The sequence below is a fragment of the Oncorhynchus nerka genome, unplaced genomic scaffold, assembly GCF_034236695.1.
Source record: "Oncorhynchus nerka isolate Pitt River unplaced genomic scaffold, Oner_Uvic_2.0 unplaced_scaffold_1750, whole genome shotgun sequence".
Classification (NCBI taxonomy): domain Eukaryota; kingdom Metazoa; phylum Chordata; class Actinopteri; order Salmoniformes; family Salmonidae; genus Oncorhynchus; species Oncorhynchus nerka.
The window spans coordinates 2,038-74,126 of NW_027039572.1; the positions used below are offsets into that span (position 1 = coordinate 2,038).

Sequence of the window (72,089 nt, forward strand, 5' to 3'; positions counted from 1 at the left end):
CTAAAGGCACTATATGTTGGGTTCATGGGTCACTAGTAACGTGTGTGTATATAGGTAGTACAGGAGACCAGGAAGGTAGTACAGGAGACCAGGAAGGGTTAGTACAGGTGTGAGGAAGGGTTAGTACAGGTGAGAGGAAGGGTTAGTACAGGTGAGAGGAAGGTTAGTACAGGAGACCAGGAAGGGTTTGTACAGGTGACCAGGAAGGGTTAGTACAGGAGACCAGGAAGGGTTAGTACAGGTGTGAGGAAGGGTTAGTACAGGTGACCAGGAAGGGTTAGTACAGGTGACCAGGAAGGGGTAGTACAGGTGACCAGAAGGGTTAGTACAGGTGACCAGGAAGGGGTAAAACAGGTGACCAGGAAGGGTTAGTACAGGTGACCAGGAAGGGACAGGTGACCAGGAAGGGTTAGTACAGGTGACCAGGAAGGGTTAGTACAGGTGACCAGGAAGGGTTAGTACAGGTGAGAGGAAGGGTTAGTACAGGTGAGAGGAAGGGTTAGTACAGGTGAGAGGAAGGGTTAGTACAGGTGACCAGGAAGGAGTTAGTACAGGAGACCAGAAGGGTTAGTACAGGTGACCAGGAAGGGTTAGTACAGGAGACCAGGAAGGGTTAGTACAGGTGAGAGGAAGGGTTAGTACAGGTGACCAGGAAGGGTTAGTACAGGTGAGAGGAAGGGTTAGTACAGGTGACCAGGAAGGGTTAGTACAGGTGTGAGGAAGGGTTAGTACAGGTGACCAGGAAGGGTTTAGTGACCAGGAAGGGTTAGTACAGTGTGAGGAAGGGTTAGTACAGGTGACCAGGAAGGGTTAGTACAGGTGAGGAAGGGTTAGTACAGGGTGAGAGGAAAGGGTTAGTACAGGTGACCAGGAAGGGTTAGTACAGGTGACCAGGAAGGGTTAGTACAGGTGACCAGGAAGGGTTAGTACAGGTGACCAGGAAGGGTTAGTACAGGTGAGAGGAAGGGTTAGTACAGGTGACCAGGAAGGGTTAGTACAGGTGTGAGGAAGGGTTAGTACAGGTGACCAGGAAGGGTTCGTACAGGTGACCAGGAAGGGTTAGTACAGGTGTGAGGAAGGGTTAGTACAGGTGACCAGGAAGGGTTAGTACAGGTGTGAGGAAGGGTTAGTACAGGGAGAGGGTTAGTACAGGTGACCAGGAAGGGTTAGTACAGGTGAGAGGAAGGGTTAGTACAGGAGACCAGGAAGGGTTAGTACAGGTGAGAGGAAGGGTTAGTACAGGAGACCAGGAAGGGTTAGTACAGGTGTGAGGAAGGGTTAGTACAGGTGACCAGGAAGGGTTACAGGAGACCAGGAAGGGTTAGTACAGGTGAGAGGAAGGGTTAGTACAGGTGAGAGGAAGGGTTAGTACAGGAGACCAGGAAGGGTTAGTACAGGAGACCAGGAAGGGTTAGTACAGGTGAGAGGGAAGGGTTAGTACAGGTGAGAGGAAGGGTTAGTACAGGTGTGAGGAAGGGTTAGTACAGGAGACCAGGAAGGGTTAGTACAGGTGTGAGGAAGGGTTAGTACAGGTGACCAGGAAGGGTTCGACAGGTGACCAGGAAGGGTTAGTACAGGTGTGAGGAAGGGTTAGTACAGGTGACCAGGAAGGGTTAGTACAGGTGAGAGGAAGGGTTAGTACAGGCGAGAGGAAGGGTTAGTACAGGTGACCAGGAAGGGTTAGTACAGGTGACCAGGAAGGGTTAGTACAGGTGACCAGGAAGGGTTAGTACAGGTGACCAGGAAGGGTTAGTACAGGTGAGAGGAAGGGTTAGTACAGGTGACCAGGAAGGGTTAGTACAGGTGAGAGGAAGGGTTAGTACAGGTGACCAGGAAGGGTTAGTACAGGTGACCAGGAAGGGTTAGTACAGGTGAGAGGAAGGGTTAGGGTACAGGTGACCAGGAAGGGTTAGTACAGGTGACCAGGAAGGGTTAGTACAGGTGAGAGGAAGGGTTAGTACAGGTGACCAGGAAGGGTTAGTACAGGTGAGAGGAAGGGTTAGTACAGGTGTGAGGAAGGGTTAGTACAGGTGACCAGGAAGGGTTAGTACAGGTGAGAGGAAGGGTTAGTACAGGAGACCAGGAAGGGTTAGTACAGGTGACCAGGAAGGGTTAGTACAGGTGTGAGGAAGGGTTAGTACAGGTGACCAGGAAGGGTTAGTACAGGTGAGAGGAAGGTTAGTACAGGTGAGAGGAAGGGTTAGTACAGGTGAGAGGAAGGGTTAGTACAGGAGACCAGGAAGGGTTAGTACAGGAGACCAGGAAGGGTTAGTACAGGTGAGAGGAAGGGTTAGTACAGGTGAGAGGAAGGGTTAGTACAGGTGTGAGGAAGGGTTAGTACAGGAGACCAGGAAGGGTTAGTACAGGTGTGAGGAAGGGTTAGTACAGGAGACCAGGAAGGGTTAGTACAGGTGAGAGGAAGGGTTAGTACAGGAGACCAGGAAGGGTTAGTACAGGTGAGAGGAAGGGTTAGTACAGGTGACCAGGAAGGGTTAGTACAGGTGAGAGGAAGGGTTAGTACAGGTGACCAGGAAGGGTTAGTACAGTGTGAGGAAGGGTTAGTACAGGTGACCAGGAAGGGTTCGTACAGGTGACCAGGAAGGGTTAGTACAGGTGTGAGGAAGGGTTAGTACAGGTGACCAGGAAGGGTTAGTACAGGTGTGAGGAAGGGTTAGTACAGGCGAGAGGAAGGGTTAGTACAGGTGACCAGGAAGGGTTAGTACAGGTGACCAGGAAGGGTTAGTACAGGTGACCAGGAAGGGGTTAGTACAGGTGAGAGGAAGGGTTAGTACAGGTGACCAGGAAGGGTTAGTACAGGTGACCAGGAAGGGTTAGTACAGGTGAGAGGAAGGGTTAGTACAGGTGACCAGGAAGGGTTAGTACAGGTGACCAGGAAGGGTTAGTACAGGTGAGAGGAAGGGTTAGTACAGGTGACCAGGAAGGGTTAGTACAGGTGACCAGGAAGGGTTAGTACAGGTGAGAGGAAGGGTTAGTACAGGTGACCAGGAAGGGTTAGTACAGGTGAGAGGAAGGGTTAGTACAGGTGTGAGGAAGGGTTAGTACAGGTGACCAGGAAGGGTTAGTACAGGTGAGAGGAAGGGTTAGTACAGGAGACCAGGAAGGGTTAGTACAGGTGAGAGGAAGGGTTAGTACAGGAGACCAGGAAGGGTTAGTACAGGTGTGAGGAAGGGTTAGTACAGGTGACCAGGAAGGGTTAGTACAGGTGAGAGAAAGGGTTAGTACAGGTGAGAGGAAGGGTTAGTACAGGTGAGAGGAAGGGTTAGTACAGGAGACCAGGAAGGGTTAGTACAGGAGACCAGGAAGGGTTAGTACAGGTGAGAGGAAGGGTTAGTACAGGTGAGAGGAAGGGTTAGTACAGGTGTGAGGAAGGGTTAGTACAGGAGACCAGGAAGGGTTAGTACAGGTGAGGAAGGGGTTAGTACAGGTGACCAGGAAGGGTTCGTACAGGTGACCAGGAAGGGTTAGTACAGGTGTGAGGAAGGGTTAGTACAGGTGACCAGGAAGGGTTAGTACAGGTGAGAGGAAGGGTTAGTACAGGCGAGAGGAAGGGTTAGTACAGGTGACCAGGAAGGGTTAGTACAGGTGACCAGGAAGGGTTAGTACAGGTGACCAGGAAGGGTTAGTACAGGTGACCAGGAAGGGTTAGTACAGGTGAGAGGAAGGGTTAGTACAGGTGACCAGGAAGGGTTAGTGACCAGGAAGGTGTGAGAGGAAGGGTTAGTACAGGTGACCAGGAAGGGTTAGTACAGGTGACCAGGAAGGGTTAGTACAGGTGAGAGGAAGGGTTAGTACAGGTGACCAGGAAGGGTTAGTACAGGTGAGAGGAAGGGTTAGTACAGGTGTGAGGAAGGGGTTAGTACAGGTGACCAGGAAGGGTTAGTACAGGTGAGAGGAAGGGTTAGTACAGGAGACCAGGAAGGGTTAGTACAGGTGAGAGGAAGGGTTAGTACAGGAGACCAGGAAGGGTTAGTACAGGTGTGAGGAAGGGTTAGTACAGGTGACCAGGAAGGGTTAGTACAGGTGAGAGGAAGGGTTAGTACAGGTGAGAGGAAGGGTTAGTACAGGTGAGAGGAAGGGTTAGTACAGGAGACCAGGAAGGGTTAGTACAGGAGACCAGAAGGGTTAGTACAGGTGAGAGGAAGGGTTAGTACAGGTGAGAGGAAGGGTTAGTACAGGTGTGAGGAAGGGTTAGTACAGGAGACCAGGAAGGGTTAGTACAGGTGTGAGGAAGGGTTAGTACAGGTGACCAGGAAGGGTTCGTACAGGTGACCAGGAAGGGTTAGTACAGGTGTGAGGAAGGGTTAGTACAGGTGACCAGGAAGGGTTAGTACAGGTGAGAGGAAGGGTTAGTACAGGCGAGAGGAAGGGTTAGTACAGGTGACCAGGAAGGGTTAGTACAGGTGACCAGGAAGGGTTAGTACAGGTGACCAGGAAGGGTTAGTACAGGTGAGAGGAAGGGTTAGTACAGGTGACCAGGAAGGGTTAGTACAGGTGAGAGGAAGGGTTAGTACAGGTGACCAGGAAGGGTTAGTACAGGTGACCAGGAAGGGTTAGTACAGGTGAGAGGAAGGGTTAGTACAGGTGACCAGGAAGGGTTAGTACAGGTGACCAGGAAGGGTTAGTACAGGTGAGAGGAAGGGTTAGTACAGGTGACCAGGAAGGGTTAGTACAGGTGAGAGGAAGGGTTAGTACAGGTGTGAGGAAGGGTTAGTACAGGTGACCAGGAAGGGTTAGTACAGGTGAGAGGAAGGGTTAGTACAGGAGACCAGGAAGGGTTAGTACAGGTGACCAGGAAGGGTTAGTACAGGTGTGAGGAAGGGTTAGTACAGGTGACCAGGAAGGGTTAGTACAGGTGAGAGGAAGGGTTAGTACAGGTGAGAGGAAGGGTTAGTACAGGTGAGAGGAAGGGTTAGTACAGGAGACCAGGAAGGGTTAGTACAGGAGACCAGGAAGGGTTAGTACAGGTGAGAGGAAGGGTTAGTACAGGTGAGAGGAAGGGTTAGTACAGGTGTGAGGAAGGGTTAGTACAGGAGACCAGGAAGGGTTAGTACAGGTGTGAGGAAGGGTTAGTACAGGAGACCAGGAAGGGTTAGTACAGGTGAGAGGAAGGGTTAGTACAGGAGACCAGGAAGGGTTAGTACAGGTGAGAGGAAGGGTTAGTACAGGTGACCAGGAAGGGTTAGTACAGGTGAGAGGAAGGGTTAGTACAGGTGACCAGGAAGGGTTAGTACAGGTGTGAGGAAGGGTTAGTACAGGTGACCAGGAAGGGTTCGTACAGGTGACCAGGAAGGGTTAGTACAGGTGTGAGGAAGGGTTAGTACAGGTGACCAGGAAGGGTTAGTACAGGTGTGAGGAAGGGTTAGTACAGGCGAGAGGAAGGGTTAGTACAGGTGACCAGGAAGGGTTAGTACAGGTGACCAGGAAGGGTTAGTACAGGTGACCAGGAAGGGTTAGTACAGGTGACCAGGAAGGGTTAGTACAGGTGAGAGGAAGGGTTAGTACAGGTGACCAGGAAGGGTTAGTACAGGTGACCAGGAAGGGTTAGTACAGGTGAGAGGAAGGGTTAGTACAGGTGACCAGGAAGGGTTAGTACAGGTGACCAGGAAGGGTTAGTACAGGTGAGAGGAAGGGTTAGTACAGGTGACCAGGAAGGGTTAGTACAGGTGACCAGGAAGGGTTAGTACAGGTGAGAGGAAGGGTTAGTACAGGTGACCAGGAAGGGTTAGTACAGGTGTGAGGAAGGGTTAGGTGACAGGTGTGAGGAAGGGTTAGTACAGGTGACCAGGAAGGGTTAGTACAGGTGAGAGGAAGGGTTAGTACAGGAGACCAGGAAGGGTTAGTACAGGTGAGAGGAAGGGTTAGTACAGGAGACCAGGAAGGGTTAGTACAGGTGTGAGGAAGGGTTAGTACAGGTGACCAGGAAGGGTTAGTACAGGTGAGAGAAAGGGTTAGTACAGGTGAGAGGAAGGGTTAGTACAGGTGAGAGGAAGGGTTAGTACAGGAGACCAGGAAGGGTTAGTACAGGAGACCAGGAAGGGTTAGTACAGGTGAGAGGAAGGGTTAGTACAGGTGAGAGGAAGGGTTAGTACAGGAGACCAGGAAGGGTTAGTACAGGTGTGAGGAAGGGTTAGTACAGGAGACCAGGAAGGGTTAGTACAGGTGAGAGGAAGGGTTAGTACAGGTGTGAGGAAGGGTTAGTACAGGTGACCAGGAAGGGTTAGTACAGGTGAGAGGAAGGGTTAGTACAGGCGAGAAGGGTTAGTACAGGTGACCAGGAAGGGTTAGTACAGGTGAGAGGAAGGGTTAGTACAGGTGACCAGGAAGGGTTAGTACAGGTGACCAGGAAGGGTTAGTACAGGTGAGAGGAAGGGTTAGTACAGGTGACCAGGAAGGGTTAGTACAGGTGAGAGGAAGGGTTAGTACAGGTGACCAGGAAGGGTTAGTACAGGTGACCAGGAAGGGTTAGTACAGGTGACCAGGAAGGGTTAGTACAGGTGACCAGGAAGGGTTAGTACAGGTGACCAGGAAGGGTTAGTACAGGTGAGAGGAAGGGTTAGTACAGGTGACCAGGAAGGGTTAGTACAGGTGAGAGGAAGGGTTAGTACAGGTGTGAGGAAGGGTTAGTACAGGTGACCAGGAAGGGTTAGTACAGGTGAGAGGAAGGGTTAGTACAGGTGAGAGGAAGGGTTAGTACAGGTGAGAGGAAGGGTTAGTACAGGAGACCAGGAAGGGTTAGTACAGGAGACCAGGAAGGGTTAGTACAGGTGAGAGGAAGGGTTAGTACAGGTGAGAGGAAGGGTTAGTACAGGTGTGAGGAAGGGTTAGTACAGGTGTGAGGAAGGGTTAGTACAGGTGAGAGGAAGGGTTAGTACAGGTGACCAGGAAGGGTTAGTACAGGTGAGAGGAAGGGTTAGTACAGGTGTGAGGAAGGGTTAGTACAGGTGACCAGGAAGGGTTGTACAGGTACAGGTGACCAGGAAGGGTTAGTACAGGTGAGAGGAAGGGTTAGTACAGGTGACCAGGAAGGGTTAGTACAGGTGACCAGGAAGGGTTAGTACAGGTGAGAGGAAGGGTTAGTACAGGTGACCAGGAAGGGTTAGTACAGGTGAGAGGAAGGGGTTAGTACAGGTGACCAGGAAGGGTTAGTACAGGTGACCAGGAAGGGTTAGTACAGAGGAAGGGTTAGTACAGGTGACCAGGAAGGGTTAGTACAGGTGACCAGGAAGGGTTAGTACAGGTGAGAGGAAGGGTTAGTGACCAGGAAGGTTAGACCAGGAAGGGTTAGTACAGGTGTGAGGAAGGGTTAGTACAGGTGACCAGGAAGGGTGAGGAGACCAGGAAGGGTTAGTACAGGTGAGAGGAAGGGTTAGTACAGGAGACCAGGAAGGGTTAGTACAGGTGTGAAGGGTTAGTACAGGTGACCAGGAAGGGTTAGTACAGGTGAGAGGAAGGGTTAGTACAGGTGAGAGGAAGGGTTAGTACAGGTGAGAGGAAGGGTTAGTACAGGAGACCAGGAAGGGTTAGTACAGGAGACCAGGAAGGGTTAGTACAGGTGAGAGGAAGGGTTAGTACAGGTGAGAGGAAGGGTTAGTACAGGTGTGAGGAAGGGTTAGTACAGGAGACCAGGAAGGGTTAGTACAGGTGTGAGGAAGGGTTAGTACAGGAGACCAGGAAGGGTTAGTACAGGTGAGAGGAAGGGTTAGTACAGGAGACCAGGAAGGGTTAGTACAGGTGAGAGGAAGGGTTAGTACAGGTGACCAGGAAGGGTTAGTACAGGTGAGAGGAAGGGTTAGTACAGGTGACCAGGAAGGGTTAGTACAGGTGTGAGGAAGGGTTAGTACAGGTGACCAGGAAGGGTTCGTACAGGTGACCAGGAAGGGTTAGTACAGGTGTGAGGAAGGGTTAGTACAGGTGACCAGGAAGGGTTAGTACAGGTGTGAGGAAGGGTTAGTACAGGCGAGAGGAAGGGTTAGTACAGGTGACCAGGAAGGGTTAGTACAGGTGACCAGGAAGGGTTAGTACAGGTGACCAGGAAGGGTTAGTACAGGTGACCAGGAAGGGTTAGTACAGGTGAGAGGAAGGGGTACAGGTGACCAGGAAGGGTTAGTACAGGTGACCAGGAAGGGTTAGTACAGGTGAGAGGAAGGGTTAGTACAGGTGACCAGGAAGGGTTAGTACAGGTGACCAGGAAGGGTTAGTACAGGTGAGAGGAAGGGTTAGTACAGGTGACCAGGAAGGGTTAGTACAGGTGACCAGGAAGGGTTAGTACAGGTGAGAGGAAGGGTTAGTACAGGTGACCAGGAAGGGTTAGTACAGGTGAGAGGAAGGGTTAGTACAGGTGTGAGGAAGGGTTAGTACAGGTGACCAGGAAGGGTTAGTACAGGTGAGAGGAAGGGTTAGTACAGGAGACCAGGAAGGGTTAGTACAGGTGAGAGGAAGGGTTAGTACAGGAGACCAGGAAGGGTTAGTACAGGTGTGAGGAAGGGTTAGTACAGGTGACCAGGAAGGGTTAGTACAGGTGAGAGAAAGGGTTAGTACAGGTGAGAGGAAGGGTTAGTACAGGTGAGAGGAAGGGTTAGTACAGGAGACCAGGAAGGGTTAGTACAGGAGACCAGGAAGGGTTAGTACAGGTGAGAGGAAGGGTTAGTACAGGTGAGAGGAAGGGTTAGTACAGGTGTGAGGAAGGGTTAGTACAGGAGACCAGGAAGGGTTAGTACAGGTGTGAGGAAGGGTTAGTACAGGTGACCAGGAAGGGTTAGTACAGGTGACCAGGAAGGGTTAGTACAGGTGTGAGGAAGGGTTAGTACAGGTGACCAGGAAGGGTTAGTACAGGTGAGAGGAAGGGTTAGTACAGGTGAGAGGAAGGGTTAGTACAGGTGACCAGGAAGGGTTAGTACAGGTGACCAGGAAGGGTTAGTACAGGTGACCAGGAAGGGTTAGTACAGGTGACCAGGAAGGGTTAGTACAGGTGAGAGGAAGGGTTAGTACAGGTGACCAGGAAGGGTTAGTACAGGTGAGAGGAAGGGTTAGTACAGGTGACCAGGAAGGGTTAGTACAGGTGACCAGGAAGGGTTAGTACAGGTGAGAGGAAGGGTTAGTACAGGTGACCAGGAAGGGTTAGTACAGGTGACCAGGAAGGGTTAGTACAGGTGAGAGGAAGGGTTAGTACAGGTGACCAGGAAGGGTTAGTACAGGTGAGAGGAAGGGTTAGTACAGGTGTGAGGAAGGGTTAGTACAGGTGACCAGGAAGGGTTAGTACAGGTGAGAGGAAGGGTTAGTACAGGAGACCAGGAAGGGTTAGTACAGGTGAGAGGAAGGGTTAGTACAGGAGACCAGGAAGGGTTAGTACAGGTGTGAGGAAGGGTTAGTACAGGTGACCAGGAAGGGTTAGTACAGGTGAGAGGAAGGGTTAGTACAGGTGAGAGGAAGGGTTAGTACAGGTGAGAGGAAGGGTTAGTACAGGAGACCAGGAAGGGTTAGTACAGGAGACCAGGAAGGGTTAGTACAGGTGAGAGGAAGGGTTAGTACAGGTGAGAGGAAGGGTTAGTACAGGTGTGAGGAAGGGTTAGTACAGGAGACCAGGAAGGGTTAGTACAGGTGTGATGAAGGGTTAGTACAGGAGACCAGGAAGGGTTAGTACAGGTGAGAGGAAGGGTTAGTACAGGTGACCAGGAAGGGTTAGTACAGGTGTGAGGAAGGGTTAGTACAGGAGACCAGGAAGGGTTAGTACAGGTGACCAGGAAGGGTTAGTACAGGTGAGAGGAAGGGTTAGTACAGGTGACCAGGAAGGGTTAGTACAGGTGACCAGGAAGGGTTAGTACAGGTGACCAGGAAGGGTTAGTACAGGTGAGAGGAAGGGTTAGTACCGGTGATCAGGAAGGGTTAGTACAGGTGATCAGGAAGGGTTAGTACAGGTGACCAGGAAGGGTTAGTACAGGTGAGAGGAAGGGTTCGTACAGGTGACCAGGAAGGGTTAGTACAGGTGATAAGGAAGGGTTAGTACAGGTGATCAGGAAGGGTTAGTACAGGTGATCAGGAAGGGTTAGTACAGGTGACCAGGAAGGGTCAGTACAGGTGATCAGGAAGGGTTAGTACAGGTGATCAGGAAGGGTTAGTACAGGTGAGCAGGAAGGGTTAGTACAGGTGACCAGGAAGGGTTAGTACAGGTGATCAGGAAGGGTTAGTACAGGTGACCAGGAAGGGTCAGTACAGGTGATCAGGAAGGGTTAGTACAGGTGATCAGGAAGGGTTAGTACAGGTGAGAGGAAGGGTTCGTACAGGTGACCAGGAAGGGTTAGTACAGGTGATCAGGAAGGGTTAGTACAGGTGATCAGGAAGGGTTAGTACAGGTGACCAGGAAGGGTTAGTACAGGTGACCAGGAAGGGTTAGTACAGGTGACCAGGAAGGGTTCGTACACTTTAGGCAATGAGCTCCCCCTTACCCCTCCACCTTAGGCAATGAGCTCCCCCTTACCCCTCCACCTTAGGCAATGAGCTCCCCCTTACCCCTCCACCTTAGGCAATGAGCTCCCCCTTACCCCTCCACCTTAGACAATGAGCTCCCCCTTATCCCTCCACCTTAGGCAATGAGCTCCCCCTTACCCCTCCACCTTAGACAATGAGCTCCCCCTTACCCCTCCACCTTAGACAATGAGCTCCCCCTTACCCCTCCACCTTAGGCAATGAGCTCCCCCTTACCCCTCCACTTTAGGCAATGAGCTCCCCCTTACCCCTCCACCTTAGGCAATGAGCTCCCCTTACCCCTCCACCTTAGGCAATGAGCTCCCCTTACCCCTCCACTTTAGGCAATGAGCTCCCTCTTACCCCTCCACCTTAGACAATGAGCTCCCCTTACCCCTCCACCTTAGGCAATGAGCCCTCCCTTACCCCTCCACCTTAGGCAATGAGCTCCCCTTACCCCTCCACCTTAGGCAATGAGCTCCCCTTACCCCTCCACCTTAGGCAATGAGCTCCCCTTACCCCTCCACTTTAGGCAATGAGCTCCCCCTTACCCCTCCACCTTAGACAATGAGCTCCCCCTTACCCCTCCACCTTAGGCAATGAGCTCCCCTTACCCCTCCACTTTAGACAATGAGCTCCCCCTTACCCCTCCACTTTAGACAATGAGCTCCCCTTACCCCTCCACCTTAGACAATGAGCTGTCCTAGGCATTGTTTTGCTCCCCCCTCCACTTTAGACAATGAGTCCCCCTTACCCTCCACCTCCACCTAGACAATGAGCTCCCCCTTAGGTGGTGGTTCTGGTGGTGGACCCCTCCACCTTAGGCAATGAGGTTCTCCGCCCTTTGGCTAAGATCCACCGACAATAGTGCCCTTGACAGGTGGTAGTGCTACACCTGACCAGAGACAATGAGCTGCAGGTTCTGGTGGGCCTTAGGAGGATCTCCCTGGTGGTGGTCTACCTCCAGTTGGTGGACTACTGTCTCCACTGACACATGGAACAACAGGCGTCCTCCACTTTGTGCAATTTATTTCATTATTAAAGTCATTATTGTTGTATTCTTGGTCACTAGTTTTTGTCCTGGGTTAGGTGGTGGTTCTGGTGGTGGACTACAGGTGTCCTGGGTTAGGTGGTGGTTCTGGTGGTGGACTACAGGTGTCCTGGGTTAGGTGGTGGTTCTGGTGGTGGTCTACAGGTGTCCTGGGTTAGGTGGTGGTTCTGGTGGTGGTCTGCAGGTGTCCTGGGTTAGGTGGTGGTTCTGGTGGTGGACTACAGGTGTCCTGGGTTAGGTGGTGGTTCTGGTGGTGGACTACAGGTGTCCTGGGTTAGGTGGTGGTTCTGGTGGTGGTCTACAGGTGTCCTGGGTTAGGTGGTGGTTCTGGTGGTGGACTACAGGTGTCCTGGGTTAGGTGGTGGTTCTGGTGGTGGTCTACAGGTGTCCTGGGTTAGGTGGTGGTTCTGGTGGTGGACTACAGGTGTCCTGGGTTAGGTGGTGGTTCTGGTGGTGGTCTACAGGTGTCCTGGGTTAGGTGGTGGTTCTGGTGGTGGTCTACAGGTGTCCTGGGTTAGGTGGTGGTTCTGGTGGTGGTCTACAGGTGTCCTGGGTTAGGTGGTGGTTCTGGTGGTGGTCTACAGGTGTCCTGGGTTAGGTGGTGGTTCTGGTGGTGGACTACAGGTGTCCTGGGTTAGGTGGTGGTTCTGGTGGTGGACTACAGGTGTCCTGGGTTAGGTGGTGGTTCTGGTGGTGGACTACAGGTGTCCTGGGTTAGGTGGTGGTTCTGGTGGTGGACTACAGGTGTCCAGGTGTCTGGTGGTGGTCTAGGTGGTGGTTCTGGTGGTGGTCTACAGGTGTCCTGGGTTAGGTGGTGGTTCTGGTGGTGGTCTACAGGTGTCCTGGGTTAGGTGGTGGTTCTGGTGGTGGTCTACAGGTGTCCTGGGTTAGGTGGTGGTTCTGGTGGTGGTCTACAGGTGTCCTACAGGGGTTAGGTGGTGGTTCTGGTGGTGGTCTACAGGTGTCCTGGGTTAGGTGGTGGTTCTGGTGGTGGACTACAGGTGTCCTGGGTTAGGTGGTGGTTCTGGTGGTGGACTACGGGTGTCCTGGGTTAGGTGGTGGTTCTGGTGGTGGAATACAGGTGTCCTGGGTTAGGTGGTGGTTCTGGTGGTGGTCTACAGGTGTCCTGGGTTAGGTGGTGGTTCTGGTGGTGGTCTACAGGTGTCCTGGGTTAGGTGGTGGTTCTGGTGGTGGACTACAGGTGTCCTGGGTTAGGTGGTGGTTCTGGTGGTGGACTACAGGTGTCCTGGGTTAGGTGGTGGTTCTGGTGGTGGACTACAGGTGTCCTGGGTTAGGTGGTGGTTCTGGTGGTGGACTACAGGTGTCCTGGGTTAGGTGGTGGTTCTGGTGGTGGTCTACAGGTGCACCAGCACCTGTAGGGTGAGTTTAAAGGCCATCTGGTCCTTTTTCTTTCTTAATTAATTTAAATTTCAGTTTTCCCCTTGTTTGTCCCGTTTTGTACCTCTTCTCCCCCTTGTATCCTACCCTCCCCCCTTCAATTATCCCTACTGTTTGAGTTTTGTGTTGCCTGCTGGCCGGAGGGGCTTTCTGACTTGTTGGAACGCTAGCCTCCTGGCCCTTTAGGCGTGGCAGGCATTGCATTGTTGCGTGTTTGTCTGACTGTATTTTCCTTGTTCCCATCCACCTTGTACTTGTTAGTTCACCCCCTAAAATTGCCTTTTGTCTCTGTTTCTTGTTTTGTGTTGTCAACTGGGGGACCTTTGCTGGCCGGCTTGCTAGCTGGTTAGCTCGGCCTAGTCTGCTGGCGAGGCTCGGCCTGGTCTCCTGGTGAGGCTCGCTAGCTGGTTAGCTCGGCCTGGTCTGCTGGCCGGCTTGCTAGCTGGTTAGCTCGGCCTGGTCTGCTGGCGAGGCTCGCTAGCTGGTTAGCTCGGCCTGGTCTGCTGGCGGCTTGTAGCTCGGCCTGGTCTGCTGGTGAGGCTCGCTAGCTGGTTAGCTCGGCCTGGTCTGCTGGTGAGGCTTGCCAGCTCTCGGCCCCAAGTTTGGCAGGTGTGTTGGTCAGTGTTCCTTTTTGTTTTCCCTTAATTCCACCTAAATTTGTTTGTTAGTTTGCTCCCCCCGTTTTTGTTTGGTTTGTGTTTTGTTTATTTTTGTGTCTTTCCCCTCGGGGAAAATGTATTTAAAAAAATTACACCAAAAAAAAAAATCCCTCCTTGTGTCCCTTCCCATTGTCGATAAGATTAGTTTGGTGCTGTGCTAGATAGTTTGTTGTGAGTTCCGTGGTTCAGCACAGCCTGGCTGAGCCTGCCAGTTCCACTTATCTCCCTCACTAGCTTTAAGCACCAACTGTCAGAGCATCTTACAGATTACTGCACCTGTACATAGCCCACCTATAATTTAGCCCAAACAACTACCTCTTTCTCAACTGTATTTAATTAATTAATTAATTTTGCTCCTTTGCACCCCATTATTTTTATTTCTACTTTGCACATTCTTCCATTGCAAAACTACCATTCCAGTGTTTTACTTGCTATATTGTATTTACTTTGCCACCATGGCCTTTTTTGCCTTTACCTCCCTTCTCACCGAATTTGCTCACATTGTATATAGACTTGTTTATACTGTATTATTGACTGTATGTTTGTTTTACTCCATGTGTAACTCTGTGTCGTTGTATCTGTCGAACTGCCAGGTCGCAATTGTAAATGAGAACTTGTTCTCAGCTAGCCTACCTGGTGAAATAAATAAATAAATAAAAAGGATATCCTGCATCGGCTCTGCGCAATGTGTCTCCCGGTGTGTCTGCACCAGGGTTGTGCAGGCCCTTGCAGGTTCGAGACCTCCAGTGCGCCTCCACGCCCGGTCTATCCTGTGCCTCCTCCAAGGACCAGGCTGTCTCTCCGTCTCCTCCCTCCAGGGTTAGGGTTAGGGTTAGTCTCTTTTGAAAATCCCAGTAGATCCATAAATGTTCTTTGCAGTCACTAAATCATGATGATCAACTACCGAAAGGTGCAGAATTATGGGCAATTACTCTCCTTTTATGCATATTGCACCAAAATATTTCATACTGCACAGAGTCTATCGGTAAATAGCCCACCCATTTTCACCTACCTCATCCCCATACTGTTTTTATTTATTTACTTTTCTGCTCTTTTGCATACCAATATCTCTACCTGTACATGACCATCTGATCATTTATCACTCCAGTGTTAATCTGCAAAATTGTAATTATTCGCCTACCTCCTCATGCCTTTTGCACACAATGTATATAGACTCCCCCTTTTTTTGGTACTGTGTTATTGACTTGTTAATTGTTTACTCCATGTGTAACTCTGTGTTGTCTGTTCACACTGCTTTGCTTTATCTTGGCCAGGTCGCAGTTGCAAATGAGAACCTGTTCTCAACTAGCCTACCTGGTTAAGTAAAGGTGAAATAAAAAAAAATAAAAAAAAAATACACATCAGATTTGATTCCTGATAACAGATTAAATACAATTTGATTTAAAGCTTTTTAAAAATGTTATAAACTAGCCCAGAGCCATTCTTAGATAGCCTGTGGTTAAGAATAATGCAGTGTGAAAAGGCCTTTTAACATGCATTGCTGACTATCGTAGCATCTATAATATTCTGTCTATAGCCAGAACATTTTCCTAAATAAGGTAATGTGGTGCTCGGTGGCTGCTTTCAGGACAACAACAAAAACTATTTTATGTAAAAGCCTATTTTTGTATGTTGTTGTTGTTGTTGTTGGCTCCAGACAATACTAGAGGAGTAGGGAAAAGTGATCGACTTTTGCCTTTTCCGTGATCCACTAACATGTCTTCCACATCTCACGCAGGCGCGCTGATTCTGACCCACGTGGCATGACGTCCTGCTTGATGTGTTCATCAGCGAATAACAGTCTGTGAAGCCGTTTAATAGAGTTACTATTCAACAACAGAAGAGATATGTCTCAGTTACAAACCAGGTTCTTCACGGATAACAAAAAGTAAGTATTTATTGTTGAATTGTAAGGATAGCCACTAGCTAGTTAGCTCGTTTGGCCAGTAAGCTAACTAGTTAGCTCATTTGCTAGCGAGCATGAAGGAGATCTCAATGGGAGTGTTAGCCATGCTGTTGGTAACAGTAATCATATCGTGTCCATAGCAGACGAGTTGAACAGGAGATCTCTATGGGAGTGTTAGCCATGCTGTTGGTAACAGTAATCATATCGTGTCCTTAGCAGACGAGTTGAAGAGGAGATCTCTATGGGAGTGTTAGCCATGCTGTTGGTAACAGTAATCATATCGTGTCCTTAGCAGACGAGTTGAAGAGGAGATCTCTATGGGAGTGTTAGCCATGCTGTTGGTAACAGTAATCATATCGTGTCCATAGCAGACGAGTTGAACAGGAGATCTCTATGGGAGTGTTAGCCATGCTGTTGGTAACAGTAATCATATCGTGTCCTTAGCAGACGGTTGAAAGGAGATCTCTATGGGAGTGTTAGCCATGCTGTTGGTAACAGTAATCATATCGTGTCCATAGCAGACGAGTTGAACAGGAGATCTCTATGGGAGTGTTAGCCATGCTGTTGGTAACAGTAATCATATCGTGTCCATAGCAGACGAGTTGAACAGGAGATCTCTATGGGAGTGTTAGCCATGCTGTTGGTAACAGTAATCATATCGTGTCCTTAGCAGACGAGTTGAACAGGAGATCTCTATGGGAGTGTTAGCCATGCTGTTGGTAACAGTAATCATATCGTGTCCTTAGCAGACGCGTTGCTTTGATAATGTTGATTTATTGAAGTTAGTGTGAGTTAGCCTGACCAGGGAAGATTGTAAATAGAAATCCTATGGGTTGCTATGTTTGCTAGCCTAGCTGAATACTGCAAGTTTGAAGTTAGTTAGCCAACTATCTATTTGCTGCATCCTTATGTAATACATGTATCACTAGCCACTTTAACTATGCCACTTTGTTTACATACTCATCTCATATGTATATACTGTACTCGATACCATCTACTGTATCTTGCCTATGCTGCTCTGTACCATCACTCATTCATATATCCTTATGTACATATTCTTTATCCCCTTAAACTGTGTATAAGACAGTAGTTTTGGAATTGTTAGTTAGATTACTTGTTGGTTATTACTGCATTGTCGGAACTAGAAGCACAAACATTTCGCTACACTCGCATTAACATCTGCTAACCATGTGTATGTTACCATTAACATCTGCTAACCATGTGTATGTGACAAATACAATTTGATTTGATTTGTCTGTAAGCAGTGACTTAGTCATGTTAAATTATTGCTGTAGCATAACCTATCGACGTTGTCCCTCAGATATTCAGTCGATGACGTCCCATTCTCCATCCCTGCTGCCTCAGAGGTACAGGAACTCAGCAACGTCATCAACAAGCTGCTCGAAGCAAAGAATGGTGAGAATAGATTGTAGAATGGTGCTTTTCCATTCGTTGGGGTTTAATGGCGGTTGGCATCCGATATAATGTTGCATTACAGCCACCAACTGTAGCTACCTGTGTCTGTTTCAACCGGGCATTCTGAAGACCTCGATGACTACCTCCACAGTCACTACAAACGTCTGGCGCTAACCGGATAACTGTCCTAACAACACCCTATCAGGGAGAACCTCATGGCACAGCATCAGGGCCAGACTCTATTCCCTCCAGCCACTATATAGCACAGCATCAGGACCAGACTCTATTCCCTCCAGCCACTATATAGCACAGCATCAGGGCCAGACTCTATTCCCTCCAGCCACTATATAGCACAGCATCAGGGCCAGACTCTATTCCCTTCAGCCACTATATAGCACAGCATCAGGGCCAGACTCTATTCCCTCCAGCCACTATAATGCACAGCATCAGGACCAGACTCTATTCCCTTCAGCCACTATATAGCACAGCATCAGGGCCAGACTCTATTCCCTTCAGCCACTATATAGCACAGCATCAGGGCCAGACTCTATTCCCTTCAGCCACTATATAGCACAGCATCAGGGCCAGACTCTATTCCCTCCAGCCACTATATAGCACAGCATCAGGGCCAGACTCTATTCCCTCCAGCCACTATAATGCACAGCATCAGGACCAGACTCTATTCCCTTCAGCCACTATATAGCACAGCATCAGGGCCAGACTCTATTCCCTCCAGCCACTATATAGCACAGCATCAGGACCAGACTCTATTCCCTCCAGCCACTATATAGCACAGCATCAGGACCAGACTCTATTCCCTCCAGCCACTATATAGCACAGCATCAGGACCAGACTCTATTCCCTCCAGATACTATATAGCACAGCATCAGGGCCAGACTCTCCTCCCTCCAGCCACTATATAGCACAGCATCAGGGCCAGACTCTATTCCCTCCAGATACTATATAGCACAGCATCAGGGCCAGACTCTATTCCCTCCAGATACTATATAGCACAGCATCAGGGCCAGACTCTATTCCCCCCAGCCACTATATAGCACAGCATCAGGGCCAGACTCTATTCCCTCCAGCCACTATATAGCACAGCATCAGGGCCAGACTCTATTCCCTTCAGCCCAGCACAGCTCCGGGCCAGACTCTATTCCCTCCAGCCACTATATAGCACAGCATCAGGCCAGACTCTATTCCCTCCAGCCACTATAGCACAGCATCAGGACCAGACAGCTATAGCACAGCATCAGGACCAGACTCTATTCCCTTCAGCCACTATATAGCACAGCATCAGGGCCAGACTCTATTCCCTCCAGCCACTATATAGCACAGCATCAGGACCAGACTCTATTCCCTCCAGCCACTATATAGCACAGCATCAGGACCAGACTCTATTCCCTCCAGCCACTATATAGCACAGCATCAGGACCAGACTCTATTCCCTCCAGCCACTATATAGCACAGCATCAGGGCCAGACTCTATTCCCTCCAGCCACTATATAGCACAGCATCAGGACCAGACTCTATTCCTCCAGCCACTATATAGCACAGCATCAGGACCAGACTCTATTCCTCCAGCCACTATATAGCACAGCATCAGGACCAGACTCTATTCCCTCCAGCCACTATATAGCACAGCATCAGGGCCAGACTCTATTCCCTCCAGCCACTATATAGCACAGCATCAGGGCCAGACTCCTCCAGCCACTATATAGCACAGCATCAGGGCCAGACTCTATTCCCTCCAGATACTATATAGCACAGCATCAGGGCCAGACTCTATTCCCTCCAGATACTATATAGCACAGCATCAGGGCCAGACTCTATTCCCCCAGCCACTATATAGCACAGCATCAGGGCCAGACTCTATTCCTTCAGCCACTATATAGCACAGCATCAGGGCCAGACTCTATTCCTTCAGCCACTATATAGCACAGCATCGGGCCAGACTCTATTCCCTCAGCCACTATATAGCACAGCATCAGGACCAGACTCTATTCCCTTCAGCCACTATATAGCACAGCATCAGGGCCAGACTCTATTCCCTCCAGCCACTATATAGCACAGCATCAGGACCAGACTCTATTCCCTCCAGCCACTATAGCACAGCATCAGGACCAGACTCTATTCCCTCCAGATACTATATAGCACAGCATCAGGGCCAGACTCTCCTCCCCCAGCCACTATATAGCACAGCATCAGGGCCAGACTCTATTCCCTCCAGCCACTATATAGCACAGCATCAGGGCCAGACTCTATTCCCTCCAGCCACTATATAGCACAGCATCAGGGCCAGACTCTATTCCCCCAGCCACTATATAGCACAGCATCAGGACCAGACTCTATTCCCTCCAGCCACTATATAGCACAGCATCAGGGCCAGACTCTCCTTCCTCCAGCCACTATATAGCACAGCATCAGGGCCAGACTCTATTCCCTCCAGCCACTATATAGCACAGCATCAGGGCCAGACTCTATTCCCTCAGCCACTATATAGCACAGCATCAGGGCCAGACTCTATTCCTCCAGCCACTATATAGCACAGCATCAGGGCCAGACTCTATTCCCTCCAGCCACAGCCACTATATAGCACAGCATCAGGGCCAGACTCTATTCCCTCCAGCCACTATATAGCACAGCATCAGGGCCAGACTCTATTCCCTCCAGCCACTATATAGCACAGCATCAGGACCAGACTCTATTCCCTTCAGCCACTATATAGCACAGCATCAGGGCCAGACTCTATTCCCTCCAGATACTATATAGCACAGCATCAGGGCCAGACTCTCCTCCCTCCAGCCACTATATAGCACAGCATCAGGGCCAGACTCTATTCCCTCCAGCCACTATATAGCACAGCATCAGGGCCAGACTCTATTCCCTCCAGATACTATATAGCACAGCATCAGGGCCAGACTCTATTCCCCCCAGCCACTATATAGCACAGCATCAGGGCCAGACTCTATTCCCTCCAGCCACTATATAGCACAGCATCAGGGCCAGACTCTATTCCCTTCAGCCACTATATAGCACAGCATCAGGGCCAGACTCTATTCCCTCCAGCCACTATATAGCACAGCATCAGGACCAGACTCTATTCCCTCCAGCCACTATATAGCACAGCATCAGGGCCAGACTCTATTCCCTCCAGCCACTATATAGCACAGCATCAGGACCAGACTCTATTCCCTCCAGCCACTATATAGCACAGCATCAGGACCAGACTCTATTCCCTCCAGATACTATATAGCACAGCATCAGGGCCAGACTCTCCTCCCTCCAGCCACTATATAGCACAGCATCAGGGCCAGACTCTATTCCCTCCAGCCACTATATAGCACAGCATCAGGGCCAGACTCTATTCCCTCCAGCCACTATATAGCACAGCATCAGGGCCAGACTCTAGTCCCTCCAGCCACTATATAGCACAGCATCAGGGCCAGACTCATTCCTCCTCCAGCCACTATATAGCACAGCATCAGGGCCAGACTCTATTCCCTCCAGCCACTATATAGCACAGCATCAGGGCCAGACTCTCCTCCCTCCAGCCACTATATAGCACAGCATCAGGGCCAGACTCTATTCCCTCCAGCCACTATATAGCACAGCATCAGGGCCAGACTCTCCTCCCTCCAGCCACTATATAGCACAGCATCAGGGCCAGACTCTATTCCCTCCAGCCACTATATAGCACAGCATCAGGGCCAGACTCTATTCCCTCCAGCCACTATATAGCACAGCATCAGGGCCAGACTCTATTCCCTCCAGCCACTATATAGCACAGCATCAGGACCAGACTCTATTCCCTCCAGCCACTATATAGCACAGCATCAGGACCAGACTCTATTCCCTCCAGCCACTATATAGCACAGCATCAGCACAGGGCCAGACTCTATTCCTCCAGCCACTATATAGCACAGCATCAGGGCCAGACTCTATTCCCTCCAGCCACTATATAGCACAGCATCAGGGCCAGACTCTATTCCCTCCAGCCACTATATAGCACAGCATCAGGGCCAGACTCTATTCCTAGCACAGCATCAGGGCCAGACTCACCTCCCTCCAGCCACTATATAGCACAGCATCAGGGCCAGACTCTATTCCTCCAGCCACTATATAGCACAGCATCAGGGCCAGACTCTATTCCCTCCAGCCACTATATAGCACAGCATCAGGGCCAGACTCTCCTCCCTCCAGCCACTATAGCACAGCATCAGGGCCAGACTCTATTCCCTCCAGCCACTATATAGCACAGCATCAGGGCCAGACTCTCCTCCCTCCAGCCACTATATAGCACAGCATCAGGGCCAGACTCTCCTCCCTCCAGCCACTATATAGCACAGCATCAGGGCCAGACTCTATTCCCTCCAGATACTATATAGCACAGCATCAGGGCCAGACTCTATTCCCTCCAGCCACTATATAGCACAGCATCAGGGCCAGACTCTCCTCCCTCCATACTATATAGCACAGCATCAGGGCCAGACTCTATTCCTCCAGCCACTATATAGCACAGCATCAGGGCCAGACTCTATTCCCTCCAGCCACTATATAGCACAGCATCAGGGCCAGACTCTATTCCCTCCAGCCACTATATAGCACAGCATCAGGGCCAGACTCTATTCCCTTCAGCCACTATATAGCACAGCATCAGGGCCAGACTCTATTCCTCCAGCCATTCCTATATAGCACAGCATCAGGCCAGACTCTATTCCCCTCCAGCCACTATATAGCACAGCATCAGACCAGACTCTCCTCCCTCCAGCCACTATATAGCACAGCATCAGGGCCAGACTCTCCTCCCATCCAGACTCTATTCCTCCAGCCACTATAGCACAGCATCAGGGCCAGACTCTATTCCCTCCAGCCACTATATAGCACAGCATCAGGGCCAGACTCTATTCCCTCCAGCCAGTACATAGCACAGCATCAGGGCCAGACTCTATTCCCTCCAGCCACTATATAGCACAGCATCAGGGCCAGACTCTATTCCCTCCAGCCACTATATAGCACAGCATCAGGCCAGACTCTATTCCCTCCAGCCACTATATAGCACAGCATCAGGGCCAGACTCCTCCCTCCAGCCACTATATAGCACAGCATCAGGGCCAGACTCTATTCCCTCCAGCCACTATATAGCACAGCATCAGGGCCAGACTCTATTCCTCCAGCCACTATATAGCACAGCATCAGGGCCAGACTCTATTCCCTCCAGCCACTATATAGCACAGCATCAGGGCCAGACTCTATTCCCTCCAGCCACTATATAGCACAGCATCAGGGCCAGACTCTATTCCCTTCAGCCACTATATAGCACAGCTCCAGACTCTATTCCCTATATAGCACAGCATCAGGCCAGACTCTATTCCCTCCAGCCACTATATAGCACAGAATCAGGGCCAGACTCTATTCCCTTCAGCCACTATATAGCACAGCATCAGGGCCAGACTCTATTCCCTCCAGCCACTATCTAGCACAGCATCAGGGCCAGACTCTATTCCCTCCAGCCACTATATAGCACAGCATCAGGACCAGACTCTATTCCCTCCAGCCACTATATAGCACAGCATCAGGGCCAGACTCTATTCCCTCTAGCCACTATATAGCACAGCATCAGGGCCAGACTCTCCTCCCTCCAGCCAGTACATAGCACAGCATCAGGGCCAGACTCTCCTCCCTCCAGCCAGTACATAGCACAGCATCAGGGCCAGACTCTCCTCCCTCCAGCCACTATATAGCACAGCATCAGGGCCAGACTCTCCTCCCTCCAGCCACTATATAGCACAGCATCAGGCCAGACTCTCCTCCCTCCAGCCACTATATAGCACAGCATCAGGGCCAGCCACTATATAGCACAGCATCAGGGCCAGACTCTCCTCCCTCCAGATACTATATAGCACAGCATCAGGGCCATACTCTATTCCCTCCAGCCACTATATAGCACAGCATCAGGGCCAGACTCTATTCCCTCCAGATACTATATAGCACAGCATCAGGGCCAGACTCTCCTCCCTCCAGCCACTATATAGCACAGCATCAGGGCCAGACTCTCCTCCCTCCAGCCACTATATAGCACAGCATCAGGGCCAGACTCTCCTCCCTCCAGCCACCTTGATTTCTGGTTATTCATCAGGCTTCAACACAGCAGGAACCTTGTTAAGTTGCTTAACCTCAACACTTAGAGGCACTGTTATAACCCCTTGAGAGGAGCTCTTTTCCGCAGACTAAAACTTCTCCTTCCCCCAGTTGAACAAAGCTGATCCCTCTGGGAGATCAGGGGTGAACATATATCAGAGGAGGTTGGTGGCACCTTAATTGGGGAGGATGGACTCGTGATAATGGCTGGAGTGTAATGGTATCAAACACATGGTTTCCGTGTGATGCCATTCCATTTCCTCCGTTCCGGACATTATTATGAGCCGTCTTCCCCTCAGCAGCCTCCGCTGACATTAATCATAATGAATCCACTTCATGCTACCTGGACTGACCGCAGCTTTCCTAGCTTCCTCTCCACCCACCCTGATACCACAAACAGACCATAACAGCAGACATCTGAGCCCCCCCAGGTCTATAGGAAGACGTGTGTCCACACTCAGGAGACCAATATTCCAGGTCCACCCACTGCCGATGTCCACTCCATGTCTTATATGGCCTTTTGTCACATTACACACATTGTTTGTCCTTGTAACTATTATTCTCCAATTAAATTATTTCAGGACTGGTGCTGTCCTGGTTTGACCTTAGATCACTGATGAATGTATTAGCATCATATTGGGTGTCTCATCTTTGTTGTTGTAGGGTCTCACAGCCAGATTGAGTTTGACTTCCTGGTGCGAGGTCAGTTCCTGCGGACATCGTTGTCAAATCACATGGAGGCTGAAGGCATCTCAACGGTGAGTAGAACCTCTGGGGGGGTAGTAGGACCTCTGGACGGTAGCAGGACCTCTGGACGGTAGTGTTTACTCGTAGCCCCCTCTGGACGGTAGTAGGACCTCTGGACGGTAGCAGGACCTCTGGGCGGTTGTAGGACCTGTGGACAGTAGGGTTTACGAGTAGGACCTCTGGGCGGTAGCAGCGCCTCTGGGCGGTAGCAGCGCCTCTGGGCGGTAGTAGGACCTCTGGACGGTAGTAGCCCCCTCTGGACGGTAGTAGCCCCCTCTGGACGGTAGTAGCCCCCTCTGGACGGTAGTAGGACCCCTGGACGGTAGTAGCCCCCTCTGGGCGGTAGTAGCCCCCTCTGGGCGGTAGTAGGACCCCTGGACGGTAGTAGCCCCCTCTGGACGGTAGTAGGACCTCTGGACGGTAGTAGCCCCCTCTGGACGGTAAGGACCCCTGGACGGTAGTAGCCCCCTCTGGACGGTAAGGACCCCTGGACGGTAGTAGCCCCCTCTGGACGGTAGTAGGACCCCTGGACAGTAGTAGGACCTCTGGACGGTAGTAGGACCCCTGGACGGTAGTAGCCCCCTCTGGACGGTAGTAGGACCCCTGGACAGTAGTAGCCCCCTCTGGGCGGTAGTAGCCCCCTCTGGGCGGTAGTAGCCCCCTCTCCCCCTATGGACGGTAGTAGCCCCCTCTGGACGGTAGTAGGACCTCTGGACGGTAGTAGGACCTCTGGACGGTAGTAGGACCTCTGGACGGTAGTAGCCCCCTCTGGACGGTAGTAGCCCCCTCTGGACGCTAGTAGCCCCCTCTGGACGGTAGTAGGACCCCTGGACGGTAGTAGCCCCCTCTGGACGGTAGTAGGACCTCTGGGCGGTAGTAGCCCCTCTGGACGGTAGTAGCCCCTCTGGACGGTAGTAGCCCCCTCTGGACGGTAGTAGCCCCTCTGGACGGTAGTAGCCCTCTGACGGTAGTAGGACCTCTGGACGGTAGTAGCCCTCTGGACGGTAGTAGGACCTCTGGACGGTAGTAGGACCTCTGGACGGTAGTAGCCCCCTCTGGACGGTAGTAGGTAGTAGCCCCCTCTGGACGGTAGTAGCCCCCTCTGGACGGTAGTAGGACCTCTGGACGGTAGTAGGACCTCTGGACGGTAGTAGGACCTCTGGACGGTAGTAGCCCCCTCTGGACGGTAGTAGCCACCTCTGGACGGTAGTAGCCCCCTCTGGACGGTAGTAGGACCTCTGGACGGTAGTAGCCCCCTCTGGACGGTAGTAGCCCCCTCTGGACGGTAGTAGCCCCCTCTGGACGGTAGTAGGACCTCTGGACGGTAGTAGCCCCCTCTGGACGGTAGTAGGACCTCTGGACGGTAGTAGCCCCCTCTGGACGGTAGTAGGACCTCTGGACGGTAGTAGCCCCCTCTGGACGGTAGTAGGACCTCTGGACGGTAGTAGGACCTCTGGACGGTAGTAGCCCCCTCTGGACGGTAGTAGCCCCCTCTGGTCGGTAGTAGCCCCCTCTGGTCGGTAGTAGCCCCCTCTGGACGGTAGTAGCCCCCTCTGACGGTAGTAGCCCCCCTGACGGTAGTAGCCCCTCTGGACGGTAGTAGCCCCCTCTGGACGGTAGTAGCCCCCTCTGGACGGTAGTAGGACCTCTGGACGGTAGTAGCCCCCTCTGGACGGTAGTAGGACCCCTGGACAGTAGGGTTTACGCGTAGCCTGCCTAGTATGCCAATGTGACTTGAAGCGTGTTTTGTGTGTGTGTGTGTGTGTGTGTGTGCATGTGCGTGTGTGTTACAGGAAGATGTGGTGGAGATCGAGTATGTGGAGAGGTTCACCGCTCCCCAACCAGAGGAGTGTATGATGCATGATGACTGGATCAGCTCAGTGGAGGCAGACTCTGAATGGTAAGAGGCCCTAACCCAGAGGAGTGTATGATGCATGATGACTGGATCAGCTCAGTGGAGGCAGACTCTGAATGGTAAGAGGCCCTAACCCAGAGACCCTAACCCAGAGACCCTAACCCAGAGACCCTAACCCAGAGACCCTAACCCAGACTCTGAATGGTAAGAGGCCCTAACCCAGAGGCCCTAACCCAGAGGCCCTAACCCAGAGGCCCTAACCCAGAGGCCCTAACCCAGACTGAATGGTAAGAGACATGACGTCTAACCCAGACTGAATGGTAAGAGACATGACGTCTAACCCAGACTGAATGGTAAGAGACATGACGTCTAACCCAGACTGAATGGTAAGAGACATGACGTCTAACCCAGACTGAATGGTAAGAGACATGACGTCTAACCCAGACTGAATGGTAAGAGACCCTAACCCAGACTGAATGGTAAGAGACATGACGTCTAACCCAGACTGAATGGTAAGAGACATGACGTCGCTCTGGATAAGAGCGTCTGCTAAATGACTTAAATGTAAATGTAAATGTAACCCAGACTGAATGGTAAGAGACATGACGTCTAACCCAGACTCTGAATGGTAAGAGACATGACGTCTAACCCAGACTGAATGGTAAGAGGCATGACGTCTAACCCAGACTGAATGGTAAGAGACATGACGTCTAACCCAGACTGAATGGTAAGAGGCATGACGTCTAACCCAGACTGAATGGTAAGAGGCATGACGTCTAACCCAGACTGAATGGTAAGAGACATGACGTCTAACCCAGACTGAATGGTAAGAGACATGACGTCTAACCCAGACTGAATGGTAAGAGACATGACGTCTAACCCAGACTGAATGGTAAGAGACATGACGTCTAACCCAGACTGAATGGTAAGAGACCCTAACCCAGACTGAATGGTAAGAGGCATGACGTCTAACCCAGACTGAATGGTAAGAGGCATGACGTCTAACCCAGACTGAATGGTAAGAGGCATGACGTCTAACCCAGACTGAATGGTAAGAGACATGACGTCTAACCCAGACTGAATGGTAAGAGACATGACGTCTAACCCAGACTGAATGGTAAGAGGCATGACGTCTAACCCAGACTGAATGGTAAGAGACATGACGTCTAACCCAGACTGAATGGTAAGAGACATGACGTCTAACCCAGACTGAATGGTAAGAGACATGACGTCTAACCCAGACTGAATGGTAAGAGACATGACGTCTAACCCAGACTGAATGGTAAGAGACCCTAACCCAGACTGAATGGTAAGAGGCATGACGTCTAACCCAGACTGAATGGTAAGAGACATGACGTCTAACCCAGACTGAATGGTAAGAGACATGACGTCTAACCCAGACTCTGAATGGTAAGAGGCATGACGTCTAACCCAGACTGAATGGTAAGAGGCATGACGTCTATCCCAGACTGAATGGTAAGAGACATGACGTCTAACCCAGACTGAATGGTAAGAGACATGACGTCTAACCCAGACTGAATGGTAAGAGACATGACGTCTAACCCAGACTGAATGGTAAGAGACATGACGTCTTAACCCAGACTGAATGGTAAGAGACATGACGTCTAACCCAGACTGAATGGTAAGAGACATGACGTCTAACCCAGACTGAATGGTAAGAGACATGACGTCTAACCCAGACTGAATGGTAAGAGGCATGACGTCTATCCCAGACTGAATGGTAAGAGGCATGACGTCTATCCCAGACTGAATGGTAAGAGGCATGACGTCTATCCCAGACTGAATGGTAAGAGACATGACGTCTATCCCAGACTGAATGGTAAGAGACATGACGTCTAACCCAGACTGAATGGTAAGAGACCCTAACCCAGACTGAATGGTAAGAGGCATGACGTCTAACCCAGACTGAATGGTAAGAGACATGACGTCTAACCCAGACTGAATGGTAAGAGACATGACGTCTAACCCAGACTCTGAATGGTAAGAGACATGACGTCTAACCCAGACTGAATGGTAAGAGGCATGACGTCTATCCCAGACTGAATGGTAAGAGACATGACGTCTATCCCAGACTGAATGGTAAGAGACATGACGTCTAACCCAGACTGAATGGTAAGAGACCCTAACCCAGACTGAATGGTAAGAGGCATGACGTCTAACCCAGACTGAATGGTAAGAGGCATGACGTCTAACCCAGACTGAATGGTAAGAGGCATGACGTCTAACCCAGACTGAATGGTAAGAGGCATGACGTCTAACCCAGACTGAATGGTAAGAGACATGACGTCTAACCCAGACTGAATGGTAAGAGACATGACGTCTAACCCAGACTGAATGGTAAGAGACCCTAACCCAGACTGAATGGTAAGAGGCATGACGTCTAACCCAGACTGAATGGTAGACTGAATGGTAAGAGGCATGACGTCTAACCCAGACTGAATGGTAAGAGACCCTAACCCAGACTGAATGGTAAGAGGCATGACGTCTAACCCAGACTGAATGGTAAGAGACATGACGTCTAACCCAGACTGAATGGTAAGAGACATGACGTCTAACCCAGACTGAATGGTAAGAGACATGACGTCTAACCCAGACTGAATGGTAAGAGACATGACGTCTAACCCAGACTGAATGGTAAGAGACATGACGTCTAACCCAGACTGAATGGTAAGAGACATGACGTCTAACCCAGACTGAATGGTAAGAGACATGACGTCTAACCCAGACTCTGAATGGTAGAGACCCTAACCCAGACTCTGAATGGTAAGAGACCCTAACCCAGACTCTGAATGGTAAGAGACCCTAACCCAGACTCTGAATGGTAAGAGACCCTAACCCAGACTCTGAATGGTAGAGACCCTAACCCAGACTCTGAATGGTAAGAGACCCTAACCCAGACTCTGAATGGTAGATACCCTAACCCAGACTCTGAATGGCAGACACCCTAACCCAGACTCTGAATGGCAGACACCCTAACCCAGACTCTGAATGGCAGACACCCTAACCCAGACTCTGAATGGCAGACACCCTAACCCAGACTCTGAATGGCAGAGACCCTAACCCAGACTCTGAATGGCAGAGACCCTAACCCAGACTCTGAATGGCAGAGACCCTAACCCAGACTCTGAATGGCAGAGACCCTAACCCAGACTCTGAATGGCAGAGACCCTAACCCAGACTCTGAATGGCAGAGACCCTAACCCACACTCTGAATGGCAGACACCCTAACCCAGACTCTGAATGGCAGACACCCTAACCCAGACTCTGAATGGCAGACACCCTAACCCAGACTCTGAATGGCAGACACCCTAACCCAGACTCTGAATGGCAGAGACCCTAACCCAGACTCTGAATGGCAGAGACCCTAACCCAGACTCTGAATGGCAGAGACCCTAACCCAGAGACCCTAACCCAGATACCCTGTTAATGATGTCTGCTCCAGGATCCTGACGGGTTCCTATGATAAGACGGCCAGGATCTGGTCTCTGGAGGGCAAGGCTGTGATGACGGTGGCCGGACACACGGACGCGGTGAAGGACGTGGCCTGGGTCAGGAGAGGTGAGGGGGAGGGTCTGGGTCAGGAGAGGTGAGGGGGAGGGTCTGGGTCAGGAGAGGTGAGGGGGAGGGCCTGGGTCAGGAGAGGTGAGGGGGAGGGTCTGGGTCAGGAGAGGTGAGGGGGAGGGTCAGGTGAGGGGGAGGGCCTGGGTCAGGAGAGGTGAGGGGGAGGGTCTGGGTCACTTGGAGCTGAGTTGCTGGTGTTTTTACAGTTGTTGTTTTTAAAACTTGGGGGGCCAAATAAAATCACCCGCGGGCCAAATTCAGCCTGAGGGCCGCCTGTTGGGGAACGTTGGTCTTGATCGTCTCATCCTGACACCCCTATGTTTGTCTAGATGGCCTGACCTCCCTGCTGCTCACGGCCTCTCTGGACCAAACCATTCTGCTGTGGGAGTGGAACTCTGAGAGGAACAAGCTGAAGGCTAGACACTGTTGCCGTGGACACGCTGGGAGTGTTGACACTATCGCCACGGATCCCACACGCACCAAGGTGACAGGGGTAGGAGGGGGGAGGGGGACATGGGGGGAGGAGACGGGGGGGATATGCAGCTGTCAACATCACTGCTCAGCAACTAATAGATGTATTTTTGTCTCCATTCCTCTCAGTTCTGCAGTGGTTCCTGGGACAAGATGCTGAAGATCTGGTCAGCAGGTACTATTGGACTCTGGGTTGTCTGGTACAGTCCTATTGGACTCTGGGTTGTCTGGTACAGTCCTACTGGACTCTGGGTTGTCTGGTACAGTCCTACTGGACTCTGGGTTGTCTGGTACAGTCCTACTGGACTCTGGGTTGTCTGGTACAGTCCCATTGGACTCTGGGTTGTCTGGTACAGTCCCATTGGACTCTGGGTTGTCTGGTACAGTCCCATTGGACTCTGGGTTGTCTGGTACAGTCCCATTGGACTCTGGGTTGTCTGGTACAGTCCTACTGGACTCTGGGTTGTCTGGTACAGTCCTATTGGACTCTGTGTTGTCTGGTACAGTCCTACTGGACTCTGGGTTGTCTGGTACAGTCCTATTGGACTCTGGGTTGTCTGGTACAGTCCTACTGGGTTGTCTGGGATGGTAATGGAGTTAGATTGGTTCACAGCTCCATCTATATATAGTATCCATGGTAACTATGTATCTCTCTCTCCCTGCTGACTGTTCTGTTGTCCTGCCAGTGGCCACGGAGGAGGAGGAGGTAGAGGAGCCTCCCAGCAGGCCCAGAAAGAAACAGAAGACTGAACAGCTCGGACTGACCAGGGTGAGGAGAGCAGCCTATCCCAGACTAACCCTGTCAGACTGACCAGGGTGAGGAGAGCAGCCTAACCCAGACTAACCCTGTCAGACTGACCAGGGTGAGGAGAGCAGACTAACCCAGACTAACCCTATCAGACTGACCAGGGTGAGGAGAACAGACTAACCCAGACTAACCCTATCAGACTGACCAGGGTGAGGAGAGCAGACTAACCCAGACTGACCAGGGTGAGGAGAGCAGACTAACCCAGACTAACCCTATCAGACTGACCAGGGTGAGGAGAGCAGACTAACCCAGACTAACCCTATCAGACTGACCAGGGTGAGGAGAGCAGACTAACCCAGACTAACCCTATCAGACTGACCAGGGTGAGGAGAGCAGACTAACCCAGACTAACCCTGTCAGACTGACCAGGGTGAGGAGAGCAGACTAACCCTGTCAGACTGACCAGGGTGAGGAGAGCTGACTAACCCAGACTAACCCTATCAGACTGACCAGGGTGAGGAGAGCAGACTAACCCAGACTAACCCTATCAGACTGACCAGGGTGAGGAGAGCAGACTAACCCAGACTGACCAGGGTGAGTAGAGCAGACTAACCCAGACTAACCCTATCAGACTGACCAGGGTGAGGAGAGCAGACTAACCCAGACTGACCAGGGTGAGGAGAGCAGACTAACCCAGACTAACCCTATCAGACTGACCAGGGTGAGGAGAGCAGCCTAACCCAGACTAACCCTATCAGACTGACCAGGGTGAGGAGAGCAGAATAACCCAGACTAACCCTGTCAGACTGACCAGGGTGAGGAGAGCAGACTAACCCTATCAGACTGACCAGGGTGAGGAGAGCATCCTAACCCAGACTAACCCTATCAGACTGACCAGGGTGAGGAGAGCAGACTAACCCAGACTAACCCAGACTAACCCTATCAGACTGACCAGGGTGAGGAGAGCAGACTAACCCAGACTAACCCTATCAGACTGACCAGGGTGAGGAGAGCAGACTAACCCAGACTAACCCTATCAGACTGACCAGGGTGAGGAGAGCAGACTAACCCAGACTAACCCTATCAGACTGACCAGGGTGAGGAGAGCAGACTAACCCAGACTAACCCTGTCAGACTGACCAGGGTGAGGAGAGCAGACTAACCCTGTCAGACTGACCAGGGTGAGGAGAGCTGACTAACCCAGACTAACCCTATCAGACTGACCAGGGTGAGGAGAGCAGACTAACCCAGACTGACCAGGGTGAGTAGAGCAGACTAACCCAGACTAACCCTATCAGACTGACCAGGGTGAGGAGAGCAGACTAACCCAGACTGACCAGGGTGAGGAGAGCAGACTAACCCAGACTAACCCTATCAGACTGACCAGGGTGAGGAGAGCAGCCTAACCCAGACTAACCCTATCAGACTGACCAGGGTGAGGAGAGCAGACTAACCCAGACTAACCCTGTCAGACTGACCAGGGTGAGGAGAGCAGACTAACCCAGACTGACCAGGGTGAGTAGAGCAGACTAACCCAGACTAACCCTATCAGACTGACCAGGGTGAGGAGAGCAGACTAACCCAGACTGACCAGGGTGAGGAGAGCAGACTAACCCAGACTAACCCTATCAGACTGACCAGGGTGAGGAGAGCAGCCTAACCCAGACTAACCCTATCAGACTGACCAGGGTGAGGAGAGCAGAATAACCCAGACTAACCCTGTCAGACTGACCAGGGTGAGGAGAGAGCAGACTAACCCTATCAGACTGACCAGGTGAGGAGAGCATCCTAACCCAGACTAACCCTATCAGACTGACCAGGGTGAGGAGAGCAGACTAACCCAGACTAACCCAGACTAACCCTATCAGACTGACCAGGGTGAGGAGAGCAGACTAACCCAGACTAACCCTATCAGACTGACCAGGGTGAGGAGAGCAGACTAACCCAGACTAACCCTATCAGACTGACCAGGGTGAGGAGAGCAGACTAACCCAGACTAACCCTATCAGACTGACCAGGGTGAGGAGAGCAGACTAACCCAGACTAACCCTGTCAGACTGACCAGGGTGAGGAGAGCAGACTAACCCTGTCAGACTGACCAGGGTGAGGAGAGCTGACTAACCCAGACTAACCCTATCAGACTGACCAGGGTGAGGAGAGCAGACTAACCCAGACTGACCAGGGTGAGTAGAGCAGACTAACCCAGACTAACCCTATCAGACTGACCAGGGTGAGGAGAACAGACTAACCCAGACTAACCCTATCAGACTGACCAGGGTGAGGAGAGCAGACTAACCCAGACTGACCCTATCAGACTGACCAGGGTGAGGAGAACAGACTAACCCAGCCTGCCCATGGTGAGGAGAGCAGACTAACCCAGACTAACCCTATCAGACTGACCAGGGTGAGGAGAACAGACTAACCCAGCCTGCCCATGGTGAGGAGAGCAGACTAACCCAGACTAACCCTATCAGACTGACCAGGGTGAGGAGAGCAGACTAACCCAGACTGACCAGGGTGAGGAGAGCAGACTAACCCAGACTAACCCTATCAGACTGACCCGGGTTGAGGAGAGCAGACTAACCCAGACTAACCCTGTCAGACTGACCAGGGTGAGGAGAGCAGACTAACCCAGACTGACCAGGGTGAGGAGAGCAGACTAACCCAGACTAACCCAGACTGACCAGGGTGAGGAGAGCAGACTAACCCAGACTAACCCTGTCAGACTGACCAGGGTGAGGAGAGCAGACTAACCCAGACTAACCCTATCAGACTGACCAGGGTGAGGAGAGCAGCCTAACCCAGACTAACCCTATCAGACTGACCAGGATGAGGAGAGCAGCCTAACCCAGACTAACCCTGTCAGACTGACCAGGGTGAGGAGAGCAGACTAACCCAGACTAACCCTATCAGACTGACCAGGGTGAGGAGAGCAGACTAACCCAGACTAACCCTATCAGACTGACCAGGGTGAGGAGAGCAGACTAACCCAGACTAACCCTATCAGACTGACCAGGGTGAGGAGAGCAGCCTAACCCAGACTAACCCTATCAGACTGACCAGGATGAGGAGAGAAGCCTAACCCAGACTAACCCTGTCAGACTGACCAGGGTGAGGAGAGCAGACTAACCCTATCAGACTGACCAGGGTGAGGAGAGCAGCCTAACCCAGACTAACCCTATCAGACTGACCAGGGTGAGGAGAGCAGCCTAACCCAGACTAACCCTATCAGACTGACCAGGGTGAGGAGAGCAGACTAACCCAGACTAACCCTGTCAGACTGACCAGGGTGAGGAGAGCAGACTAACCCAGACTAACCCTGTCAGACTGACCAGGGTGAGGAGAGCAGACTAACCCAGACTAACCCTGTCAGACTGACCAGGGTGAGGAGAGCAGACTAACCCTGTCAGACTGACCAGGGTGAGGAGAGCAGCCTAACCCAGACTAACCCTATCAGACTGACCAGGGTGAGGAGAGCAGACTAACCCAGACTGAACAGGGTGAGGAGAGCAGACTAACCCAGACTAACCCTGTCAGACTGACCAGGGTGAGGAGAGCAGCCTAACCCAGACTAACCCTGTCAGACTGACCAGGGTGAGGAGAGCAGACTAACCCAGACTAACCCTATCAGACTGACCAGGGTGAGGAGAGCAGACTAACCCAGACTAACCCTATCAGACTGACCAGGGTGAGGAGAGCAGACTAACCCAGACTAACCCTATCAGACTGACCAGGGTGAGGAGAGCAGACTAACCCAGACTAACCCTGTCAGACTGACCAGGGTGAGGAGAGCAGACTAACCCAGACTAACCCTGTCAGACTGACCAGGGTGAGGAGAGCAGACTAACCCAGACTAACCCTGTCAGACTGACCAGGGTGAGGAGAGCAGACTAACCCAGACTAACCCTGTCAGACTGACCAGGGTGAGGAGAGCAGACTAACCCAGACTAACCCTGTCAGACTGACCAGGGTGAGGAGAGCAGCCTAACCCAGACTAACCCTGTCAGACTGACCAGGGTGAGGAGAGCAGACTAACCCAGACTAACCCTATCAGACTGACCAGGGTGAGGAGAGCAGACTAACCCAGACTGACCAGGGTGAGGAGAACAGCCTAACCCAGACTAACCCTGTCAGACTGACCAGGGTGAGGAGAGCAGCCTAACCCAGACTGACCAGGGTGAGGAGAGCAGACTAACCCAGACTAACCCAGACTAACCCTATCAGACTGACCAGGGTGAGGAGAGCAGACTAACCCAGACTAACCCTATCAGACTGACCAGGGTGAGGAGAGCAGACTAACCCAGACTAACCCTATCAGACTGACCAGGGTGAGGAGAGCAGACTAACCCAGACTAACCCTGTCAGACTGACCAGGGTGAGGAGAGCAGACTAACCCAGACTAACCCTGTCAGACTGACCAGGGTGAGGAGAGCAGACTAACTCCAGACTAACCCTGTCAGACTGACCAGGGTGAGGAGAGCAGACTAACCCAGACTAACCCTGTCAGACTGACCAGGGTGAGGAGAGCAGACTAACCCAGACTAACCCTGTCAGACTGACCAGGGTGAGGAGAGCAGACTAACCCAGACTAACCCTGTCAGACTGACCAGGGTGAGGAGAGCAGACTAACCCAGACTAACCCTGTCAGACTGACCAGGGTGAGGAGAGCAGACTAACCCAGACTAACCCAGACTAACCCTATCAGACTGACCAGGGTGAGGAGAGCAGACTAACCCAGACTAACCCTATCAGACTGACCAGGGTGAGGAGAGCAGACTAACCCAGACTAACCCTGTCAGACTGACCCGGGTGAGGAGAGCAGACTAACCCAGACTAACCCTGTCAGACTGACCAGGGTGAGGAGAGCAGACTAACCCAGACTAACCCAGACTAACCCTGTCAGACTGACTGTGTACCAGCCACTCCAGTGTTTAATTGCCATATTGTAATTACTTCACCACTATGGCCAATGTATTGCCTTACCTCGTTTGCACACCCTGTATATAGATGTTTTCTACTGTATTATTGACTGTATGTTTGTTTTACTCCATGTGTAACTCTGTTGTATGTGTCGAACTGCATTGCTTTATCTTGGCCAGGTCGCAGTTGTAAATGAGAACTTGTTCTCAACTAGCCTACCTGGTTAAATAAAACGCATAAAATCTTCCTCTTCTAGACACCCCTCATGACATTGTCTGGTCACAACGAGGCGGTGTCGTCTGTCCTCTGGTTGGACAGTGAGGAGATCTGCAGTGCATCCTGGGACCACACCATCCGCCTCTGGGATGCCGAGACCGGAAGCGTGAAGACCACACTGGTGAGAGACTCTAACCCCAGACCACATTGGTGAGAGACTCTAACCCCAGACCACGAGACTCTAACCCCAGACCACGAGACTAACCCCAGACCACACTGGTGAGAGACTCTAACCCCAGACCACGAGACTCTAACCCCAGACCACGAGACTCTAACCCCAGACCACGAGACTCTAACCCCAGACCACGAGACTCTAACCCCAGACCACACTGGTGAGAGAGACTAACCCCAGACCACGAGACTCTAACCCCAGACCACGAGACTCTAACCCCAGACCACGAGACTCTAACCCCAGACCACGAGACTAACCCCAGACCACACTGGTGAGAGACTCTAACCCCAGACCACGAGACTCTAACCCCAGACCACGAGACTCTAACCCCAGACCACGAGACTCTAACCCCAGACCACACTGGTGAGAGGCTCTAACCCTAGACCACGAGACTAACCCCAGACCACACTGGTGAGAGACTCTAACCCCAGACCACACTGGTGAGAGACTCTAACCCCAGACCACGAGACTCTAACCCCAGACCACGAGACTCTAACCCTAAACCACACTGGTGAGAGGCTCTAACCCTAGACCACACTGGTGAGAGACTCTAACCCTAGACCACGAGACTCTAACCCTAAACCACACTGGTGAGAGACTCTAACCGCAGACCACACTGGTGAGAGACTCTAACCCCAGACTACACTGGTGAGAGACTCTAACCCTAGACCACGAGACTAACCCCAGACCACACTGGTGAGAGACTCTAACCCCAGACCACACTGGTGAGAGACTCTAACCCCAGACTACACTGGTGAGAGACTCTAACCCTAGACCACGAGACTCTAACCCCAGACCACACTGGTGAGAGACTCTAACCCCAGACCACGAGACTCTAACCCCAGACCACGAGACTCTAACCCCAGACCACGAGACTCTAACCCCAGACCACACTGGTGAGAGGCTCTAACCCTAGACCACGAGACTAACCCCAGACCACACTGGTGAGAGACTCTAACCCCAGACCACACTGGTGAGAGACTCTAACCCCAGACCACGAGACTCTAACCCCAGACCACGAGACTCTAACCCTAAACCACACTGGTGAGAGGCTCTAACCCTAGACCACACTGGTGAGAGACTCTAACCCTAGACCACGAGACTCTAACCCTAAACCACACTGGTGAGAGACTCTAACCGTAGACCACACTGGTGAGAGACTCTAACCCCAGACTACACTGGTGAGAGACTCTAACCCTAGACCACGAGACTAACCCCAGACCACACTGGTGAGAGACTCTAACCCCAGACCACACTGGTGAGAGACTCTAACCCCAGACCACACTGGTGAGAGACTCTAACCCCAGACCACACTGGTGAGAGACTCTAACCCCAGACCACGAGACTCTAACCCCAGACCACGAGACTCTAACCCTAGACCACGAGACTCTAACCCTAGACCACACTGGTGAGAGACTCTAACCCCAGACCACGAGACTCTAACCCTAGACCACACTGGTGAGAGACTCTAACCCCAGACCACGAGACTCTAACCCCAGACCACGAGACTCTAACCCCAGACCACACTGGTGAGAGGCTCTAACCCTAGACCACGAGACTAACCCCAGACCACACTGGTGAGAGACTCTAACCCCAGACCACGAGACTCTAACCCTAGACCACACCCCTCACAACCTCTTAGTTGATGACTGATTGGTTAATCTTGTCTTCGTCTCTATAGACTGGCAGTAAGGTGTTTAACCACATCTCCTACTCTCCACTGTGCCGTCGCCTGGCCTCTGGCAGCACTGACAGACACGTCAGGCTGTGGGACCCTCGCTCTAAAGGTCACAACTAAATCTAACTTCATTTAAATATCTCTGTGCACTTCCCAATGTACATTACAACATCTCTCTTATGTGAGTGTATTTATTATGGATCCCCATTAGTTCCTGCCAAGGCAGCAGCTACTCTTCCTGGGGTTTATTATGGATCCCCATTAGTTCCTGCCAAGGCAGCAGCTACTCTTCCTGGGGTTTATTATGGATCCCCATTAGTTCCTGCCAAGGCAGCAGCTACTCTTCCTGGGGTTTATTATGGTTCCCCATTAGTTCCTGCCAAGGCAGCAGCTACTCTTCCTGGGGTTTATTATGGATCCCCATTAGTTCCTGCCAAGGCAGCAGCTACTCTTCCTGGGGTTTATTATGGATCCCCATTAGTTCCTGCCAAGGCAGCAGCTACTCTTCCTGGGGTTTATTATGGATCCCCATTAGTTCCTGCCAAGGCAGCAGCTACTCTTCCTGGGGTTTATTATGGATCCCCATTAGTTCCTGTTGCCAAGGAAGCAGCTACTCTTCCTGGGGTTTATTATGGATCCCCATTAGTTCCTGCCAAGGCAGCAGCTACTCTTCCTGGGGTTTATTATGGATCCCCATTAGTTCCTGCCGAGGCAGCAGCTACTCTTCCTGGGGTTTATTATGGTTCCCCATTAGTTCCTGCCAAGGCAGCAGCTACTCTTCCTGGGGTTTATTATGGATCCCCATTAGTTCCTGCCAAGGCAGCAGCTACTCTTCCTGGGGTTTATTATGGATCCCCATTAGTTCCTGCCAAGGCAGCAGCTACTCTTCCTGGGGTTTATTATGGATCCCCATTAGTTCCTGCTAAGGCAGCTGCTACTCTTCCTGGGGTTTATTATGGATCCCCATTAGTTCCTGCCGAGGCAGCAGCTACTCTTCCTGGGGTTTATTATGGATCCCCATTAGTTCCTGCCGAGGCAACAGCTACTCTTCCTGGGGTTTATTATGGATCCCCATTAGTTCCTGCCAAGGCAGCAGCTACTCTTCCTGGGGTTTATTATGGATCCCCATTAGTTCCTGCCAAGGCAGCAGCTACTCTTCCTGGGGTTTATTATGGATCCTCATTAGTTCCTGCCAAGGCAGCAGCTACTCTTCCTGGGGTTTATTATGGATCCCCATTAGTTCCTGCCAAGGCAGCAGCTACTCTTCCTGGGGTCCAGCAACATTAAGGCAGTTTATACATTTTAAAATATGACTTGACATGACATTTCATAACACTCTTCACAATACATTAAGTGTGTTCCCTCAGACCACTACTCTACAATACATTAAGTGTGTTCCCTCAGACCACTACTCTACAATACATTAAGTGTGTTCCCTCAGACCACTACTCTACAATACATTAAGTGTGTTCCCTCAGACCTCTACTATACATTAAGTGTGTTACCTCAGACCACTACTCTACAATACATTAAGTGTGTTCCCTCAGACCACTACTCTACAATACATTAAGTGTTCCCTCAGACCACTACTCTACAATACATTAAGTGTGTTCCCTCAGACCACTACTCTACAATACATTAAGTGTGTTCCCTCAGACCACTACTCTACAATACATTAAGTGTGTTCCCTCAGACCACTACTCTACAATACATTAAGTGTGTTCCCTCAGACCACTACTCTACAATACATTAAGTGTGTTCCCTCAGACCACTACTCTACAACACATTAAGTGTGTTCCCTCAGACCACTACTCTACAACACATTAAGTGTGTTCCCTCAGACCACTACTCTACTATACATTAAGTGTGTTCCCTCAGACCACTACTCTACAATACATTAAGTGTGTTCCCTCAGACCACTACTCTACTATACATTAAGTGTGTTCCCTCAGACCACTACTCTACTATACATTAAGTGTGTTCCCTCAGACCACTACTCTACTATACATTAAGTGTGTTCCCTCAGACCACTACTCTACTATACATTAAGTGTGTTCCCTCAGACCACTACTCTACTATACATTAAGTGTGTTCCCTCAGACCACTACTCTACAATACATTAAGTGTGTTCCCTCAGACCACTACTCTACAATACATTAAGTGTTCCCTCAGACCACTACTCTACAATACATTAAGTGTGTTCCCTCAGACCACTACTCTACAATACATTAAGTGTGTTCCCTCAGACCACTACTCTACAATACATTAAGTGTTCCCTCAGACCACTACTCTACAATACATTAAGTGTTCCCTCAGACCACTACTCTACTACCACATATCTACAATACAGTTTTTTGAGAATGACACAAATATAAATTTCCACAAAGTTTGCTGCCTCAGTGTCTTTAGATATTTCTGTCAGATGTTACTATGGAATACTGAAGTATAATTACAGGCATTTCATAAGTGTCAAAGGCTTTTATTAACAATTACATGAAGTTGATGTAAAGAGTCAATATTTGCAGTGTTGACCCTTCTTTTTCAAGACCTCTGCAATCTACCCTGGCATGCTGTCAATTAACTTCTGGGCCACATCCTGACTGATGGCATGCTGTCAATTAACTTCTGGGCCACATCCTGACTGATGGCATGCTGTCAATTAACTTCTGGGCCACATCCTGACTGATGGCATGCTGTCAATTAACTTCTGGGCCACATCCTGACTGATGGCATGCTGTCAATTAACTTCTGGGCCACATCCTGACTGATGGCATGCTGTCAATTAACTTCTGGGCCACATCCTGACTGATGGCATGCTGTCAATTAACTTCTGGGCCACATCCTGACTGATGGCATGCTGTCAATTAACTTCTGGGCCACATCCTGACTGATGGCATGCTGTCAATTAACTTCTGGGCCACATCCTGACTGATGGCAGCCCATTCTTGCATAATCAATGCTTGGAGTTTGTCAGAATTTGTGGGTTTTTGTTTGTCTCCCTGATTGACCACAAGGGTTTTGGGGATTCAGTTAATTTGCATGGCAAAGAGGGACTTAGCAATTCATCATACAACACCCATGTGTATGTATGTCGTGTGTGTGTGTGTTATCGTGTGTGTGTGTGTTATCGTGTGTGTGTTTCTCTTCACAGTCCCCGCTGTTCCATAAGGTGTGAATTAATCTGTTTGTGTGTGTGTGTTTGTGTAGACGGGTCGTTGGTGTTGCTGTCTCTTACCTCTCACAGCGGCTGGGTCACAGCGGTGAAGTGGGCTCCTTCCCATGAGCACCAACTGGTGTCTGGTTCCCTCGACAACCTGGTCAAACTCTGGGACACCAGGAGGTCTGTATGCTGTAGGGATTAGAGGCTGGGGTGGTAGGGGTTAGAGGCTGGGGGTGGTAGGGGTTAGAGGCTGGGGGTGGTAGGGGTTAGAGGCTGGGGTGGTAGGGGTAAGAGGCTGGGGTGGGTAGGGGTTAGAGCCTGGGGTGGGTAGGGGTTAGAGCCTGGGGTGGGTAGGGGTTAGAGCCTGGGGTGGTAGGGGTTAGAGGCTGGCGTGGGTAGGGGTTAGAGGCTGGCGTGGGTAGGGGTTAGAGGCTGGGGTGGGTAGGGGTTAGAGCCTGGGGTGGTAGGGGTTAGAGGCTGGCGTGGGTAGGGGTTAGAGGCTAGGGGTTAGAGGCTGGGGGGTAGGGGTTAGAGGCTGGGGGGTGGTTAGGGGGTTAGAGGCTAGGGTGGGTAGGGGTTAGAGCCTGGGGTGGTAGGGGTTAGAGGCTGGGGTGGTAGGGGTTAGAGGCTGGGGTGGTTAGGGGTTAAAGGCTGGGGTGGGGTAGGGGTTAGAGGCTGGGGTGGGTAGGGGTTAGAGGCTGGGTGGGTAGGGTTAGGAGCCTGGGGTGGGTAGGGGTTAGAGGTATTAACCTGGGGGTGGTAGGGGTTAGAGGCTGGGGTGGTAGGGTTAGAGGCTGGGGTGGTAGGGGTTAGAGGCTGGGGGTGGTAGGGGTTAGAGGCTGGGGGCTAGGGGTTAGAGGCTGGGGGGCTAGGGGTTAGAGGCCGGGGTGCTAGGGGTTAGAGGCCGGGGTGGTGGGGGATCTAGGTGCTACAAAAGTGTGTTTTGTATTCCAGCTGCAAGACCCCTTTGTATGATGTGTCTGCCCATGAGGACAAGGTGCTCTGTGTGGACTGGACTGACAGCAGGGTGAGACACCAGCACACATCTAGCCTGTATTAACCTGGAGAGACACCAGCACACATCTAGCCTGTATTAACCTGGAGAGAGAGCCTGTATTAACCTGGAGAGACAACACACATCTAGCCTGTATTAACCTGGAGAGGAGACAACACACATCTAGCCTGTATTAACCTGGAGAGACTGTATTAAACAACAACACACATCTAGCCTGGAGAGGAGACAACACACATCTAGCCTGTATTAACCTGGAGAGACAACAACACACATCTAGCCTGTATTAACCTGGAGAGACAACACACATCTAGCCTGTATTAACCTGGAGAGACAACAACACACATCTAGCCTGTATTAACCTACACATCTAGCCTGTATTAACCTGGAGACAACACACATCTAGCCTGTATTAACCTGGAGAGACAACAACACACATCTAGCCTGTATTAACCTGGAGAGACAACAACACACATCTAGCCTGTATTAACCTGGAGAGACAACAACACACATCTAGCCTGTATTAACCTGGAGAGACAACAACACACATCTAGCCTGTATTAACCTGGAGAGACAACACACATCAGCCATCTAGCCTGTATTAACCTGGAGAGACAACAACACACATCTAGCCTGTATTAACCTGGAGAGAGACAACACACATCTAGCCTGTATTAACCTGGAGAGACACCAGCACATCTAGCCTGTATTAACCTGGAGAGACAACAACACACATCTGGCCTGTATTAACCTGGAGAGACACCAGCACACATCTAGCCTGTATTAACCTGGAGAGACGACAACACACATCTAGCCTGTATTAACCTGGAGAGACAACAACACACATCTAGCCTGTATTAACCTGGAGAGACAACTGGAGAACACACATCTAGCCTGTATTAACATCTGGTATTAACCTGGAGAGACAACAACACACATCTAGCCTGTATTAACCTGGAGAGACAACACACATCTAGCCTGTATTAACCTGGAGAGACAACAACACACATCTAGCCTGTATTAACCTGGAGAGACAACAACACACATCTAGCCTGTATTAACCTGGAGAGACAACAACACACATCTAGCCTGTATTAACCTGGAGAGACAACAACACACATCTAGCCTGTATTAACCTGGAGAGACAACAACACACATCTAGCCTGTATTAACCTGGAGAGACCACACATCTAGCCTGTATTAACCTGGAGAGACAACAACACACATCTAGCCTGTATTAACCTGGAGAGACAACAACACACATCTAGCCTGTATTAACCTGGAGAGACAACACACACTACATCTAGCCTGTATTAACCTGGAGAGACAACACACACACATCTAGCCTGTATTAACCTGGAGAGAGACAACACACATCTAGCCTGTATTAACCTGGAGAGACAACACACATCTAGCCTGTATTAACCTGGAGAGACAACACACACACATCTAGCCTGTATTAACCTGGAGAGACAACAACACACATCTAGCCTGTATTAACCTGGAGAGACAACAACACACATCTAGCCTGTATTAACCTGGAGACAACAACACACATCTAGCCTGTATTAACTGGAGAGACAACACACATCTAGCCTGTATTAACCTGGAGAGACAACAACACACATCTAGCCTGTATTAACCTGGAGAGACAACACACATCTAGCCTGTATTAACCTGGAGAGACAACAACACACATCTAGCCTGTATTAACCTGGAGAGACAACACACATCTAGCCTGTATTAACCTGGAGAGACAACAACACACATCTAGCCTGTATTAACCTGGAGAGACAACAACACACATCTAGCCTGTATTAACCTGGAGAGACAACAACACACATCTAGCCTGTATTAACCTGGAGAGACAACAACACACATCTAGCCTGTAACCTTAACCTGGTATTAACCTGGAGACAGACAACACACATCTAGCCTGTATTAACCTGGAGAGACAACAACACACATCTAGCCTGTATTAACCTGGAGAGACACAACACACATCTAGCCTGTATTAACCTGGAGAGACAACACACATCTAGCCTGTATTAACCTGGAGAGACAACAACACACATCTAGCCTGTATTAACCTGGAGAGACAACACACATCTAGCCTGTATTAACCTGGAGAGACAACACACATCTAGCCTGTATTAACCTGGAGAGACAACACACATCTAGCCTGTATTAACCTGGAGAGACAACACACATCTAGCCTGTATTAACCTGGAGAGACAAACAACACATCTAGCCTGTATTAACCTGGAGAGACAACACACATCTAGCCTGTATTAACCTGGAGAGACAACAACACACATCTAGCCTGTATTAACCTGGAGAGACAACACACATCTAGCCTGTATTAACCTGGAGAGACAACAACACACATCTAGCCTGTATTAACCTGGAGAGACAACACACATCACTGTATTAACCTCTAGCCTGTATTAACCTGGAGAGACAACACACATCTAGCCTGTATTAACCTGGAGAGACAACAACACACATCTAGCCTGTATAACCTGGAGAGACAACACACATCTAGCCTGTATTAACCTGGAGACAACAACACACATCTAGCCTGTATTAACCTGGAGAGACAACCAACACACATCTAGCCTGTATTAACCTGGAGAGACAACACACATCTAGCCTGTATTAACCTGGAGAGACAACAACACACATCTAGCCTGTATTAACCTGGTATTAACCTGGAGACAACAACACACATCTAGCCTGTATTAACCTGGAGAGACAACAACACACATAACCTAGCCTGTATTAACCTGGAGAGACAACACACATCTAGCCTGTATTAACCTGGGAGAGACAACAACACACATCTAGCCTGTATTAACCTGGAGAGACAACAACACACATCTAGCCTGTATTAACCTGGAGAGACAACAACACACATCTAGCCTGTATTAACCTGGAGAGACAACACACATCTAGCCTGTATTAACCTGGAGAGACAACAACACACATCTAGCCTGTATTAACCTGGAGAGCACATCTAGCCTGTATTAACCTGGAGAGACAACAACACACATGGAGAGACAACAACAACCTAGCCTGTATTAACCTGGAGAGACAACACACATCTAGCCTGTATTAACCTGGAGAGACAACAACACACATCTAGCCTGTATTAACCTGGAGAGACAACAACACACATCTAGCCTGTATTAACCTGGAGAGAGACAACACACATCTAGCCTGTATTAACCTGGAGAGACAACAACACACATCTAGCCTGTATTAACCTGGAGAGACAACAACACACATCTAGCCTGTATTAACCTGGAGAGACAACAACACACATCTAGCCTGTATTAACCTGGAGAGACAACAACACACATCTAGCCTGTATTAACCTGGAGAGACAACAACACACATCTAGCCTGTATTAACCTGGTATTAACCTGGAGAGACAACACACATCTAGCCTGTATTAACCTGGAGAGACGACAACACACCTAGCCTGTATTAACCTGGAGACAACAACACACATCTAGCCTGTATTAACCTGGAGAGACAACACACATCTAGCCTGTATTAACCTGGAGAGACAACAACACACATCTAGCCTGTATTAACCTGGAGAGACAACAACACACATCTAGCCTGTATTAACCTGGAGAGACAGACAACACACATCTAGCCTGTATTAACCTGGAGAGACAACAACACACATCTAGCCTGTATTAACCTGGAGAGACAACACACATCTAGCCTGTATTAACAACACACATCTAGCCTGTATTAACCTGGAGAGACAACAATAACACACATCTAGCCTGTATTAACCTGGAGAGACAACACACCTGGAGAGACAACAACACACATCTAGCCTGTATTAACCTGGAGAGTATTAACCAACAACACACATCTAGCCTGTATTAACCAGCCTGTATTAACAACACACATCTAGCCTGTATTAACCTGGAGAGACAACACACATCTAGCCTGTATTAACCTGGAGAGACAACAACAACACACATCTAGCCTGTATTAACCTGGAGAGACAACAACACACATCTAGCCTGTATTAACCTGGACCTGGAGGAGACAACACACATCTAGCCTGTATTAACCTGGAGAGACAACAACACACATCTAGCCTGTATTAACCTGGAGAGACAACAACACACATCTAGCCTGTATTAACCTGGAGAGACAACACACATCTAGCCTGTATTAACCTGGAGAGACAACAACACACATCTAGCCTGTATTAACCTGGAGAGACAACAACACACATCTAGCCTGTATTAAGCCTGTATTAACCTGGAGAGACAACACAACACATCACATCTAGCCTGTATTAACCTGGAGAGACAACAACACACATCTAGCCTGTATTAACCTGGAGAGACAACAACACACATCTAGCCTGTATTAACCTAACATCTAGCCTGTATTAACCTGGAGAGACAACAACACACATCTAGCCTGTATTAACCTGGAGAGACAACAACACACATCTAGCCTGTATTAACCTGGAGAGACACACACATCTAGCCTGTATTAACCTGAGAGAGCCTGTATTAAGACAACACACATCTAGCCTGTATTAACCTGGAGAGACAACAACACACATCTAGCCTGTATTAACCTGGAGAGACAATAACACACATCTAGCCTGTATTAACCTGGAGAGACAACAACACACATCTAGCCTGTATTAACCTGGAGAGACAACAACACACATCTAGCCTGTATTAACCTGGAGAGACAACAACACACATCTAGCCTGTATTAACCTGGAGAGACAACAACACACATCTAGCCTGTATTAACCTGGAGAGAGACAACACACATCTAGCCTGTATTAACCTGGAGAGACAACAACACACATCTAGCCTGTATTAACCTGGAGAGAGACAACACACATCTAGCCTGTATTAACCTGGAGAGACAACAACACACATCTAGCCTGTATTAACCTGAGACAACAACACACATCAGCCTGTATTAACCTGGAGAGACAACACACATCTAGCCTGTATTAACAACAACACACATCTAGCCTGTATTAACCTGGAGAGACAACAACACACATCTAGCCTGTATTAACCTGGAGAGACAACAACACACATCTAGCCTGTATTAACCTGGAGAGACAACAACACACATCTAGCCTGTATTAACCTGGAGAGACAACAACACACATCTAGCCTGTATTAACCTGGAGAGACAACAACACACATCTAGCCTGTATTAACCTGGAGAGACAACAACACACATCTAGCCTGTATTAACCTGGAGAGACAACAACACACATCTAGCCTGTATTAACCTGGAGAGACAACAACACACATCTAGCCTGTATTAACCTGGAGAGACAACACACATCTAGCCTGTATTAACCTGGAGAGACAACAACACACATCTAGCCTGTATTAACCTGGAGAGACAACAACACACATCTAGCCTGTATTAACCTGGAGAGACAACAACACACATCTAGCCTGTATTAACCTGGAGAGACAACACACATCTAGCCTGTATTAACCTGGAGAGACAACAACACACATCTAGCCTGTATTAACCTGGAGAGACAACAACACACATCTAGCCTGTATTAACCTGGAGAGACAACAACACACATCTAGCCTGTATTAACCTGGAGAGACAACAACACACATCTAGCCTGTATTAACCTGGAGAGACAACAACACACATCTAGCCTGTATTAACCTGGAGAGACAACACCACACATCTAGCCTGTATTAACCTGGAGAGACAACACACATCTAGCCTGTATTAACCTGGAGAGACAACACACATCTAGCCTGTATTAACCTGGAGAGACAACAACACACATCTAGCCTGTATTAACCTGGAGAGACAACACACATCTAGCCTGTATTAACCTGGAGAGACAACACACATCTAGCCTGTATTAACCTGGAGAGACAACACACATCTAGCCTGTATTAACCTGGGAGACAACACACATCTAGCCTGTATTAACCTGGAGAGAGACAACACACATCTAGCCTGTATTAACCTGGAGAGACAACAACACACATCTAGCCTGTATTAACCTGGAGACAACAGACTGTATTAACCACACATCTAGCCTGTATTAACCTGGAGAGACAACAACACACATCTAGCCTGTATTAAGAGAGACAACAACACACATCTAGCCTGTATTAACCTAGCCTGAGAGACAACAACACACATCTAGCCTGTATTAACCTGGAGAGAGAACAACACACATCTAGCCTGTATTAACCTGGAGAGACATCTAGCCTGTATTAACCACACATCTAGCCTGTATTAACCTGGAGAGGAGACAACACACATCTAGCCTGTATTAACCTGGAGAGACAACAACACACATCTAGCCTGTATTAACCTGGAGAGACAACAACACACATCTAGCCTGTATTAACCTGGAGAGACAACACACATCTAGCCTGTATTAACCTGGAGAGACAACAACACACATCTAGCCTGTATTAACCTGGAGAGACAACACACATCTAGCCTGTATTAACCTGGAGAGACAACAACACACATCTAGCCTGTATTAACCTGGAGAGACAACAACACACATCTAGCCTGTATTAACCTGGAGAGACAACACACATCTAGCCTGTATTAACCTGGAGAGACAACAACACACATCTAGCCTGTATTAACCTGGAGAGACAACACACATCTAGCCTGTATTAACCTGGAGAGACAACAACACACATCTAGGACCTGGAGACAACACACATCTAGCCTGTATTAACCTGGAGAGACAACAACACACATCTAGCCTGTATTAACCTGGAGAGACAACAACACACATCTAGCCTGTATTAACCTGGAGAGACAACACACATCTAGCCTGTATTAACCTGGAGAGACAACAACACACATCTAGCCTGTATTAACCTGGAGAGACAACAACACACATCTAGCCTGTATTAACCTGGAGAGACAACAACACACAACTGTATTAACCTGGAGAGACAACAACACACATCTAGCCTGTATTAACCTGGAGAGACAACAACACACATCTAGCCTGTATTAACCTGGAGAGACAACAACACACATCTAGCCTGTATTAACCTGGAGAGACACATCTAGCCTGTATTAACCTGGAGAGACAACAACACACATCTAGCCTGTATTAACCTGGAGAGACAACACACATCTAGCCTGTATTAACCTGAGAGACAACACACATCTAGCCTGTATTAACCTGGAGAGACAAACACACATCTAGCCTGTATTAACCTGGAGACAACAACACACATCTAGCCTGTATTAACCTGGTATTAACCTGGAGAGACAACACACATCTAGCCTGTATTAACCTGGAGAGTATTAACCTGGAGAGACAACAACACACATCTAGCCTGTATTAACCTGGAGAGACAACAACACACATCTAGCCTGTATTAACCTGGAGAGACAACACACATCTAGCCTGTATTAACCTGGAGAGACAACAACACACATCTAGCCTGTATTAACCTGGAGAGACAACAACACACATCTAGCCTGTATTAACCTGGAGAGACAACAACACACATCTAGCCTGTATTAACCTGGAGAGACAACACACATCTAGCCTGTATTAACCTGGAGAGACAACAACACACATCTAGCCTGTATTAACCTGGAGAGACAACAACACACATCTAGCCTGTATTAACCTGGAGAGACAACACACATCTAGCCTGTATTAACCTGGAGAGACAACAACACACATCTAGCCTGTATTAACCTGGAGAGACAACAACACACATCTAGCCTGTATTAACCTGGGAGACACACATCTAGCCTGTATTAACAACACACATCTAGTATTAACCTGTATTAACCTGAGAGAGAGAGACAACACACATCTAGCCTGTATTAACAACACACATCTAGCCTGTATTAACCTGGAGAGACAACAACACACATCTAGCCTGTATTAACCTGGAGAGACAACAACACACATCTAGCCTGTATTAACCTGGAGAGACAACAACACACATCTAGCCTGTATTAACCTGGAGAGACAACAACACACATCTAGCCTGTATTAACCTGGAGAGACAACAAACACACATCTAGCCTGTATTAACCTGGAGAGACAACACACATCTAGCCTGTATTAACCTGGAGAGACAACAACACACATCTAGCCTGTATTAACCTGGAGAGACAACAACACACATCTAGCCTGTATTAACCTGGAGAGACAACAACACACATCTAGCCTGTATTAACCTGGAGAGACAACAACACACATCTAGCCTGTATTAACCTGGAGAGACAACACACATCTAGCCTGTATTAACCTGGAGAGACAACAACACACATCTAGCCTGTATTAACCTGGAGAGACAACAACACACATCTAGCCTGTATTAACCTGGAGAGAGACAACACACATCTAGCCTGTATTAACCTGGAGAGACAACAACACACATCTAGCCTGTATTAACCTAGGTATTAACCTGGAGAGACAGACAACAACACACATCTAGCCTGTATTAACCTGAGAGACAACAACACACATCTAGCCTGTATAACCTAACCTAGCCTGTATTAACCTGGAGAGACAACACACATCTAGCCTGTATTAACCTGGAGAGACAACAACACACATCTAGCCTGTATTAACTGTATTAACCTGGAGAGACAACACACATCTAGCCTGTATTAACCTGGAGAGACAACACACATCTAGCCTGTATTAACCTGGTATTAAGAGACAACAACACACATCTAGCCTGACCACACATCTAGCCTGTATTAACCTGGAGAGACAACACACATCTAGCCTTAACCTGGGAGAGACAACACACATCTAGCCTGTATTAACCTGGAGAGACAACAACACACATCTAGATTAACCTGGAGAACAACACACATCTAGCCTGTATTAACCTGGAGAGACAACAACACACATCTAGCCTGTATTAACCTGGAGAGAGACAACACACATCTAGCCTGTATTAACCTGGAGAGACAACAACACACATCTAGCCTGTATTAACCTGGAGAGAGCCTGTATTAACAACACACATCTAGCCTGTATTAACCTGGAGAGACAACACACATCTAGCCTGTATTAACCTGGAGAGACAACAACACACATCTAGCCTGTATTAACCTGGAGAGACAACAACACACATCTAGCCTGTATTAACCTGGAGAGAGACAACTGGGAGCCTGTATTAACCTGGAATCTAGCCTGTATTAACCTGGAGAGACAACACATCTAGCCTGTATTAACCTGGAGAGTATTAACCTGGAGAACAACACACACATCTAGCCTGTATTAATTAACCTAGCCTGTATTAAGAGACAACACACATCTAGCCTGTATTAACCTGGAGAGACAACAACACACATCTAGCCTGTATTAACCTGGAGAGACAACAACACACATCTAGCCTGTATTAACCTGGAGAGACAACAACACACATCTAGCCTGTATTAACCTGGAGAGACAACACACATCTAGCCTGTATTAACCTGGAGAGACAACAACACACATCTAGCCTGTATTAACCTGGAGATTAACCTGGAGAACAACACACATCTAGCCTGTATTAACCTGGAGAGACAACACACATCTAGCCTGTATTAACCTGGAGAGACAACAACACACATCTAGCCTGTATTAACCTGGAGAGACAACAACACACATCTAGCCTGTATTAACCTGGAGAGAGACAACACACATCTAGCCTGTATTAACCTGGAGAGACAACAACACACATCTAGCCTGTATTAACATACACAGCCTGCGAGACAGGCTGGATGCGTGAGCGAGACAGACTGAGACAGACTGGAGACAGGCCGGAGACGAGACTGGAGACAGACCCTGGAGACAGACTGGAGACAGACTGGCGCGAGACCCTGGAGACAGACTGGAGAGACCACTGTAGGCAGAGACAGACTGGAGACAGACTGGAGACAGACCCTGGAGAAGCGTAGGCGTGACAGACTGGAGACAGACTGGAGGCAGACCTGGAGCGAGGCGAGACAGACTGGGGCAGACCCTGGGCGTGAGCGAGACAGACTGGGAGACAGACCCTGGGCGAGCGAGACAGACTGAAGACAGACCCTGGAGCGTAGGCAGAGACAGACTGGAGACATACCCTGGAGCGTAGGCAGAGACAGACTGACAGACTGGAGACAGGCTGGACAGACTGAGACAGACTGGGACAGACCCTGGGCGTGGCGGAGACAGACTGGAGACAGACCCTGGAGCGTGACGAGACAGACTGGAGACAGACGCTGGAGCGTAGAGCGAGACAGACTGGAGACAGACCCTGGAGCGTAGGCGAGACAGACTGGTGACAGACCCTGGGCGTAGGCGAGACAGACTGAGACAGACCCTGGGCGTAGACGAGACAGACTGGAGACAGACCCTGGAGCGTAGAAGCGAGACAGACTGGAGACAGACCTGGGCGTAAACGAGACAGACTGGAGACACCCTGGAGCGTGGGCAGAGACGGAACTGGAGACAGACCCTGGAGCGAGCGACAGACTGGAGACAGACCCTGGAGCGTAGACGAGACAGACTGAGACAGACGCTGGAGCGTAGGCGAGACAGACTGGAGACAGACCCTGGAGCGTAGGCGAGACAGACTGGAGACAGACTGGAGACAGACCCTGGGCGGAGCTGGAGACAGACTGGAGACAGACTGGAGACAGACTGGAGACAGACCCTGGAGACAGACCCTGGAGACGTGAGGCAGACAGGCAGACTGGAGACAGACCCTGGGGAGACGAGACAGACTGGAAGCGTAGGCAGAGACGTAGGCAAGACAGAGCTGGAGACAGACCCTGGAGCGTAAGCGAGACAGACTGGGACAGACGCTGGAGCGTAGACGAGACATTTACATTTACATTTAAGTCATTTAGCAGACGCTCTTATCCAGAGCGACTTACAAACAGACTGGAGACAGACCCTGGAGCGTAGACGAGACAGACTGGAGACAGACTGGAGACAGACCCTGGAGCGTAGACGAGACAGACTGGAGACAGACTGGAGACAGACCCTGGAGCGTAGACGAGACAGACTGGAGACAGACCCTGGGCGTGAGGCGAGACAGACTGGAGACAGACCCTGGGCGTAGACGAGACAGACTGGAGACAGGCCCTGGAGGCGTGAAGCGAGACAGACTGGAGACAGACAATAGCACCTTTTTATTTCTCTGATGTATTGCCTGTTGATTAAAGTCTTTCCTGATGTAGATATGTGTATTCATGGGTTAGGGTTCATGGGTTAACCCTAACTGCCACAGTCGATGGAGGCTGTTCTTCATGATATAAGATATAAGACAAGGTGACTGTTTTTGAAGATGCAGCTCGTCTCCATTTTAATACTGTGTGTGTATGTAGCCACATCGTTTCCAGATTAAACTACTGTGTTGAGAACCATCAGTGACAGGTCTCTATACTGCCCTCTCTTGGGACAGATTAATAGATCATACTGTGCCATTATAATTCCCTGTCGTTGTTAATCACAATGTCTGTCTGCATCCATGATATACCAGTGTTTTAAAATACAATAACTACCCAGTCATCAGTTTTTCAGATTTAAGATCTTTCTATTTTCCTGCAGCAGCTTTTAATTAGGTTTGTAATTCTTGAAGATGTCTTGTTTTGCTTTGTGGTGCCCTGCAAACATAACATATTTCTCCTGCACCTCCTTGAGGTTGGGGTTAGTGTCTTTCGGGACGTTTTAAAATATAATTTCCCTCCAACTGGTTTGACCTGTGATGTTGAGACGTCTCCGCCGCGACAGGACGGAGGGAACAGACGTTGCATATATCCTGTTTCTGTGCATTGTCCAGTTCAGTTGGTTGCTAACGTGACCTGGATACTCTGACTGCTGGGCAACATGACTTCCTGACAGCTTCGTTCAACGGTAAAGACACAACAACAATGTGATGATGCGAGACGTGTTGCGTTTATATATATAGGCGACGTATCCGCAGACCAAGTCATCTGGACTAGTTAACGTTACATTGGGTACAACTAGCAGGTTAGGAGCAAATTAGCTGCGCGTCATGAAAACGTCGCAAACATTTACGAGTTGCAACAGGAACCAGCAACGTTTTTCTTCCTGAACACCAAGGTTGAGAAGACAGCAGGTTTGTGGTGAGATAATGGCATTGATCTCGCTTGACCTGGGCAGCTACAGGTAGCTGGCTCGACCATACATTAACAATAGCAGCTGGCTGCCTCATTATGGTTAACCTGCTGGCGACGACAGGTGTCGAGCCCTGTTCTTAGTGCAGGTGTAACAGTATAACTTTAGACCATCAATGAGGACATATACTAGGGGGGGGGGGTCCAACACATGACAGATTATACGAAGACCTTAAAACATAAACACGTATTGATTTGAACAGCTTTCTTATTGGAAGAATGTAGAATGTTCTTAATGTACTGCTTGACTTCATGGAAGAGTGTTTTTTTTAATTATTAGTGAATGTACATCACATGTCGAGAAACATTTATAATACTCAAAAGTTTTATGGTACGTAATTGCTTTTTTGTTTTTACACTACTGATAATTTCAAAATAATATTTAAATTCTATCTTTAACAATGTGAAGAGGGTTTTGTTCCCCCCTGTCGACCTCATTTCATGGATAAAGATTCTTCCATAAAAATAAACAAATGAAAGTTACACCGGGGGTCGATATCATTTGAGTCAAAATAAATCATATCCGAGTCTTTCAAATGAACATTAATAGTATTTTATTTATTTAATAAAATCTTCTAACTCACTCCAAAATCATTAGAACAGTCCCAAAATAAATGTTGAGTCTCTGGGTCACAACCACAAAATACACATTTGTTATCAATAGCTATTTTAAATCTGTGTATAATAAAGATCTTTACAGGGTAGATTCTATGAATGAGTTTGTATGACACTTCTTTCACCTTATTAGATATACAATATTTACCAGACAACAACTAAACGTTGTTCCAGTTCACTTGTCCTAGGGCTGCATTCCAGTTCACTTGTCCTAGGGCTGCATTCCAGTTCACTTGTCCTAGGGCTGCATTCCAGTTCACTTGTCCTAGGGCTGCATTCCAGTTCACTTGTCCTAGGGCTGCATTCCAGTTCACTTGTCCTAGGGCTGCATTCCAGTTCACTTGTCCTAGGGCTGCATTCCAGTTCACTTGTCCAAGGGCTGCATTCCAGAGTACTTGTCCTACGGCTGCATTCCAGTTCACTTGTCCTAGGGCTGCATTCCATTCACTTGTCCAAGGGCTGCATTCCACTTGTCCAAGCTGGCTGTCCATTCCAGTTCACTTGTCCTAGGCTGCCAAGGGCTGCATTCCAGAGTCACTTGTCCTAGGGCTGCATTCAGTTCACTTGTCCTCCAGGGCTGCATTCCAGTTCACTTGTCCTAGTACTTGTCCTCAGGGCTGCATTCCAGTTCACTTGTCTTAGGGCTGCATTCCAGAGTCACTTGTCCTAGGGCTGCATTCCAGTTCACTTGTCCTAGGGCTGCATTCCAGTTCACTTGTCCTAGGGCTGCATTCCAGTTCATGCATTCCAGTTCACTTGTCCGAGGGCTGCATTCCAGTTCACTTGTCCTAGGGCTGCATTCCAGTTCACTTGTCCCTAGGGCTGCATTCCAGTTACTTGTCCTAGGGCTGCATTCCAGAGTACTTGTCCTAGGGCTGCATTCCAGAGTACTTGTCCTAGGGCTGCATTCCAGAGTACTTGTCCTAGGGCTGCATTCCAGTTCACTTGTCCTAGGGGCTGCATTCCAGTTCACTTGTCCTAGGGCTGCATTCCAATACATTCTAGCAGAGGAATAGTAACATCTTGACATGGTTTTCATATATACATGTTATTACATTTTATAGTTTATAAAATGTAAATTCCTTGTAGCTGTATTGAGGCTATAAAATCCTCAACAGTTGCACTTGGGAGTCATGTTATGTTTCTCCTAACAGAAGAATAGCACCTTTTAGGGACAGCTCTAACAACTATTTGATACTCTCAGGAGTGAATGTAACATTGTGTGTTCTCATGAATTCTGCATAATCATATAGTTATTATTCAATAATTATTATTCGGTAATCATATAGTTGTCCATCATTATTCAATAATGGTATAATCCCAGATAATGCTGTTGCCAAACCAGTTCTTGAAAAACAAAGACTTGTTTTTGTATTTTATGTCTTTATTCTTCCAGATTGTATGTCTGTGGGGGAATTATGTTTGTACTTGTTTATGAAAGTTAGCAAGCTTGATAGTGTTTTTACCCACATCAAAGTTACATTTGAGTAAGACTTCTAGACCACCAATCTGTTGGAATATTACATTAGGGATTATATTCCAAATGCAATCCTTATTTCTTAAATAGTTTTTGTGTCCATTTAATCTGAAATATTATATTAAGAGGTTTTAAAATCAAGAGCATTCAACCCTCCCTCACCCTGGGTGTTACATATTAACTTCTCTTAAATAATGAGCTTTATTCCTCCATATGAAGTTAAATCATTTAGTATCAACCGTTTTAGTTACTGACAGAGGACCATCCAAGGCAGGGGAGGTATAAACTCATCTGGACCTTCAGATTGATAAAAGTTCACATCCAGATGAAGAAAGATCTCTTAATAACCAGGAGTTAAATCTCTTTCCAGTTTCCTCAGTTTTCACAGGGATATTACATACTGAGTTTAAGTCCGTCTTTCACAGGGATATTACATACTGAGTTTAAGTCACATCTTTTACAGGGGAGTTTAAGTACATCTTTTACAGGGATATTACATACTGAGTTTAAGTCACATCTTTCACAGGGATATTACATACTGAGTTTAAGTCCCGTCTTTTACAGGGATATTACATACTGAGTTTAAGTCCCATCTTTCACAGGGATATTACATACTGAGTTTAAGTCCCATCTTTCACAGGGATATTACATACTGAGTTTAAGTCACATCTTTTACAGGGATATTACACACTGAGTTTAAGTCACATCTTTCACAGGGACATTACATACTGAGTTTAAGTCACATCTTTTACAGGGATATTACACACTGAGTTTAAGTCACATCTTTCACAGGGACATTACATACTGAGTTTAAGTCACATCTTTCACAGGGATATTACACACTGAGTTTAAGTCACATCCTTTCAACTAAAAAAAAGTACATTTCCTAATATTCAGAGATAAACCAGATGCATGTGAGAAGGTAGGCCTGACCACCGACAAAACAATGAGACAGCCTATAGGGAGGAGGTTAGAGACCTGGCAGTGTGTTGCCAGGACAACAACCCTCCCCTCAACGATGAGACAGCCTATAGGGAGGAGGTTAGAGACCTGGCAGTGTGTTGCCAGGACAACAACCTCTCCATCAACGATGAGACAGCCTATAGGGAGGAGGTTAGAGACCTGGCAGTGTGTTGCCAGGACAACAACCTCTCCATCAACGATGAGACAGCCTATAGGGAGGATGAGAGTGTGTTGCCAGGACAACAACCCTCCATCAACGATGAGGAGGAGGTTAGAGACCTGGCAGTGTGTTGCCAGGACAACAACCTCTCCATCAACGATGAGACAGCCTATAGGGAGGAGGTTAGAGACCTGGCAGTGTGTTGCCAGGACAACAAACTCTCCATCAACAATGAGACGGCCTATAGGGAGGAGGTTAGAGACCTGGCAGTGTGTTGCCAGGACAACAAACTCTCCATCAACAATGAGACGGCCTATAGGGAGGAGGTTAGAGACCTGGCAGTGTGTTGCCAGGACAACAAACTCTCCATCAACAATGAGACGGCCTATAGGGAGGAGGTTAGAGACCTGGCAGTGTGTTGCCAGGACAACAACCTCTCCATCAACGATGAGACGGCCTATAGGGAGGAGGTTAGAGACCTGGCAGTGTGTTGCCAGGACAACAAACTCTCCATGTCAGACAATGGAGCTGATAGGGAGGAAAAGGCCCCGTTAAGAGACCTGGCAGTGTTGTTAGAGCTGTCCCTAAAGGGATTCTTCTGAGAAGGTTCAAGTTACTTGGTGTCCACATCACCAACGAACTATCATGGTCCAAACACACCAAGACAGTTGTGAAGACAGACAACACCTCCACATTGTATATAGCCTCCACATTGACTCTGTGTCGGTACCCCCTGTATATAGTCTCCCATTGGCAGTGTGTATGCCTCCACATTGACTCTGTACACCCCCTGTATATAGACTCAATGACTCTGACCGTAACACCCTGTAGACAAAGGAGCCTCCACATTGATTGTGGACCCCCTATAGGAAATTGACTCTGGCCCCTGTATATAGCCTCCACATTGACTCTGGCGGTACCCCTGTAGCCTCCACATTGACTCTGTGCCGTAACACCCTGTATATACCCTCATTGAACGGTACCCCCTGTATATAGACTCCACATTGACTCTGTACCGTAACACCCTGTATATAGCCTCCACATTGACTCTGTACTGGTACCCCCTGTATATAGCCTCCACTTTGACTCTGTGCGGTACCCCTTGTATATAGACTCCACATTGTCTCTGTGCGGTACCCCCTGTATATAGCCTCCACATTGACTCTGACCGGTACCCCCCTGTATATAGCCTCCACATTGACTCTGTACCAGTACCCCCTGTATATAGCCTCCACATTGAACTATCACCCTGTATATAGCCTCCACATTGACTCTGTACCAGCCTCCACAGTTGACTCTGTAAGTACCCCTGTATATAGCCTCCACATTGACTCACCGTAATCCACCTGTATATAGCCTCCACATTGACTCTGTGCCGTACCCCTGTATATAGCCTCCACATTGACTCTGTACCGGTACCCCTGTATATAGCCTCCACATTGACTCTGTACCGTACCCCTGTATATAGCCTCCACATTGACTCCCAGTAACCCCCTGTATATAGCCTCCACATTGACTCTGTACCAGTACCCCCTGTATATAGCCTCCACATTGACTCTGTACCAGTACCCCCTGTATATATCCTCCACATTGACTCTGTACCAGTACCCCCTGTATATAGCCTCCACATTGACTCTGTACCAGTACCCCCTGTATATAGCCTTCACATTGACTCTGTACCAGTACCCCCTGTATATAGCCTCCACATTGACTCTGTACCAGTACCCCCTGTATATAGCCTCCACATTGACTCTGTACCAGTACCCCCCTGTATATAGCCTCCATATTGACTCTGTACCAGTACCCCCTGTATATAGCCTCCACATTGACTCTGTACCTGTACCCCCTGTATAAGCCTCCACATTGACTCTGTACCAGTACCCCCTGTATATAGCCTTCACATTGACTCTGTACCAGTACCCCCTGTATATACCCTCCACATTGACTCTGTACCGGTACCCCCTGTATATAGACTCCACATTGACTCTGTACCGTAACACCCTGTATATAGCCTCCACATTGACTCTGTACTGGTACCCCCTGTATATAGCCTCCACTTTGACTCTGTACCGGTACCCCTTGTATATAGACTCCACATTGTCTCTGTACCGGTACCCCCTGTATATAGCCTCCACATTGACTCTGTACCCGGTACCCCTGTATATAGCCTCCACATTGACTCTGTACCAGTACCCCCTGTATATAGCCTCCACATTGACTCTGTACCGTAACACCCTGTATATAGCCTCCACATTGACTCTGTACCAGTACCCCCTGTATATAGCCTCCACATTGACTCTGTACCAGTACCCCCTGTATATAGCCTCCACATTGACTCTGTACCGTAATACCCTGTATATAGCCTCCACATTGACTCTGTGCCGCTACCCCCTGTATATAGCCTCCACATTGACTCTGTACCGGTACCCCCTGTATATAGCCTCCACATTGACTCTGTGCCGCTACCCCCTGTATATAGCCTCCACATTGACTCTGTACCAGTACCCCCTGTATATATCCTCCACATTGACTCTGTACCAGTACCCCCTGTATATATCCTCCACATTGACTCTGTACCAGTACCCCTGTATATATCCTCCACATTGACTCTGTACCAGTACCCCCTGTATATATCCTCCACATTGACTCTGTACCAGTACCCCCTGTATATAGCCTTCACATTGACTCTGTACCAGTACCCCCTGTATATAGCCTCCACATTGACTCTGTACCAGTACCCCCTGTATATAGCCTCCACATTGACTCTGTACCAGTACCCCCTGTATATAGCCTCCATATTGACTCTGTACCAGTACCCCCTGTATATAGCCTCCACATTGACTCTGTACCAGTACCCCCTGTATATAGCCTCCACATTGACTCTGTACCAGTACCCCCTGTATATAGCCTTCACATTGACTCTGTACCAGTACCCCCTGTATATATCCTCCACATTGACTCTGTACCAGTACCCCCTGTATATATCCTCCACATTGACTCTGTACCAGTACCCCCTGTATATAGCCTCCATATTGACTCTGTACCAGTACCCCCTGTATATAGCCTCCACATTGACTCTGTACCAGTACCCCCTGTATATAGCCTCCACATTGACTCTGTACCAGTACCCCCTGTATATAGCCTTCACATTGACTCTGTACCAGTACCCCCTGTATATAGCCTCCACATTGACTCTGTACCGGTACCCCCTGTATATAGCCTCCACATTGACTCTGTACTAGTACCCCCTGTATATAGCCTCCACATTGACTCAGTACTAGTACCCCCTGTATATAGCCTCCACATTGACTCTGTACTAGTACCCCCTGTATATAGCCTCCACATTGACTCTGTACCGGTACCACCTGTATATAGCCTCCACATTGACTCTGTACCGGTACCCCCTGTATATAGCCTCCACATTGACTCTGTACCAGTACCCCCTGTATATAGCCTCCACATTGACTCTGTACCAGTACCCCTGTATATAGCCTCCACATTGACTCTGTACCAGTACCACCTGTATATAGCCTCCACATTGACTCTGTACCGGTACCCCCTGTATATAGCCTCCACATTGACTCTGTACCAGTACCCCTGTATATAGCCTCCACATTGACTCTGTACCGGTACCCCCTGTATATAGACTCCACATTGACTCTGTACCGTAACACCCTGTATATAGCCTCCACATTGACTCTGTACCGGTACCCCCTGTATATAGCCTCCACATTGACTCTGTACCGGTCCCCCTGTATATAGCCTCCACATTGACTCTGTACCGGTACCCCCTGTATATAGCCTCCACATTGACTCTGTACCAGTACCCCCTGTATATAGCCTCCACATTGACTCTGTACCGGTACCCCCTGTATATAGCCTCCACATTGACTCTGTACCAGTACCCCCTGTATATAGCCTCCACATTGACTCTGTACCAGTACCCCCTGTATATAGCCTCCACATTGACTCTGTACCGTAATACCCTGTATATAGCCTCCACATTGACTCTGTGCCGCTACCCCCTGAATATAGCCTCCACATTGACTCTGTACCGGTACCCCCTGTATATAGCCTCCACATTGACTCTGTACCAGTACCCCCTGTATATATCCTCCACATTGACTCTGTACCAGTACCCCCTGTATATATCCTCCACATTGACTCTGTACCAGTACCCCCTGTATATATCCTCCACATTGACTCTGTACCAGTACCCCTGTATATATCCTCCACATTGACTCTGTACCAGTACCCCCTGTATATATCCTCCACATTGACTCTGTACCAGTACCCCCTGTATATAGCCTTCACATTGACTCTGTACCAGTACCCCCTGTATATAGCCTCCACATTGACTCTGTACCAGTACCCCCTGTATATAGCCTCCACATTGACTCTGTACCAGTACCCCCTGTATATAGCCTCCATATTGACTCTGTACCAGTACCCCCTGTATATAGCCTCCACATTGACTCTGTACCAGTACCCCCTGTATATAGCCTCCACATTGACTCTGTACCAGTACCCCCTGTATATAGCCTTCACATTGACTCTGTACCAGTACCCCCTGTATATAGCCTCCACATTGACTCTGTACCGGTACCCCCTGTATATAGCCTCCACATTGACTCTGTACTAGTACCCCCTGTATATAGCCTCCACATTGACTCAGTACTAGTACCCCCTGTATATAGCCTCCACATTGACTCTGTACTAGTACCCCCTGTATATAGCCTCCACATTGACTCTGTACCTGTATATAGTACCACCTGTATATAGCCTCCACATTGACTCTGTACCGGTACCCCCTGTATATAGCCTCCACATTGACTCTGTACCAGTACCCCCTGTATATAGCCTCCACATTGACTCTGTACCAGTACCCCCTGTATATAGCCTCCACATTGACTCTGTACCAGTACCACCTGTATATAGCCTCCACATTGACTCTGTACCGGTACCCCCTGTATATAGCCTCCACATTGACTCTGTACCAGTACCCCCTGTATATAGCCTCCACATTGACTCTGTACCGGTCCCCCCTGTATATAGCCTCCACATTGACTCTGTACCGGTACCCCCTGTATATAGCCTCCACATTGACTCTGTGCCGTAACACCCTGTATATAGCCTCCACATTGACTCTGTACCGGTACCCCCTGTATATAGCCTCCACATTGACTCTGTACTGGTACCCCCTGTATATAGCCTCCACATTGACTCTGTACCGTAATACCCTGTATATAGCCTCCACATTGACTCTGTACCGGTACCCCCTGTATATAGCCTCCACATTGACTCTGTACCGGTACCCCTGTATATAGCCTCCACATTGACTCTGTACCCCCTGTATATAGCCTCCACATTGACTCTGTACCAGTGCCCCCTGTATATAGCCTCCACATTGACTCTGTACCAGTACCCCTGTATATAGCCTCCACATTGACTCTGTACCAGTACCCCCTGTATATAGCCTCCACATTGACTCTGTACCAGTACCCCCTGTATATAGCCTCCACATTGACTCTGTACCGGTACCCCCTGTATATAGCCTCCACATTGACTCTGTACTAGTACCCCCTGTATATAGCCTCCACACTGACTCTGTACTAGTACCCCTGTATATAGCCTCCACATTGACTCTGTACTAGTGCCCCTGTGTATAGCCTCCACATTGACTCTGTACTGGTACCCCCTGTATATAGCCTCCACATTGACTCTGTACCAGTACCCCCTGTATATAGCCTCCACATTGACTCTGTACCAGTACCCCCTGTATATAGCCTCCACATTGACTCTGTACCAGTACCCCTGTATATAGCCTCCACATTGACTCTGTACCGGTACCCCTGTATATAGCCTCCACATTGACTCTGTACCAGTACCCCTGTATATAGCCTCCACATTGACTCTGTACCGGTACCCCTGTATATAGCCTCCACATTGACTCTGTACCGGTACCCCCTGTATATAGCCTCCACATTGACTCTGTGTAGTACCCTGTATATAGCCTCCACATTGACTCTGTACCGGTACCCCTGTATATAGCCTCCACATTGACTCTGTACCGGTACCCCCTGTATATAGCCTCCACATTGACTCTGTACCGTAACACCCTGTATATAGCCTCCACATTGACTCTGTACCGGTACCCCTGTATATAGCCTCCACATTGACTCTGTACTAGTACCCCCTGTATATAGCCTCCCATTGACTCTGTACCGGTACCCCCTGTATATAGCCTCCACATTGACTCTGTACCGGTACCCCTGTATATAGCCTTCACATTGACTCTGTACCAGTACCCCTGTATATAGCCTCCACATTGACTCTGTACCGGTACCCCTGTATATAGCCTCCACATTGACTCTGTACTAGTACCCCCTGTATATAGCCTCCACATTGACTCTGTACTAGTACCCCCTGTATATAGCCTCCACATTGACTCCCCCCTGTATATAGCCTCCACATTGACTCTGTCCAGTACCCCCTGTATATAGCCTCCCACATTGACTCTGTACCCCCTGTATATAGCCTCCACATTGACTCTGTACCAGTACCCCCTGTATATAGCCTCCACATTGACTCTGTACCTACCCCCTGTATATAGCCTTCCACATTGACTCTGTACCAGTACCCCCTGTATATAGCCTCCACATTGACTCTGTACCGGTACCCCCTGTATATAGCCTCCACATTGACTCTGTACTTGTACCCTGTATATAGCCTCCACATTGACTCAGTACTAGTACCCCCCTGTATATCTCCACATTGACTCTGTACTACCCCCTGTATATAGCCTCCACATTGACTCTGTACCGGTACCCCCTGTATAGCCTCCACATTGACTCTGTACCGGTACCCCCTGTATATAGCCTCCACATTGACTCTGTACCGGTACTGTATATAGCCTCCACATTGACTCTGTACCAGTACCCCTGTATATAGCCTCCACATTGACTCTGTACCAGTACCCCTGTATATAGCCTCCACATTGACTCTGTACCGGTACCCCTGTATATAGCCTCCACATTGACTCTGTACAGTACCCCTGTATATAGCCTCCACATTGACTCTGTGCAGGGTACCCCCCTGTATATAGCCTCCACATTGACTCTGTACTGGTACCCTGTATATAGCCTCCCATTGACTCTGTACCGGTACCCCCTGTATATAGCCTCCACATTGACTCTGTACTGGTACCCCCTGTATATAGCCTCCACATTGACTCTGTACCGGGTACCCCTGTATATAGCCTCCACATTGACTCTGTACCAGTACCCCCTGTATATAGCTCCACATTGACTCTGTACCGGTACCCCTGTATATAGCCTCCACATTGACTCTGTACTGTACCCCCTGTATATAGCCTCCACATTGACTCTGTACTGGTACCCCCTGTATATAGCCTCCCACATTGACCCTGTATGCCCCTGTATATAGCCTCCACATTGACTCTGTACCAGTACCCCCTGTATATAGCCTCCACATTGACTCTGTACCGGTACCCCCTGTATATAGCCTCCACATTGACTCTGTACAGTACCCCCTGTATATAGCCTCCACATTGACTCTGTACTAGTACCCCCTGTATATAGCCTCCACATTGACTCTGTACTAGTACCCCTGTATATAGCCTCCACATTGACTCTGTACCGGGTACCCCTGTATATAGCCTCCACATTGACTCTGTACCGGTACCCCTGTATATAGCCTCCACATTGACTCTGTACCGGTACCCCCATATAGCCTCCCATTGACTCTGTACCGTAACCCCTGTATATAGCCTCCACATTGACGGTACCCCTGTATAGCCTCCACTTTGACTCTGTACCGGTACCCCCCTGTATATAGCCTCCACATTGACTCTGTACCAGTACCACCTGTATATAGCCTCCACATTGACTCTGTACCGGTACCCCCTGTATATAGCCTCCACATTGACTCTGTGGTACCCCCTGTATATAGCCTCACATTGACTCTGTACCGGTACCCCCTGTATATAGTCTCCACATTGACTCTGTACCGGTAACACCCTGTATATAGCCTCCCATTGACTCTGACCTGCCCCCTGTATATAGCCTCCACATTGACTCTGTACCGTAACCCCTGTATATAGACTCCACATTGACTCTGTAACGGTACCCCCTGTATATAGCCTCCACATTGACTCTGTGCCGTAACCCCCTGTATATAGCCTCCACATTGACTCTGACTCTGTGCCTCACATTGACTCTGGACCCCCTGTATATAGCCTCCACATTGACTCTCTACCAGTACCCCTGTATATAGCCTCCACATTGACTCTGTACCAGTACCCCCTGTATATAGCCTCCACATTGACTCTGTACCAGTACCCCCTGTATATAGCCTCCACATTGACTCTGTATATACCCTGTATATATCCTCACATTGACTCTGTGCCGTAACCCCCTGTATATAGCCTCCACATTGACTCTGTACCAGTACCCCCTGTATATAGCCTCCACATTGACTCTGTGCCCGGTACCCCCTGTATATAGCCTCCACATTGACTCTGTACCAGTACCCCCTGTATATAGCCTCCACATTGACTCTGTACCAGTACCCCTGTATATAGCCTCCACATTGACTCTGTACCGTAACACCCTGTATATAGCCTCCACATTGACTCTGTACCTGTACCCTGTATATAGCCTCCACATTGACTCTGTACCCCCCTGTATATAGCCTCCACATTGACTCAGTACTAAGTACCCCTGTATATAGCCTCCACATTGACTCTGTACCAGTACCCCCTGTATATAGCCTCCACATTGACTCTGTACCGTTACCACCTGTATATAGCCTCCACATTGACTCTGTGCCGGTGCCCCTGTATATAGCCTCCACATTGACTCTGTACCGTAACCCCCTGTATATAGCCTCCACATTGACTCTGTGCAGTACACCCCTGTATATAGCCTCCACATTGACTCTGTCACCTGTACCCCTGTATATAGCCTCCACATTGACTCTGTACCAGTACCCCCTGTATATAGCCTCCACATTGACTCTGTACCAGTACCCCCTGTATATAGCCTCCACATTGACTCTGTACCAGTACCCCCTGTATATAGCCTCCACATTGACTCTGTACCAGTACCCCCTGTATATAGCCTCCACATTGACTCTGTACCGTACCCCTGTATATATCCTCCACATTGACTCTGTACCAGTACCCCCTGTATATAGCCTCCACATTGACTCTGTACTGGTACCCCCTGTATATAGCCTCCACATTGACTCTGTACCAGTACACCCTGTATATAGCCTCCACATTGACTCTGTACTGGTACCCCTGTATATAGCCTCCACATTGACTCTGTACCAGTACCCCCTGTATATAGCCTCCACATTGACTCTGTACCAGTACCCCCTGTATATAGCCTCCACATTGACTCTGTACCAGTACCCCTGTATATAGCCTCCACATTGACTCTGTACCAGTACCCCCTGTATATAGCCTCCACATTGACTCTGTACCGTAATACCCTGTATATAGCCTCCACATTGACTCTGTACCGTAACACCCTGTATATAGCCTCCACATTGACTCTGTACCGGTACCCCCTGTATATAGCCTCCACATTGACTCTGTACCAGTACCCCCTGTATATAGCCTCCCACATTGACTCTGTGCCGTACCCCCTGTATATAGCCTCCACATTGACTCTGTACCGGTACCCCCTGTATATAGCCTCCACATTGACTCTGTACCGGTACCCCCTGTATATAGCCTCCACATTGACTCTGTACCGGTACCCCCTGTATATAGCCTCCACATTGACTCTGTACCGTAATACCCTGTATATAGCCTCCACATTGACTCTGTACCGGTACCCCCTGTATATAGCCTCCACATTGACTCTGTACCAGTACCCCCTGTATATAGCCTCCACATTGACTCTGTACCAGTACCCCCTGTATATAGCCTCCACACTGACTCTGTACCGTAACACCCTGTATATAGCCTCCACATTGACTCTGTACCTGTACCCCCTGTATATAGCCTCCACATTGACTCTGTACCAGTACCCCTGTATATAGCCTCCACATTGACTCTGTACCGGTACCCCCTGTATATAGCCTCCACATTGACTCTGTACCAGTACCCCCTGTATATAGCCTCCACATTGACTCTGTACCGTTACCCCCTGTATATAGCCTCCACATTGACTCTGTACCGGTACCCCCTGTATATAGCCTCCACATTGACTCTGTACCAGTACCCCCTGTATATAGCCTCCACATTGACTCTGTACCAGTACCCCCTGTATATAGCCTCCACATTGACTCTGTACCTGTACCCCCTGTATATAGCCTCCACATTGACTCTGTACCAGTACCCCCTGTATATAGCCTCCACATTGACTCTGTACCAGTACCCCCTGTATATAGCCTCCACATTGACTCTGTACCAGTACCCCTGTATATAGCCTCCACATTGACTCTGTACCAGTACCCCCTGTATATAGCCTCCACATTGACTCTGTACCAGTACCCCTGTATATATCCTCCACATTGACTCTGTACCAGTACCCCCTGTATATAGCCTCCACATTGATTCTGTACTAGTACCCCTGTATATAGTCTCCACATTGACTCTGTACCAGTACCCCCCTGTATATAGCCTCCACATTGACTCTGTACCGGTACCCCCTGTATATAGCCTCCACATTGACTCTGTACCTGTACCCCCTGTATATAGCCTCCACATCGACTCTGTACCAGTACCCCCTGTATATAGCCTCCACATTGACTCTGTACCAGTACCCCCTGTATATAGCCTCCACATTGACTCTGTACCAGTACCCCCTGTATATATCCTCCACATTGACTCTGTACCAGTACCCCCTGTATATAGCTTCCACATTGACTCTGTACTAGTACCCCCTGTATATAGCCTCCACATTGACTCTGTACCAGTACCCCCTGTATATAGCCTCCACATTGACTCTGTACCAGTACCCCCTGTATATAGCCTCCACATTGACTCTGTACCAGTACCCCCTGTATATAGCCTCCACATTGACTCTGTACCGTAATACCCTGTATATAGCCTCCACATTGACTCTGTACCGTAACACCCTGTATATAGCCTCCACATTGACTCTGTACCGGTACCCCCTGTATATAGCCTCCACATTGACTCTGTACCAGTACCCCCTGTATATAGCCTCCACATTGACTCTGTACCGTAACACCCTGTATATAGCCTCCACATTGACTCTGTACCAGTACCCCCTGTATATAGCCTCCACATTGACTCTGTACCAGTACCCCCTGTATATAGCCTCCACATTGACTCTGTACCAGTACCCCCTGTATATAGCCTCCACATTGACTCTGTACCGTAATACCCTGTATATAGCCTCCACATTGACTCTGTACCGGTACCCCCTGTATATAGCCTCCACATTGACATCTGCCTTTTCATCTGTCTTTGCTGTCAAAAGCATCCCAATGTTGTTTTGCATCTCAAGAAGTGGCATACCCTCTTGGGTGTCGGGGTCTGTATAGGTAACTACCATCTCTGTCGGGGTCGTATATAGCGACCATCTCTGTCGGGTCGTAAGGTAACTACCATCTCTGTCGGGGTTGTAAGGTAACTCCCATCTCTGTCGGGTCGTAAGGTAACGACCATCTCTGTGGGTCTGTAAGGTAACTACCATCTCTGTCAGTCCTCTGACCATCTCTGTCGGGTCGTGGTGTAACGACCATCTCTGTCGGGGTAACACCCTGTAGGTAACGACCATCTCTGTGGTCGTAGGTAACGACCATCTCTGTCGGGGTCGTAAGGTAACTACCATCTCTGTCGGGGTCGTAAGGTAACGACCATCTCTGTCGGGGTCGTAAGGTAACGACCATCTCTGTCGGGGTCGTAAGGTAACTACCATCTCTGTCGGGGTCGTAAGGTAACGACCATCTCTGTCGGGGTCGTAAGGTAACGACCATCTCTGTCGGGGTCGTAAGGTAACGACCTGAACCGGGGACTGGAAGGGCGCAAGTTGTCAGCATTGTTGTCCGTGCACTTCACATTTCAAAAGAGGAGGACCCAAGACCATCTGTCCATCTGATGTCCATTTTTCCCCCTTTGGTTCTGGAAGTTTCCATGTAAGACAAGCTAGTTTTTTAAGCTAGCTAGCCGATCTGGCTATCTCGTGTCGTCGCTAACTTAAGAGTTTTAGAGGTTAATAACCTGCAGAAAGTAATCAATTACTTTGGTTAACAAACTAAATAATATTCAAACAGGGTTTTATGACCTTAGAAATGACCAGATGGTCATATATGGGTGAGGAAATCAAATAATTCCTTCAGCAACCAAAAAGCACATCTGCGCTGACCGCCATCTTGTGCCTCGTAATGGACAGTCATTTCACCTGTTTATGTTAATACCACAGCAGGTAACCTGTCAATAAGCACACTCCCTTTTGTATTTAGGGCGCATGCCTACTGAAGAAGTTTTGCACCACAACCACCTCAACAATGACCTCTCGTATCTTGTCAACTAGCTTTATAGGCTTTCTTACAGTTTCAAGTATGGGGATTAAACCATACGCATCTGACATTCACAGCGTTCTCAATCTCCACTATTTCAGGCTACGTGTTGATGTAACAGAACAACCGGAACAGAACAGAGCTGAAGATTAGATGGACGGGTATGAAGCCACTTAAGTCACTGTCTTTAAAAGTCTTAAAATCAATTAAAGAAAATGCATGAGATGTAATCTCGGGGGAAACCCTAACCACCCCCTCCAGGTTTGCAGGTGACATACTGAGCGGTGGCCGGGCGTTGCTAGGCGAAGACAGCTCGGTCATGGCCCGCATGCAGAAGAAGTTTTGGAAGACGAAGCAGGTTCTGATCAAGGCCACAGGGAAGAAGGAGGATGAGTACGTGGTGGCTTCTGATGCCGACCTCGACGCCAAGCTGGAGGTAGGACCCTGACCTTTAACCCCTAACTCTAACGTGGTGTCTTCTGATGCCGACCTCGACGCCAAGCTGGAGGTAGGACCCTGACCTTTAACCCCTAACTCTAACGTTGTGTCTTCTGATGCCGACCTCGACGCCAAGCTGGAGGTAGGACCCTGACCTTTAACCCCTAACTCTAACGTGGTGTCTTCTGATGCCGACCTAGACGCCAAGCTGAAGGTTGAACCCTGACCTTTAACCCCTAACTCTAACGTGGTGGCTTCACCCACTGTTACTCAGAGAGAGTGAGAGTCTCATGCGTCCAATTATCTCTGTGTGTTACTAACTGAACCACACGTTCTGTTTCCTGTCCAATTATCTCTCTGTGTTACTAACTGAACCACACGTTCTGTTTCCTGTCCAATTATCTCTCTGTGTTACTAACTGAACCACACGTTCTGTTTCCTGTCCAATTATCTCTCTGTGTTACTAACTGAACCACACGTTCTGTTTCCTGTCCAATTATCTCTCTGTGTTACTAACTGAACCACACGTTCTGTTTCCTGTCCAATTATCTCTCTGTGTTACTAACTGAACCACACGTTCTGTTTCCTGTCCAATTATCTCTCTGTGTTACTAACTGAACCACACGTTCTGTTTCCTGTCCAATTATCTCTCTGTGTTACTAACTGAACCACACGTTCTGTTTCCTGTCCAATTATCTCTCTGTGTTACTAACTGAACCACACGTTCTGTTTCCTGTCCAATTATCTCTCTGTGTTACTAACTGAACCACACGTTCTGTTTCCTGTCCAATTATCTCTCTGTGTTACTAACTGATCAGAGTAAGATAGCTCTGCAGTTCTGTCTGTATAGTACATTAGCAGACAGATATAACAGTAGTGTGTCTATACGATCGGATCAGCCAGGGATCAGATGTTCTCATACAACCTGACTCTTTGCTTTGAGAGTTTTCCCTGTGGAATCACACTATGAAGGCTTTTTATAGTTTCTTATCAATGTTTTAATTCAATTCAAGGGCTTTATTGTCATGGGAAACATGTGTTAACGTTGCCAAAGCAAGTGAGGTAGATAATATATAAAGTGAATATATAGAGTGAAATAAACAATAAAAATTAACAGTAAACATTACACATACAGAAGTTTCAAAACAATAAAGACATTACAAATGTCATATTATATATATATATATATATATACAGTGTTTTAACAATGTACAAATCGTTAAAGGACACAAGATAAAATAAATAAGCAGGTTGTATTTACAATGGTGTGTGTTCTTAAGCTGGTTGCCCTTTTCTCGTGGCTGTGATGGCACACTGTGGAATTTCACCCAGTAGATATGGGAGTTTATCAAAATTGGATTTGTTTTCAAATTCTTTGTGGATCTCTGTAATCTGAGGGATATATGTCTCTAATATGGTCATACATTGGGCAGGAGGTTAGGAAGTGCAGCTCAGTTTCCACCTCATTTTGTGGGCAGTGAGCACATAGCCTGTCTTCTCTTGAGAGCCATGTCTGCCCACGGCGGCCTCTCAATAGCAAGGCTATGCTCACTGAGTCTGTACATAGTCAAAGCTTTCCTTAATTTTGGGTCAGTCACAGTGGTCAGGTATTCTGCTACTGTGTACTCTCTGTGTAGGGCCAAATAGCATTCTAGTTTGCTCTGTTTTTTTGTTAATTCTTTCCAATGTGTCAAGTAATTATATTTTTGTTTTCTCATGAAAACAATTGTCTAATTGTGCTGCTGTCCTGGGGATCTGTGGGGTGTGTTTGTGTTTGTGAACAGAGCCCCAGGACCAGCTTGCTTAGGGGACTCTTCTCCAGGTTCATCTCTCTGTAGGTGATGGCTTTGTTGTGGAAGGTTTGGGAATCGCTTCCTTTTAGGTGATTATAGAATTTAACGGCTCTTTTCTGGATGTTGATAATTAGTGGGTATCGGCCTAATTCTGCTCTGCATGCATTATTTGATGTTCTACGTTGTACACGGAGGATATTTTTGCAGAATTCTGCATGCAGAGTCTCAATTTGGTGTTTGTCCCATTTTGTGAAGTCTTGGTTGGTGAGC

At 48.9% G+C, this 72,089-nt stretch overlaps 1 protein-coding gene and 1 long non-coding RNA gene across 3 annotated transcripts; both read left to right on the plus strand.

Annotated features, from left to right (window-relative positions):
* The first annotated feature begins 15,320 nt into the window (after nt 1-15,320).
* On the plus strand, nt 15,321-41,725 carry LOC135567910 (ribosome biogenesis protein wdr12-like). The gene is made up of 12 exons (XM_065015036.1): nt 15,321-15,478; nt 16,818-16,912; nt 23,720-23,814; nt 25,597-25,703; nt 29,122-29,237; nt 29,570-29,724; nt 29,841-29,886; nt 30,398-30,480; nt 35,636-35,776; nt 37,509-37,614; nt 40,713-40,845; nt 41,620-41,725. The coding sequence occupies exons 1-12, from the start codon at nt 15,438-15,440 to the stop codon at nt 41,723-41,725; spliced, it is 1,224 nt and encodes a 407-aa protein (XP_064871108.1). The 5' UTR covers nt 15,321-15,437.
* An 11,768-nt stretch (nt 41,726-53,493) lies between these two features.
* On the plus strand, nt 53,494-70,056 carry LOC135567909 (uncharacterized). Of its 2 annotated transcripts, none has more exons than XR_010462403.1 (3): nt 53,494-53,567; nt 69,690-69,749; nt 69,850-70,056. It is a non-coding gene; the product is annotated as an uncharacterized LOC135567909 (long non-coding RNA). The 2 variants fall into 2 exon arrangements; XR_010462404.1 differs by lacking the exon at nt 53,494-53,567 and adding an exon at nt 53,711-53,800.
* The last annotated feature ends 2,033 nt before the right edge of the window (nt 70,057-72,089 follow it).

Coding starts and splice junctions, on each gene's coding strand:
- LOC135567910 (XM_065015036.1), top strand. CDS start 15,438: ATGTCTCAGTTACAAACCAGGTTCTTCACGGATAACAAAAA. Junction 29,238..29,569: donor CGTGGCCTGGGTCAGGAGAG/GTGAGGGGGAGG, acceptor ATGTTTGTCTAG/ATGGCCTGACCTCCCTGCTG. Junction 37,615..40,712: donor GTGGGACCCTCGCTCTAAAG/GTCACAACTAAA, acceptor GTGTTTGTGTAG/ACGGGTCGTTGGTGTTGCTG.